The following is a 72,089-nucleotide window of genomic DNA, read 5'->3' as shown; positions in this document are numbered from 1 at the left end:
GGGGCATGAGCGGGGGGTGGGGGGAAGTGGAGAGAGACACGGGGCATGAGCGGGGGGTGTGGGGAACAGTAGGGAGACACGGGGCATGAGTGGGGGGTGGGGGGAAGGGGAGAGACACACGGGGCATGAGCAAGGGGTGGGGGGGAAGGGGAGGGACACACGGGGCATGGCATGAGCGGGGGGTGGGGAGGAGGGGAGAGACACACGGGGCATGAGCGGGGGGTGGGGGGAAAAGAGGGAGACACGGGGCATGAGCGGGGGGTGGGGGGAATGGGAGAGACATACAGGGCATGAGCGGGGGGTGGGGGGAAGGGGAGAGAGACACGGGGCATGAGCGGGGGGTGGGGGGAAGGGGAGAGACACACGGGGCATGAGCGGGTGGTGGGGGGAAGGGGAGAGACACATGGGGCATGAGCGGGGGATGGGGGAAGGGGAGAGACACACGGGGCATGAGTGGGGGGTGGGGGGGAAGGGGAGAGAGACACGAGGCATGAGCGGGGGTGGGGGAATAGTAGGGAGACACAGGGCTTGAGCAGGGGTGGGGGGAGGGGAGAGACACACGGTGCGTGAACGGGGGTTGGAGGGGAAGGGGTGAGACACACGGGCATGAGCAGGGGTGGGGGGGAAGGGGAGAGACACACGGAGCATGGGCAGTGGTGGCGGGGAAGGGGAGAGAGACACCAGGGGTGAGGGGAAAGGAGGGAGACACAGGGCATGAGCGGGGGGTGGGGGAAAGAAGAGACATGGGGCATGAGTGGGGGGTTGGGGGGAAGGGGAGAGAGACACAGGGCAGGAGCGGGGGTGGGGTTGAAGGGAAGAGACATACGGGCATGAGCGGGGGGTGGAGGGGAAGGGGAAAGAGACACAGGCATGAGCGGGGGTGGGGGGGAAGGGGAGAGACACATGGGGCATGAGCAGGGGGTGGGGGAACAGTAGGGAGACACAGGTCATGAGCGGGGGGTGGGGGGAAGGGGAGAGAGACAGGGCATGAGCGGGGGGTGGGGGGAACAGCAGGGAGACACGGGGCGGGGGCTGGGGGTAAGGGGAGAGAGACATGGGCATGAGCGAAGAAGGGGTGGGGGTGGGGGTGGTGGGAAAGGGGAGAGACACACAGGGCATGAGCGGCGGGTGGGAGGAAGGTGAGAGACACACAGGGCATGAGTGGGGGGTGGGGGGAAGGGGAGAGACACACGTGGCATGAGCGGGGGTGGGGGGAAGGGGAGAGACACACGGGGCATGAGCGGGGGATGGGGGAAGGGGAGAGACACACGGGGCATGAGCGGGTGGTGGGGGAGGGGAGAGACACATGGGGCATGAGCGGGGGGTGGGGGGAAAGGAGGGAGACACGGGGCATAAGCGGGGGTGGGGGGAAGGGGAGAAACACGGGGCATGAGCTGGGGGTGGGGGTAACACAAAGGAGACACGGGGCATGAGCAGGGGGTGGGGGAACAGGAGAGACAGGGTATGGGTGGGGGGGTAACACAAGGGAGACACGGGTCATGAGCGGGGGGTGGGAGGCAACACGAGGGAGACACGGGGCATGAGCGGGGGGTGGGGTGGTAATACAAGGGAGACAGGGGGCATGAGCGGGGGTTGGGGGTAACAGGGGAGAGACGGGACATGACAGGGGGTGGGGGAGTGGAGAGAGACATGGGGCATGAGTGGGGGGTGGGGGGAACAGTAGGGAGACACGGGGCATGTGCGGGGGGTGGAGGGGAAGGGGAGAGACACATGGGGCAGGGGGTGGGGGGGAAAGGGAGAGACACACGGGGCATGAGCGGGGGTGGGGAGGAGGGGAGAGACACACGGGGCATGAGCGGGGGGTAGGGGGAAAAGAGGGAGACACGGGGCATGAGCGGGGGTTGGGAAGGAAGGGGAGAGACACACGGGGCATGAGCAGGGGTGAGGGGGAAGGGCAGGGAGACACGGGGCATGAGCGGGGGGTGGGGGCAAGGGGAGAGATACATGGGGCATGAGCGGGGGGGTGGGGGAAGGGGAGAGACACACGGGACATGAGCGGGGGGTGCAGGGGGAAGGGGAGAGAGACACGGGGCATGAGCGGGGGGTGGGGTAACAGTAGGGAGACACGGGGCTTGAGCAGGGGTGGGGGGAAGGGGAGAGACACATGGGGCATGAGCGGGGGGTGGGGGGAAGGGGAGAGAGACACGGGGCATTAGCGGGGGGAAGGGGAGAGAGACATGGGGCATTAGCGGGGGGTGGGGGGAAGGAGGGAGACACGGGGCAGGAGCGGGGGGGAAGGGAAGAGACACACAGGGCATGAGCGGGGGGTGGGGAGAAGGGAAGAGACTCATGGGGCATGAGCGGGGGGTGGGTGGGAAGGGGAGAGACACACAGGGCATGAGCGGGGGGTGGGGGGGAAGGGGAGAGAGACACGGGCATGAGCGTGGGTGGGGGGAGGGGAAGAGACACATGGGGCATGAGCAGGGGGTGGGGGCACAGTAGGGAGACACGAGACATGTGCGGGGGTGGGGGGAAGGGGAGAGACACATGGGGCATGAGCAGTGGGTGGGGGGGAAAGGGAGAGACACACGGGGCAGGAGCGGGGGTGGGGAGGAGGGGGGAGACACACGGGGTATTAGCGGGGGGTGGGGGGAAAAGAGGGAGACACGGGGCATGAGCGGGGGTTGGGAAGGAAGGGGAGAGACACACGGGGCATGAGCGGGCGGTGGGGGGCAAGGGGAGAGACACACGGGGCATGAGCGGAGGGTGGGGGGGAGGGGAGAGACACACGGGGCATGAGCGGGGGGGTGGGGGGAAGGGGAGAGACACACGGGACATGAGCGGGGGGTGCAGGTGTAAGGGGAGAGAGACACGGGGCATGAGCGGGGGGTGGGGTAACAGTAGCTAGACACAGGGCTTGAGCGGGGGTGGGGGGGAGGGAAGAGACACACGGGGCATGAGCGGGGGGTGGGGGAAGGGAAGAGACTCATGGGGCATGAGCGGGGGGTGGGTGGGAAGGGGAGAGACACACAGGGCATGAGCGGGGGGTGGGGGGGAAGGGGAGAGAGACACGGGCATGAGCGTGGGTGGGGGGGAAGGGGAGAGACACATGGGGCATGAGCAGGGGGTGGGGGAACAGTAGGGAGACACAGGGCATGAGCGGGGGTGGGGGGAACAGTAGGGAGACACGGGGCATGAGGGGGGGCTGTGGGGAAGGGGAGAGAGACATGGGTATGAGCGGAGCGGGGGGTGGGGGTGGGGGTGGTGGGGAAGGGGAGAGACACACAGGGCATGAGCGGGGGGTGGGGGGAAGGGGAGAGACACACAGGGCATGGGGGGGTTGGGGGAAGGGGAGAGGGAGAGACACACGGAGCATGAGCGGTGGGTGGGGGGAGGGGAGAGACACACAGGGCATGAGCGGGGGGTGGGGGGAAAGGAGGGAGGCACGGGGCATAAGCGGGGGGTGGGGGGGAAGGGGAGAGACACGGGGCATGAGCGGGGGTGGGGGTAACACAAGGGAGACACGGGGCATGAGCAGGGGGTGGGGGAAACAGAGGAGACAAGGCATGGGTGGGGGGGTAACACAAGGGAGACACGGGGCATGAGCGGCGGGTGGGGGGTAACACGAGGGAGACACGGGGCATGAGCGGGGGGTGGGGTGGTAACACAAGGGAGACACGGGACATGAGCAGGGGGTTGGGGGGGAGTGGAGAGAGACACGGGGCATGAGTGGGGGGTGGGGGGAACAGTAGGGAGACACGGGGCATGTGCGGGGGGTGGGGGGGAAGGGGAGAGACACACGGGGCATGAGCGGGGGGTGGGGGAAGGGGAGAGACACACGGGGCATGAGCGGGGGGTGGAGGGGGAAGGGGAGAGAGACACGGGGCATGAGTGGGGGTTGGGGGAACAGTAGGGAGACACGGGGCTTGAGCGGGGGTGGGAGAAGGGGAGAAACACACGGGGCATGAGCGGGGGGTGGGGGGAAGGGGTGAGACACACGGGGCATGAGCGGGGGGTGGGTGGTAACACAAGGGAGACACGGGACATGAGCGGGTGGTTCGGGGGGAGTGGAGAGAGACACGGGGCATGAGTGGGGCATGGGGGAACAGTAGGGAGACACGGGGCATGTGCGGGGGGTGGGGGGGAAGGGGAGAGACACACGGGGCATGAGCAAGGGGTGGGGGGAAGGGAGAGACACACGGGGCATGAGCGGGGGTGGGGAGGAGGGGAGAGACACACGGGGCATGAGCGGGGGGTGAGGGGAAAAGAGGGAGGCACGGGGCGTGAGCGGGTCGTGGGGGGAAGGGGAGAGACACACGGGCATGAGCGGGGGGTGGTGGGGAAGGGGAGAGAGACACGGGGCCTGAGTGGGGGCTGGGGGGAAGGGGAGAGACACATGGGGCATGAGTGGGGATTGGGGGGAAGGGGAGAGACACATGGGGCATGAGCGGGGGGTGGAGGGGGAAAGGGAGAGAGACACGGGGCATGAGTGGGGGGTGGGGGAACAGTAGGGAGACACAGGGCTTGAGCGGGGGTGGGGGGGAAGGGGAGAAACACACGGGGCATGAGCGGGGGGTGGGGGGAAGGGGAGAGACACACGGGGCATGAGCGGGGCGTGAGGGGAAGGGGAGAGACGCACGGGGCATGAGCGGGGGGAGGGGGGAAGGGGAGAGAGACACGGTGCCGTAGCGGGGGTGGGGGGAAGGGGAGAGAGACATTGGGCATTAGCGGGGGGTGGGGGGAAAGGAGGGAGACCCGGGGCATGAGCGGGGGGGTTGGGGGGAAGGGGAGAGAGTCACAGGGCAGGAGCGGGGGTGGGGGGAAGGGAAGAGACACACGGGGCATGAGCGGGGGGTGGGGGGGAAGGGAAGAGACTCACGGGGCATGAGCGGGGGGTGGGGGGGAAGGGGAGAGACACACAGGCAATGAGCAGGGGGTGGGGGGAAGGGGAGAGAGACACGGGCATGAACCGGGTGGGGGGAAGGGGAGAGACACATGGGGCATGAGCAGAGGGTGGGGGAACAGTAGGGAGACACGGGGCATGAGCAGGGGGTGGGGGGGAGGGGAGAGATACGGGGCATTAGCAGGGGGTGGGGGGAAAGGAGGGAGACACAGGGCATAAGCGGGGGGTGGGGCAAAGAAGAGACATGGGGCATGAGTGGGGGGTTGGGGGGAAGGGGAGAGAGACACAGGGCAGGAGCGGGGGGTGGGGGGGAAGGGAAGAGACATACGGGGCATGAGCGGGGGTGGAGGGGAAGGGGAAAGAGACACGGGCATGAGCGGGGTGGGGGGGAAGGGGAGAGACACATGGGGCATGAGCAGGGGGTGGGGGAACAGTAGGGAGACGCGGGTCATGAGCGGGGGGTGGGGGGAAGGGGAGAGAGACGGGGCATGAGCGGGGGGTGGGGGGAACTGTAGGGAGACACGGGGCGGGGGCTGGGGGGAAGGGGAGAGAGACATGGGCATGAGCGAAGCAGGGGTGGGGGTGGGGGTGGTGGGGAAGGGGAGAGACACACAGGGCATGAGCGGCGGGTGGGGGGGAAGGTGAGAGACACACAGGGCATGAGTGGGGGGTGGGGGGAAGGGGAGAGACACACGGGGAATAAGCGGGGGTGGGGAGAAGGGGAGAGACACACGGGGCATGAGCAGAGGGGTGGGGGGAAGGGGAGAGACACACGGGACATGAGCGGGGGGTGCAGGGGGAAGGGGAGAGGAACACGGGGCATGAGCGGGGGTGGGGTAACAGTAGGGAGACACAGGACTTGAGCAGGGGTGGGGGGAAGGGGAGAGACACATGGGGCATGAGCGGGGGGTGGGGGGAAGGGGAGAGAGATACGGGGCATTAGCGGGGGGAAGGGGAGAGAGACATGGGGCATTAGCGGGGGTGGGGGGAAGGAGGGAGACACGGGGCAGGAGCGGGGGGGGAAGGGAAGAGACACACAGGGCATGAGCGGGGGGTGGGGGGGAAGGGAAGAGACTCATGGGGCATGAGCGGGGGGTGGGTGGGAGGGGGAGAGACACACAGGGCATGAGCGGGGGGTGGGGTGGAAGGGGAGAGAGACACGGGCATGAGCGTGGGTGGGGGAAGGGGAAGAGACACATGGGGCATGAGCAGGGGGTGGGGGCACAGTAGGGAGATACGAGACATGTGCGGGGGTGGGGGGAAGGGGAGAGACACATGGGGCATGAGCAGTGGGTGGGGGGGAAAGGGAGAGACACACGGGGCAGGAGCGGGGGTGGGGAGGAGGGGGGAGACACACGGGGTATTAGCAGGGGGTGGGGGGAAAAGAGGGAGACACGGGGCATGAGCGGGGGTTGGGAAGGAAGGGGAGAGACACACGGGGCATGAGCGGGGGGTGGGGGGCAAGGGGAGAGACACACGGGGCATGAGCGGAGGGTGGGGGGGAAGGGGAGAGACACACGGGGCATGATCGGGGGGGTGGGGGGAAGGGGAGAGACACACGGGACATGAGCGGGGGGTGCAGGTGTAAGGGGAGAGAGACACGGGGCATGAGCGGGGGGTGGGGTAACAGTAGCTAGACACAGGGCTTGAGCGGGGGTGGGGGGAAGGGGAGAGACACACGGGGCATGAGCGGGGGGTGGGGGGAAAGGGAGAGAGACAAGGGGCATTAGCGGGGGGAAGGGGAGGGAGACATGGGGCATTAGCGGGGGTGGGGGGAAAGGAGGGAGACACGGGGCATGAGCGGGGGTGGGGGAAAGGAGGGACACATGGGGCATGAGCGGGGGGGTTGGGAGGAAGGGGAGAGAGACACAGGTCAGGAGCGGGGGTGGGGGGGAGGGAAGAGACACACGGGGCATGAGCGGGGGGTGGGGGGAAGGGAAGAGACTCATGGGGCATGAGCGGGGGGTGGGTGGGAAGGGGAGAGACACACAGGGCATGAGCGGGGGGTGGGGGGGAAGGGGAGAGAGACACAGGCATGAGCGTGGGTGGGGGGGAAGGGGAGAGACACATGGGGCATGAGCAGGGGGTGGGGGAACAGTAGGGAGACACAGGGCATGAGCGGGGGTGGGGGGAACAGTAGGGAGGCACGGGGCATGAGGGGGGCTGGGGGGAAGGGGAGAGAGACATGGGCATGAGCGGAGCGGGGGGTGGGGGTGGGGGTGGTGGGGAAGGGGAGAGACACACAGGGCATGAGCGGGGGGTGGGGGGAAGGGGAGAGACACACAGGGCATGGGGGGTTGGGGGAAGGGGAGAGGGAGAGACACACGGAGCATGAGCGGTGGGTGGGGGAGGGGAGAGACACACAGGGCATGAGCGGGGGGTGGGGGGAAAGGAGGGAGGCACGGGGCATAAGCGGGGGGTGGGGGGGAAGGGGAGAGACACGGGGCATGAGCGGGGGTGGGGGTAACACAAGGGAGACACGGGGCATGAGCAGGGGGTGGGGGAAACAGAGGAGACAAGGCATGGGTGGGGGGGTAACACAAGGGAGACACGGGGCAAGAGCGGCGGGTGGGGGGTAACACGAGGGAGACACGGGGCATGAGCGGGGGGGGTGGTAACACAAGGGAGACACGGGACATGAGCGGGGGGTTGGGGGGGAGTGGAGAGAGACACGGGGCATGAGTGGGGGGTGGGGGGAACAGTAGGGAGACACGGGGCATGTGCGGGGGTGGGGGGGAAGGGGAGAGACACACGGGGCATGAGCGGGGGGTGGGGGGAAGGGGAGAGACACACGGGGCATGAGCGGGGGGTGGAGGGGGAAGGGGAGAGAGACACGGGGCATGAGTGGGGGTTGGGGGAACAGTAGGGAGACACGGGGCTTGAGCGGGGGTGGGGGGAAGGGGAGAAACACACGGGGCATGAGCGGGGGGTGGGGGGAAGGGGTGAGACACACGGGGCATGAGCGGGGGGTGGGTGGTAACACAAGGGAGACACGGGACATGAGCGGGTGGTTCGGGGGGAGTGGAGAGAGACACGGGGCATGAGTGGGGCATGGGGGGAACAGTAGGGAGACACGGGGCATGTGCGGGGGGTGGGGGGGAAGGGGAGAGACACACGGGGCATGAGCAGGGGGTGGGGGGAAGGGAGAGACACACGGGGCATGAGCGGGGGTGGGGAGGAGGGGAGAGACACACGGGGCATGAGCGGGGGGTGAAGGGAAAAGAGGGAGGCACGGGGCGTGAGCGGGGGGTGGGGGGAAGGGGAGAGACACACAGGCATGAGCGGGGGATGGTGGGGAAGGGGAGAGAGACACGGGGCCTGAGTGGGGGCTGGGGGGAAGGGGAGAGACACATGGGGCATGAGTGGGGAGTGGGGGGAAGGGGAGAGACACATGGGGCATGAGCGGGGGGTGGAGGGGGAAAGGGAGAGAGACACGGGGCATGAGTGGGGGGTGGGGGAACAGTAGGGAGACACAGGGCTTGAGCGGGGGTGGGGGGGAAGGGGAGAAACACACGGGGCATGAGCGGGGGGTGGGGGGAAGGGGAGAGACACACGGGTCATGAGCGGGGGGTGGAGGGGGAAGGGGAGAGAGACACGGGGCATGAGTGGGGGTTGGGGGAACAGTAGGGAGACACGGGGCTTGAGTGGGGGTGGGGGGAAGGGGAGAAACACATGGGGCATGAGCGGGGGTGGGGGGGAAGGGGAGAGACGCACGGGGCATGAGCGGGGGGAGGGGGGAAGGGGAGAGAGACACGGTGCCGTAGCGGGGGTGGGGGGAAGGGGAGAGAGACATTGGGCATTAGCGGGGGGTGGGGGGAAAGGAGGGAGACACGGGGCATGAGCGGGGGGGTTGGGGGGAAGGGGAGAGAGTCACAGGGCAGGAGCGGGGGTGGGGGGAAGGGAAGAGACACACGGGGCATGAGCGGGGGGTGGGGGGGAAGGGAAGAGACTCACGGGGCATGAGCGGGGGGTGGGGGGGAAGGGGAGAGACACACAGGCAATGAGCGGGGGGTGGGGGGAAGGGGAGAGAGACACGGGCATGAACCGGGTGGGGGGAAGGGGAGAGACACATGGGGCATGAGCAGAGGGTGGGGGAACAGTAGGGAGACACGGGGCATGAGCAGGGGGTGGGGGGAAGGGGAGAGATACGGGGCATTAGCAGGGGGTGGGGGGAAAGGAGGGAGACACAGGGCATGAGCGGGGGGTGGGGCAAAGAAGAGACATGGGGCATGAGTGGGGGGTTGGGGGGAAGGGGAGAGACACACAGGGCAGGAGCGGTGGGTGGGGGGGAAGGGAAGAGACATACGGGGCATGAGCGGGGGGTGGAGGGGAAGGGGAAAGAGACACGGGCATGAGCGGGGGTGGGGGGGAAGGGGAGAGACACATGGGGCATGAGCAGGGGGTGGGGGAACAGTAGGGAGACGCGGGTCATGAGCGGGGGGTGGGGGGAAGGGGAGAGAGACGGGGCATGAGCGGGGGGTGGGGGGAACTGTAGGGAGACACGGGGCGGGGGCTGGGGGGAAGGGGAGAGAGACATGGGCATGAGCGAAGCAGGGGTGGGGGTGGGGGTGGTGGGGAAGGGGAGAGACACACAGGGCATGAGCGGGGGATGGAGGAAGGGGAGAGACACACGGGGCATGAGCGGGTGGTGGGGGAGGGGAGAGACACATGGGGCATGAGCGGGGGGTGGGGGGAAAGGAGGGAGACACGGGGCATAAGCGGGGGGTGGGGGGAAGGGGAGAAACACGGGGCATGAGCTGGGGGTGGGGGTAACACAAGGGAGACACGGGGCATGAGCAGGGGGTGGGGGGAACAGGAGAGACAGGGTATGGGTGGGGGGTAACACAAGGGAGACACGGGTCATGAGCGGGGGGTGGGAGGTAACACGAGGGAGACACGGGGCATGAGCGGTGGGTGGGGTGGTAATACAAGGGAGACACGGGGCATGAGCGGGGGTTCGGGGGTAACAGGGGAGAGACAGGACATGACAGGGGATGGGGGGAGTGGAGAGAGACATGGGGCATGAGTGGGGGGTGGGGGAAACAGTGGGGAGACACAGGGCATGTGCGGGGGGTGGGGGGAAGGGGAGAGACACATGGGGCATGAGCAGGGGGTGGGGGGTTAAGGGAGAGACACACGGGGCATGAGCGGGGGTGGGGAGGAGGGGAGAGACACACGGGGCATGAGCGGGGGGTAAGGGGAAAAGAGGGAGACACGGGGCATGAGCGGGGGTTGGGAAGGAAGGGGAGAGACACACGGGGCCTGAGCAGGGGTGAGGGGGAAGGGCAGGGAGACACGGGGCATGAGCGGGGGGTGGGGGCAAGGGAAGAGACACACGGGGCATGAGCGGGGGGTGGGGGGAAGGGGAGAGACACACGGGGCATGAGCCGGGGGGTGGGGGGAAGGGGAGAGACACACGGGACATGAGCGGGGGGTGCAGGGGGAAGGGGAGAGGGACACGGGGCATGAGCGGGGGGTGGGGTAACAGTAGGGAGACACAGGGCTTGAGCAGGGGTGGGGGGAAGGGGAGAGACACATGGGGCATGAGCGGGGGGTGGGGGGAAGGGGAGAGAGACACGGGGCATTAGCGGGGGGAAGGGGAGAGAGACATGGGGCATTAGCAGGGGGTGGGGGGAAGGAGGGAGACACGGGGCATGAGCGGGGGGTGGGGGGAAAGGAGGAACACATGGGGGATGAGCGGGGGGGGTTGGGTGGAAGGGGAGAGAGACACAGGGCAGGAGGGGGGGGGAAGGGAAGAGACACACAGGGCATGAGCGGGGGGTGGGGGGAAGGGAAGAGACTCATGGGGCATGAGCGGGGGGTGGGTGGGATGGGGAGAGACATACAGGGAATGAGCGGGGGGTGGGGGGGAAAGGGAGAGAGACACGGGCATGAGCGTGGGTGGGGGGAGGGGAAGAGACACATGGGGCATGAGCAGGGTGTGGGGGCACAGTAGGGAGACACGGGGCATGTGCGGGGGGTGGGGGAAAGGGGAGAGACACATGGGGCATGAGCAGTGGGTGGGGGGGAAAGGGAGAGACACACGGGGCAGGAGCGGGGGTGGGGAGGAGGGGAGAGACACACGGGGTATTAGCGGGGGGTGGGGGGAAAAGAGGGAGACACGGGGCATGAGTGGGGGTTGGGAAGGAAGGGGAGAGACACACGGGGCATGAGCGGGGGGTGGGGGGCAAGGGGAGAGACACACGGGGCATGAGCGGAGGGTGGGGGGAAGGGGAGAGACACACGGGGCATGAGCGGGGGGTGGGGGGAAGGGGAGAGACACACGGGACATGAGCGGGGGGTGCAGGGGTAAGGGGAGAGAGACACGGTTCATGAGCGGGGGTGGGGTAACAGTAGCTAGACACGGGGCTTGAGCGGGGGTGGGGGAAGGGGAGAGACACACGGGGCATGAGCGGGGGGTGGGGGAAAGGGAGAGAGACACGGGGCATTAGCGGGGGGAAGGGGAGAGAGACATGGGGCATTAGCGGGGGTGGGGGGAAAGGAGGGAGACACGGGGCATGAGCGGGGGTGGGGGGAAAGGAGGGACACATGGGGCATGAGCTGGGGGGTTGGGAGGAAGGGGAGAGAGACACAGGTCAGGAGCGGGGGTGGGGGGGAGGGGAGAGACACACGGGGCATGAGCGGGGGGTGGGGGAAGGGAAGAGACTCATGGGGCATGAGCGGGGGGTGGGTGGGAAGGGGAGAGACACACAGGGCATGAGCGGGGAGTGGGGGGGAGGGGAGAGAGACACGGGCATGAGCGTGGGTGGGGGGAAGGGGAGATACACATGGGGCATGAGCAGGGGGTGGGGAACAGTAGGGAGACACAGGGCATGAGCGGGGGTGGGGGGAACAGTAGGGAGACACGGGCATGAGGGGGGCTGGGGGGAAGGGGAGAGAGACATGGGCATGAGCGGAGCGGGGGGTGGGGGTGGGGGTGGTGAGGAAGGGGAGAGACACACAGGGCATGAGCGGGGGGTGGGGGGAAGGGGAGAGACACACAGGGCATGGGGGGGTTGGGGGAAGGGGAGAGACACACAGAGCATGAGCGGGGGGTGGGGGGAGGGGAGAGTCACACAGGGCATGAGCAGGGGGTGCGGGGAAAGGAGGGCGGCACGGGGCATAAGCGGGGGGTGGGGGGAAGGGGAGAGACACAGGGCATGAGCGGGGGTGGGGGTAACACAAGGGAGACACGGGGCATGAGCAGGGGGTGGGGGAAACAGGGGAGACAAGGCATGAGTGGGGGGGTAACACAAGGGAGACACAGGGCATGAGCGGCGGGTGGGGGGTAACACGAGGGAGACACGGGGCATGAGCGGGGGGTGGGGTGTTAACACAAGGGAGACACGGGACATGAGCGGGGGGTTGGGGGGGAGTGGAGAGAGACACGGGGCATGAGTGGGGGGTGGGGGGAACAGTAGGGAGACACGGGGCATGTGCGGGGGGTGGGGGGAAAGGGGAGAGACACACGGGGCATGAGCGGGGGGTGGGGGGAAGGGGAGAGACACACGGGGCATGAGCGGGGGGTGGAGGGGGAAGGGGAGAGAGACACGGGGCATGAGTGGGGGTTGGGGGAACAGTAGGGAGACACGGGGCTTGAGCGGGGGTGGGGGGGAAGGGGAGAAACACACGGGGCATGAGCGGGGGGTGGGGGGAAGGGGTGAGACACACGGGGCATGAGCGGGGGGGTGGGTGGTAACACAAGGGAGACACGGGACATGAGCGGGTGGTTCGGGGGGAGTGGAGAGAGACACGGGGCATGAGTGGGGCATGGGGGAACAGTAGGGAGACACGGGGCATGTGCGGGGGGTGGGGGGGAAGGGGAGAGACACACGGGGCATGAGCAGGGGGTGGGGGGAAGGGAGAGACACACGGGGCATGAGCGGGGGTGGGGAGGAGGGTAGAGACACACGGGGCATGAGCGGGGGGTGAGGGGAAAAGAGGGAGGCACGGGGCGTGAGCGGGGGGTGGGGGGAAGGGGAGAGACACACGGGCATGAGCGGGGGGTGGTGGGGAAGGGGAGAGAGACACAAGGCCTGAGTGGGGGGTGGGGGGAAGGGGAGAGACACATGGGGCATGAGTGGGGGGTGGGGGGGAAGGGGAGAGAGACACAAGGCCTGAGCGGGGGGTGGAGGGGGAAGGGGAGAGAGACACGGGGCATGAGTGGGGGGTGGGGGAACAGTAGGGAGACACAGGGTTTGAGCGGGGGTGGGGGGGGAAGGGGAGAAACACACGGGGCATGAGCGGGGGGTGGGGGGAAGGGGAGAGAGACACGGTGCATGAGTGGGGGTTGGGGGAACAGTAGGGAGACACGGGGCTTGAGCGGGTGTGGGGGGGAAGGGGAGAAACACACGGGGCATGAGCGGGGGGTGGCGGGGAAGGGGAGAGACACACGGGGCATGAGCAGGGGTCGGGGGGAAGGGGATAGAGACACAGGGCATGAGCGGGGGGGAAGGGGAGAGACACACGGGGCATGAGCCGGGGGTGGGGGGAACAGTAGGGAGACATGGGGCATGTGCGGGGGGTGGGGGGGAAGCGGAGAGACACACAGGGCATGAGCAGGGGGCGGGGGGGAAAGGGAGAGACACATGAGGCATGAGCGGGGGTGGGGAGGAGGGGAGAGACACACAGGGCATGAGCGGGGGGTGGGGGGAAAAGAGGGAGGCACGGGGCATGAGCGGGGTGGGGGGGAAGTGGAGAGACACATGGGGCATGAGCAAGGGGTGGGGGAACAGTAGGGAGACATGGGGCATGAGCGGGGGGTGTGGGGAAGGGGAGAGAGACACGGGCATGAGCGGAGCGGGGGTGGGGGTGGGGGTGGTGGGGAAGGGGAGAGACACACAGGGCATGAGCGGGGGTGGGGGGGAAGGGGAGAGACACACAGGTCATGATGGGGGTTGGGGGGAAGGGGAGAGACACACGGGGCATGAGCGGGGGGTGGGGGGATGGGAGAGACACATGGGGCATGAGCGGGGGGTGGGGGGAAAGGAGGGAGGCATGGAGCATGAGCAGGGGGTGAGGGGAACAGGGGAGAGAGACACGGGGCATGAGCGGGGGGTGGGGGGTGAGGGGAGAGACACACGGGGCATGTGCGGGGGGTGGGGGGGAAGGGGAGAGACACATGGGGCATGAGCGGGGGGTGGGGGAAAAAGAGGGAGGCACGGGGCATGAGCGGGGGTGGGGGGGAAGGGGAGAGGCACACGGGGCATGAGCGGGGGTGGGGGGGAAGGGGAGAGACACACGGGGCATGAGCGGGGGGTGGGGGGAAGGGGAGAGAGACACGGGCATGAGCGGGGGGTAGGGGGGAAGGGGAGAGACACACGGGGCATGAGCAGGGGGTGGGAGTGAAGGGGTGAGACACACGGGGCATGAGCGGGGGGTTGGGGGAAGGGGAGAGACACACAGGACATGAGCGGGGGGTGGGGGGAGGGGAGAGAGACACGGGGCATTAGCGGGGGTGGGGGGTAGGGGAGTGAGATATGGGGCATTAGCAGGGGATGGGGGGAAAGGAGGGAGACACGGGGCCTGAGCAGGGGGTGGGCAGAAAGAAGGGACACACGGGGCATGAGCAGGGTGTGGGGGGGAAGGGGAGAGACACACAGGGCAGGGGGTGGGGGGGGAAGGGGAGAGAGACACGGGGCATGAGATGGGGGTGCGGGGAACAGTAGGGCGACACGGGGTATGAGTTGGGGTGGGGGGAAAGAGGGAGACACGGGGCATGAGCGGGGGGTGGGGGGAAGGTGAGAGACACACGGGGCATGAGCGGGGGGTGGGGGGAAGGGGATAGAGACACAGGGCATGAGCGGGGGTGGGGGGAAGGGGAGATACACACGGGGCATGAGCGGGTGGTGGGGGGATGGGAGAGACACATGGGGCATGAGCGTGGGGTGGGGGGAAAGGAGGGAGGCACGGGGCATAAGCGGGGGTGGTGGGGAAGGGGAGAGACACGTGGCATGAGCTGGGGTTGGGGGTAACACAAGGGAGACACAGGGCATGAGCGGGGGGTGGGGGGAAGGGGAGAGAGACAAGGGGCATTAGCGGGGGTGGGGGGTAGGGGAGTGAGATATGGGGCATTAGCGGGGGATGGGGGAAAGGAGGGAGACACAGGGCATGAGCAGGGGGTGGGCAGAAAGGAGGGACACACGGGGCATGAGCAGGGTGTGGGGGGGAAGGGGAGAGACACACAGGGCATGAGCAGGGGGTGGGGGGAAGGGGAGATACACACGGGGCATGAGCGGGTGTCGGGGGATGGGAGAGACACATGGGGCATGAGCGGGGGTGGGGGGAAAGGAGGGCGGCACGGGGCATAAGCGGGGGTGGAGGGGAAGGGGAGAGACACGGGGCATGAGCTGGGGGTGGGGGTAACACAAGGGAGACACGGGGCATGAGCAGGGGGTGGAGGGAACAGGGGAGACAGGGCATGGGTGGGGGGTAACACAAGGGAGACACGGGGCATGAGCGGGGGGTGGGGGGGGAAGGGGAGAGACACACGGGGCATGAGCAGGGGGTCGGGGGGAAGGGGATAGAGATACAGGGCATGAGCTGGGGGGAAGGGGAGAGACACACGGTGCATGAGCCCAGGGTGGGGGGAACAGTAGGGAGACACGGCGCATGTGCGGGGGGTGGGGGGGAAGCGGAGAGACACACAGGGCATGAGCAGGGGGTGGGGGGAAAGGGAGAGACACATGGGGCATGAGCAGGGGTGGGGAGGAGGGGAGAGACACACAGGGCATGAGCGGGGGTGGGGGGAAAAGAGGGAGGCACGGGGCATGAGCGGGGGGTGGGGGGAAGGGGAGAGAGACACGGGCATGAGCGGAGCGGGGGTGGGGGTGGTGGGGAAGGGGAGAGACACACAGGGCATGAGCGGGGGGCGGGGGGAAGGGGAGAGACACACAGGTCATGATGGGGGGTGGGGGGAAGGGGAGAGACACACGGGCATGAGCGGGGGGTGGGGGATGAGAGAGACACATGGGGCATGAGCGGGGGGTGGGGGAAAGGAGGGAGGCATGGGGCATAGGCAGGGGTGGAGGGGAAGGGAGAGACACGGGGCATGAGCTGGGGGTGGGGGTAACACAAGGGAGACACAGAGCATGAGCAGGGGGTGGGGGGAACAGGGGAGACAGGGCATGGGTGGGGGGTAACACAAGGGAGACACGGGGCATGAGCGGGGGGTGGGGGGTAACACGAGGGAGACACAGGGCATGAGCGGGGGGTGGGGTGGTAACACAAGGGAGACACGGGGCATGAGCAGGGGGTGGGGGGAAGGGGAGAGACACACGGGGCATGAATGGGGGTTGGGGGAAGGGGATAGAGACACAGGGCATGATCGGGGGTGGGGGGAAGGGGAGAGACACAAGGGGCATGAGCCAGGGTGGGGGGAACAGTAGGGAGACACAGGGCATGTGCGGGGGTGGGGGGGATGGGGAGAGACACACAGGGCATGAGCAGGGGGTTGGGGGGAAAGGCAGAGACACATGGGGCATGAGCGGGGGTGGGGAGGAGGGGAGAGACACACGGGGCATGAGCGGGGGTGGGGGAAAAGAGGGAGGCACGGAGCATGAGCGGGGGTGGGGGGGAAGGGGAGAGACACATGGGGCATGAGCGGGGGGTGGGGGGAAAGAGGGAGGCACGGGGCATGAGCGGGGGTGGGGGGGAAGGGGAGAGACACACGGGGCATGAGCTGGGGGTGGGGGGGAAGGGGAGAGACACACGGGGCATGTGCGGGGGGGGGAAGGGGAGAGACACACGGGCATGATCGGGGGGTGGGGGGAAAAGAGGGAGGCACGGGGCATGAGCGGGGGTGGGGGGGAAGGGGAGAGGCACACGGGGCATGAGCGGGGGGAGGGGGAGAAGGGGAGAGACACATGGGGCAGGGGGAGGGGGAACAGTAGGGAGACACGGGGCATGAGCGAGGGGTGGGGGGAAGGGGAGAGAGACACAGGCATGAGCGGAGCAGGGGGTGGGGGTGGGGGTGGGGGGGAAGGGGAGAGACACACAGGGCATGAGCGGGGGGTGGGGGGAAGAGGAGAGACACACAGGTCATAATGGGGGGTGGGGGAAGGGGAGAGACACACGGGGCATGAGCGGGGGTGGGGGGATGAGAGAGACACATGGGGCATGAGCAGGGGGTGGGGGGAAAGGAGGGAGGCATGGGGCATAGGCGGGGGTGGAGGGGAAGGGGAGAGAGACACGGGCATGAGCGGAGCGGGGGGTGGGGGTGGTGGGGAAGGGGAGAGACACACAGGGCATGAGCGGGGGGTGGGGGGAAGGGGAGAGACACACAGGTCATAATGGGGGGTGGGGGAAGGGGAGAGACACATGGGGCATGAGCGGGGGTGGGGGGATGAGAGAGACACATGGGGCATGAGCGGGGGGTGGGGGGAAAGGAGGGAGGCATGAGGCATAGGTGGGGGTGGAGGGGAAGGGAGAGACACGGGGCATGAGCTGGGGGTGGGGTGGTAACACAAGGGAGACACGGGGCATGAGCAGGGGGTGGGGGGAAGGGGAGAGACACACGGGGCATGAATGGGGGTTGGGGGAAGGGGATAGAGACACAGGGCATGATCGGGGGGTGGGGGGAAGGGGAGAGACACACGGGGCATGAGCCGGGGTGGGGGGAACAGTAGGGAGACACAGGGCATGTGCGGGGGTGGGGGGGAAGAGGAGAGACACACAAGGCATGAGCAGGGGGTGGGGGGGAAAGGCAGAGACACATGGGGCATGAGCGGGGGTGGGGAGGAGGGGAGAGACACACGAGGCATGAGCGGGGGGTGGGGGGAAAGAGGGAGGCACGGGGCATGAGCGGGGGTGGAGGGGAAGGGGAGAGACACACGGGGCATGAGCGGGGGGTGGGGGGGAAGGTGAGAGACACACGGGGCATGAGCGGGGGGAGGCGGGGAAGGGGAGAGAGACACGGGGCATGAGCGGGGGGTGGGGGGAAAAGAGGGAGGCACGGGGCATGAGTGGGGGTGGGGGGAAAGGGGAGAGACACATGGGGCATGAGCGGGGGGAGGGGGAGAGAGACACGGGGCATGAGCGGGGGCTGGGGGGAAGGGGAGAGACACACGGGGCATGAGCAGGGGGTGGGGGTGAAGGGGTGAGACACACGGGGTATGAGCGGGGGGTTGGGGGAAGGGGAGAGACACACAGGGCATGAGCGGGGGGTGGGGGGAAGGGGAGAGAGACACGGGGCATTAGCGGGGGTGGGGGGTAGGGGAGTGAGATATGGGGCATTAGCGGGGGATGGGGGAAAGGAGGGAGACACGGGGCATGAGCAGGGGGTGGGCAGAAAGGAGGGACACACAGGGCATGAGCAGGGTGTGGGGGGGAAGGGGAGAGACACACAGGGCATGAGTGGGGGTGGGGGGAACAGTTGGGCGACGCGGGGGATGAGCGGGGGGTGGGGGGAAGGGGAGAGACACACAGGGCATGAGCAGGGGGTGGGGGAACGGGAGGGACAAACGGGGCATGAGCGGGGGGTGGAGAGGAGGGGAGAGACACATGGGGCATGAGCAGGGGGTGGGGGGAAAAGAGGGAGACACAGGGCATGAGCGGGGGGTGGGTGGAAGGTGAGAGACACACGGGGCATGAGCGGGGGATGGGGGAAGGGGATAGAGACACAGGGCATGAGCGGGGGGTGGGGGGAAGGGGAGATACACATGGGGCATGAGCCGGGGGTGGGGGGAAGGGGAGAGAGACACGGGGCATGAGCGGGGGATGGGGGGAAGGGGAGAGAGACATGGGGCATGAGCGGGGTGGGGGGGAACTGTAGGGAGACATGGGGCATGAGCGGGGGGTGGGGGAAGGGGAGAGAGACACGGGCATGAGCAGGGGGTGGGGGGAAGGGGAGAGACACATGGGGCATGAGCAGGGGGTGGGGAACAGTAGGGAGACACGGGGCATGAGCAGGGGGTGGGGGGAAGGGGAGAGAGACTGGGCATGAGTAGGGGTGGGGGGAACAGTAGGGAGACACGGGGCATGAGCAGGGGGTGGGGGAAGGGGAGAGACACACTGGGCATGAGCGGGGGGAGGGGAGAGACACATGGGGCATGAGCGGGGGGAGGGGAGAGACACATGGGGCATGAGCAGGGGGTGGTTGGAGCGGAGAGACACAGGGGGCATGAGCGGGGATGGGGGGAAAGGAGGGAGACACGGGGCATGAGAGGGGGTGGGGGGTCAGGGGAGAGACACAGGGCATGAGCGGGGGGTGGGGGTAATACAAGGGAGACACGGGCATGAGCAGGGGGTGTGGGGGTAACAGGGGAGACAGGGCATGGGTGGGGGTTAACACGAGGGAGACACGGGGCATGAGCGGGGGGTGGGGGGTAACACAAGGGAGACACGGGGCAGGAGTGGGGGGTGGGGGGTAACAGGGGAGACAGTTCATGAGCGGGCGGTGGGGGAGAACAGGGGAGAGACAGGGCATGAGCGGGGGGTTCGGGGGAAGTGGAGAGAGACACGGGGCATGAGCGGGGGTGGGGGGAACAGTAGAGAGACATGGGGCATGAGTGGGGGGTGGGGGGGTAGGGGAGAGACACACGGGGCATGTGCAGGGGGTGAGGGGAAGGGGAGGGACACACGGGGCATGGGCAGGGGGTGGGGAGGAGGGGAGACAGGGCATGGGTGGGGGGGTAACACAAGGGAGACACGGGGCATGAGCGGGGGGTGGGGGGTAACACGAGGGAGACACGGGCCATGAGCGGGGGGTGGGGTGGTAACACAAGGGAGACACGGGGCATGAGCGGGGGGTGGAGGGGAAGGGGAGAGACACACGGGGCATGAATGGGAGTTGGGGGAAGAGGATAGAGACACAGGGCATTGGGGGTGGGGGGAAGGGGAGAGACACACGGGGCATGAGCCGGGGTGGGGGAACAGTAGGGAGACACAGGGCATGTGCGGGGGGTGGGGAGGAAGGGGAGAGACACACAGGGCATGAGCAGGGGGTGGGGGGAAAGGGAGAGACACATGGGGCATGAGCGGGGGTGGGGAGGAGGGGAGAGACAGACACACGGGGCATGAGCGGGGGGTGGGGGGAAAAGAGGGAGACACGGGGCATGAGCGGGGGGTGGGGGGTAACACAAGGGAGACACGGGGCAGGAGTGGGGGGTGGGGGGTAACAGGGGAGACAGTTCATGAGCGGGCGGTGGGGGAGAACAGGGGAGAGACAGGGCATGAGCGGGGGGTTCGGGGGAAGTGGAGAGAGACACGGGGCATGAGCGGGGGTGGGGGGAACAGTAGAGAGACATGGGGCATGAGTGGGGGGTGGGGGGGTAGGGGAGAGACACACGGGGCATGTGCAGGGGGTGAGGGGAAGGGGAGGGACACACGGGGCATGAGCAGGGGGTGGGGAGGAGGGGAGACAGGGCATGGGTGGGGGGTAACACAAGGGAGACACGGGGCATGAGCGGGGGGTGGGGGGTAACACGAGGGAGACACGGGCCATGAGCAGGGGGTGGGGTGGTAACACAAGGGAGACACGGGGCATGAGCGGGGGGTGGAGGGGAAGGGGAGAGACACACGGGGCATGAATGGGAGTTGGGGGAAGAGGATAGAGACACAGGGCATCGGGGGGTGGGGGGAAGGGGAGAGACACACAGGGCATGAGCAGGGGGTGGGGGGAAAGGGAGAGACACATGGGGCATGAGCGGGGGTGGGGAGGAGGGGAGAGACACACGGGGCGGGGGGTGGGGGGAAAAGAGGGAGGCACGGGGCATGAGCGGGGGTGGGGGGGAAGGGGAGAGACACACGGGGCATGAGCGGGGGGTGGGGGGGAAGGGGAGAGAGAAATGGGGCATGAGCGGGGGGTGGGGGGAAGGGGAGAGACACACGGGGCATGTGCAGGGGGTGGGGGGGAAGGGGAGAGACTCACGGGGCATGAGCGGGGGGTGGGGGGAAAAGAGGGAGGCACGGGGCATGAGCTGGGGTGGGGGGGAAGGGGAGAGACACACGGGGCATGAGCATGGGGTGGGGGGGAGGGGAGAGAGACACGGGGCATGAGCAGGGGGTGGGGGGAAGGGGAGAGACACACGGGGCATGAGCAGGGGGTGGGGGTGAAGGGGTGAGACACACGGGGCATGAGCGGGGGGTTGGGGGAAGGGGAGTGACACACAGGGCATGAGCGGGGGGTGGAGGGAAGGGGAGAGAGACACGGGGCATTAGCGGGGGTGGGGGGTAGAGGAGTGAGATATGGGGCATTAGCGGAGATGGGGAAAGGAGGGAGACACGGGGCATTAGCAGGGTGTGGGGGAAGGGGAGAGACACACAGGGCATGAGCAGGGGTTGGGGGGGAAGGGGAGAGAGACACGGGGCATGAGATGGGGGTGTGGGGAACAGTAGGGAGACACAGGGTATGAGCGGGGGTGAGGGGAAGGGGAGAGACACACAGGGCATGAGCAGGGGGTAGGGGGAAGGGGAGAGAGACACAGGGCATGAGCGGGGGTGGGGGGAACAGTAGGGCGACACGGGGCATGAGCGGGGGGTGGGGGGAAGGGGAGAGACACACAGGGCATGAGCAGGGGGTGGGGGAACGGGAGGGACAAACGGGGCATGAGCGGGGGGTGGGGAGGAGGGGAGAGACACATGGGGCATGAGCGGGGGGTGGGGGGAAAAGAGGGAGACACAGGGCATGTGCGGGGGGTGGGGGGGAAGGTGAGAGACACACGGGGCATAAGCGGGGGGTGGGGGGTAGGGGATAGAGACACAGGGCATGAGCAGGGGGTGGGGGGAAGGGGAGATACACACGGGGCATGAGCCGGGGGTGGGGGGAAGGGGAGAGAGACACGGGGCATGAGCGGGGGGTGGGGGGAAGGGGAGAGAGACACGGGGCATGAGCGGGGGTGGGGGGGAACAGTAGGGAGACATGGGGCATGAGCGGGGGGTGGGGGAAGGGGAGAGAGACACGGGCATGAGCTGGGGGTGGGGGGAAGGGGAGAGACACATGGGGCATGAGCAGGGGGTGGGGGAACAGTAGGGAGACACAGGGCATGAGTGGGGGGTGGGGGGAAGGGGAGAGAGACGGGGCATGAGTGGGGGTGGGGGAACAGTAGGGAGACACGGGGCATGAGCAGGGGGTGGGGGGAAGGGGAGAGAGACACAGGCATGAGCGGAGAGGGGGGTGGGGGTGGAGGGGTAGGGGAGAGACACACGGGGCATGAGCGGGGGGTGGGAGGGAAGGGGAGAGACACACGGGGCATGAGCGGGGGAGGGGAGAGACACATGGGGCATGAGCAGGGGGTGGTTGGAGGGGAGAGACACACGGGGCATGAGCGGGGATGGGGGAAAGGAGGGAGACACGGGGCATGAGTGGGGTTGGGGGGTCAGGGGAGAGACACGGGGCATGAGCGGGGGGTGGGGGTAATACAAGGGAGACACGGGGCATGAGCGGGGGGTGGGGGGTAACAGGGGAGACAGGGCATGGGTGGGGGGGTAACACGAGGGAGACACGGGGCATGAGCAGGGGGTGGGGGGGTAACACAAGGGAGACATGGGGCAGGAGTGGGGGGTGGGGGGTAACAGGGGAGACAGTTCATGAGCGGGCGGTGGGGGAGAACAGGGGAGAGACAGGGCATGAGCGGGGGGTGGGGGGGAAGTGGAGAGAGACACGGGGCATGAGCGGGGGGTGGGGGGAACAGTAGAGAGACACGGGGCATGAGTGGGGGGTGGGGGGGAAGGGGAGAGACACACGGGGCATGAGCAGGGGATGAGGGGAAGGGGAGGGACACACGGGGCATGTGCGGGGGGTGGGGAGGAGGGGAGAGACACACGGGGCATGAGCGGGGGGTGGGGGGAAAAGAGGGAGAAACGGGGCATGAGCAGGGGTGGGGGGGAAGGGGAGAGACATACGGGGCATGAGCAGGGGGTGGGGGGAAGGGGAGGAGAGAGACGGGGCATGAGCGGGGGGTGGGGGGAGGCACTCGGGGCATGAGCGGGGGTGGGGGGAAGGGGAGAGACACACGGGGCATGAGCGGGGAGTGGGGGAAGGGGAGAGACACATGGGGCATGAGCGGGGGGTGGGGGGGAAGGCGAGAGAGACACGGGGCATGAGCAGGGTGTGGCGGAACAGTAGGGAGACACGGGGCTTGAGCTGGGGTGGGGGAAGGGGAGAGACACACGGGGCATGAGCGGGGGGTGAGGGGAAGGGGTGAGACACAAAGGGCATGAGCGGGGGTGGGGGGGAAGGGGAGAGACACACGGGGCATGAGCGGGGGTGGCGGGGAAGGGGAGAGAGACACAGGGCATTAGCGGGGGGGAAAGGAGGGAGACACGGGCATGAGCGGGGGGTGGGGGGAAAGGAGGGACACACGGGGCATGAGCAGGGGGGTTGGGGGGAAGGGGAGAGAGACACATGGCAGGAGCGGGGGGTGGGGGGAAGGGAAGAGACTCACGGGGCATGAGCGGGGGGTGGGGGGAAGGGGAGAGACACACAGGGCATGAGCGGGGGTGGGGGGGAAGGGGAGAGAGACACGGGGCATGAGCGGGGGGTGGGGGGGAAGGGGAGAGAGACACAGGCATGAGCGGAGAGGGGGGTGGGGGTTGAGGGGTAGGAGAGAGACACACGGGGCATGAGCGGGGGTTGGGGGGTCAGGGTAGAGACACGGGGCATGAGCGGGGGGTGGGGGTAATACAAGGGAGACACGGGGCATGAGCGGGGGGTGGGGGGTAACAGGGGAGACAGGGGAGACAGGGCATGGGTGGGGGGTAACACAAGGGAGACACGGGGCATGAGCGGGGGGTGGGGGGTAACACAAGGGAGACATGGGGCAGGAGTGGGGGGTGGTAACAGGGGAGACAGTTCATGAGCGGGCGGTGGGGGAGAACAGGGGAGAGACAGGGCATGAGCGGGGGGTGGGGGGAAGTGGAGAGAGACACGGGGCATGAGCGGGGGGTGGGGGGAACAGTAGCGAGACACGAGGCATGAGTGGGGGGTGGGGGGGAGGGGAGAGACACACGGGGCATGAGCAGGGGGTGAGGGGAAGGGGAGGGACACACGGGGCATGAGCGGGGTGTGGGGAGGAGGGGAGAGACACACAGGGCATGAGCGGGGGGTGGGGGGAAAAGAGGGAGACACGGGGCATGAGCGGGGGTGGGGGGGAAGGGGAGAGACATACGGGGCATGAGCAGGGGGTGGGGGGAAGGGGAGAGAGACACGCGGCATGAGCGGGGGGTGGGGGGGAGGCACTCAGGGCATGAGCGGGGGTGGGGGGAAGTGGAGAGACACACGGGGCATGAGCGGGGGGTGGGGGGAAGGCGAGAGAGACACGGGGCATGAGCAGGGTGTGGCGGAACAGTAGGGAGACACAGGGCTTGAGCTGGGGTGGGGGAAGGGGAGAGACACACGGGGCATGAGCGGGGGGTGAGGGGAAGGGGTGAGACACAAAGGGCATGAGCGGGGGTGGGGGGGAAGGGGAGAGACACACGGGGCATGAGCGGGGGTGGCGGGGAAGGGGAGAGAGACACAGGGCATTAGCGGGGGGAAAGGAGGGAGACACGGGGCATAAGCGGGGGGTGGGGGGAAAGGAGGGACACACGGGGCATGAGCGGGGGGTTTGGGGGGAAGGGGAGAGAGACACATGGCAGGAGCGGGGGGGGAAGGGAAGAGACTCACGGGGCATGAGCGGGGGGGTGGGGGAAGGGGAGAGACACACAGGGCATGAGCGGGGGTGGGGGGGAAGGGGAGAGAGACACGGGGCATGAGCGGGGGGTGGGGGGGAAGGGGAGAGACACACGGGGCATGATCAGGGGGTGGGGGTGAAGGGGTGAGACACACGGGGCATGAGCGGGGGGTGGGGGGAAAGGAGGGAGACACAGGGCAAAAGCGGGGGCGGGGGGAAGGTGAGAGACACGGGGCATGAGCTGGGGGTGGGGGTAACACAAGGGAGACACGGGGCATGAGCAGGGGGTTGGGGGTAACAGGGGAGACAGGTCATGAGCCGGGGGTGGGGGGAACAGGGGAGAGACGGGACATGAGCGGGGGGTGGGGTGGAGTGGAGAGAGACACAGGGCATGAGTGGGGGGTGGGGGAACAGTAGGGAGACACGGGGCATGTGCGGGGGGTTGGGGGGAAAGGGAGAGACACACGGGGCATGAGCCGGGGGTGGGGGGGAAAGGGAGAGACACACGGGGCATGAGCGGGGGTGGGGAGGAGTGGAGAGACACATGGGGCATGAGTGGGGGTGTGGCGAAAAGAGGGAGACATGGGGCATGAGCGGGGGGTGGGGGGAAGGGGAGAGACACATGGGGCATGAGCGGAGGGTGGGGGGGATGGGGAGAGAGACACGGGGCATGAGCGGGGGGGTGGGGGTGAAGGGGAGAGAGACACGGGGCATGAGCGGGGGGTGGGGGAACAGTAGGGAGACACTGGGCTTGAGCAGGGGTGGGGGGAAGGGGAGAAACACACGGGGCATGAGCGGGGGTGGGAGGAAGGGGTGAGACACACGGGGCATGAGCGGAGGGTGGGGGGAAGGGGTGAGACACACAGGGCATGAGCGTGAGGGTGGGGGGAGGGGAGAGACACACGGGGCATGAGCGGGGGGTGGGGGGAAAGGAGGGAGACACAGGGCATGAGCAGGGGTTGGGGGAAGGGGAGAGAGACATGGGGCATGAGCGTGAGGGTGGGGGGAGGGGAGAGACACACGGGGCATGAGCGGGGGGTGGGGGGAAAGGAGGGAGACACGGGGCAGGGGTTGGGGGGAAGGGGAGAGAGACATGGGGCATGAGCGTGGGGTGGGGTGGAAGGGGAGAGACACACGGGGCATGAGCAGTGGGTGGGTGGAACAGTAGGGAGAAACGGAGCATGAGTGGGGGGTGGGAGGAACACACGTTGAATCAGCAAGGGGGGAACATGGGAGACACGGGCCATGAGCGGGGGGGGTGGGGGGAACAAGAGAGAGACATGAGGGCCTGGGCCTCACCGCCTTTTCGTGGCTGATGCAGGGCCCAATGCAGAGCCGACGCACCCCACATCTACACTGTGCTGGCAGGAGATCCTGCTCCGATAAACAAAGATGGTGGACGTCTCTGAAAATAGACGCACTGCACGCTTCACGGAAGCCAATATAAAAGCACGTCAGATGTCCATGGACATCACGCAAGCTGCTTGCCCAATGGGAAGTGTGTCCGCGAAGCGAACACAGATATCACTAATTTTTTCTGACCTACTTTTTGGTCATTTAAAAAAAACTACTGGACGGATTTTCACCAAATTCGCAAAGGCACGCTTTTGGGACCAAGCTGCTGCTCCTGGTCCAAATTTGGTGAAAATCCGTCCAGCGGTTTGAGCTGTAGGCACGAGCAAAGTTTTTTTCCCATTCAGTCTTTGGGAAAAAAAAATTTGGGACCCCCCCCTATAACGTTGCCCCCCCTGGACCAAACCTCACCAACCTTTGCCAAAAAATTCAGAGTGGGCCATATACTTTTTTTGCAAAGTTTGTTGTGGATTCGTCCAGGGAGAGCGAAGTTATAAGCCTCCCAAAAAGTGCTCTTCCTATGGAAACAGCAACTTAACCATAACTGATATATATATATTTTTTAATTTTTTTTTCCCATTTAAAAGATAAAAAGTCAGAGCAAAGCAAGCATGTAACTGCTTATGACAGCCAGGTTAGAAACCTAATAGTACAATTCCCCTTCTATAAAACATGCTCCCTGTTCAATAACTAAATTCACTACACTCCTTTTAACAATCGGAATACAGATCTAAAATGAAAATTCTACATTCCATAAATACTGGGTTTCCTCTTGTTACATGCATTAATTGCCGTGACTGAGTGAGAATTCCATTCAGAAATTTAACCAGCGCGAAAACTAACGGTGGATGTTCACCTGCTAAAAACTTTTGCCACCACTCTTCCACACAGGAGGTTAGCAGATGTTTCAATGATTCAATTTCACTTAGTATCGAACAGAATCTGCATACCACTTCGGACTTGTTCCGCTGTTTCCGAGCAACTCACACCTCTCGGGTATGGTAAAGATTTAAACATAGTCTCAGGAAGTACCCTCTAATGGCTGGGCAGGGAAACCTTTTCAGATATTTAGAAACCTTTATTAAGGTCCTACATTCAAAAGCGTAGTCTTTCATCAAAGATAAGTTATTCTGCTTGGTTTGAGTCAATATCCAGTCCTGTTGCCTGTGTTTTATTTTTTACCAGAACAGGATCAGATATTAGGGTAGGCGCTGTCAAATCCAAGTCTATTAGGGTACTCAAACATTTCACCTTCCACACAGTTAGCAGGCCGGAGAGTGTCGTTAATAAATTGACCCTCAAGATGGTCAATTGGGGGGCCGTATGAGCCAACAAACTTTTGCAGAAAATAGATAGAGTTTTCCACAAGGATACTGAATATAATGAGGGTAGGCCTAGTTCAAATCTAATACACGTCATGGGCAAGCTCTTGGGAAGCCGCAAGACACACTTCCAAAAGGCTCCTTCTGAGATTTCCCCATGTTTGCCATGCCAGATTTAAGACTGATTCCACTCCATAGGACAAAATGGGAATTACCTTTTGATTATAAAATGTAATAAGTGGAAGCATGGAGAATTTACCAGATCTTTGATGCAGAATCATGCATTGGCAAACAAAGTTTTTTACTTTAGATCTTAGCAAATTTGCCCATGGGGTTTCTGCCACGCTTTGATTGATACATACTCCCAGATAGATAATGGAGTCAATGCGTTCAAGTATTTCATGGTTTAATTGCTATTGGAATCTTCTGGTTTGTTCCCCTGTTTCCTTGCTGTTAAACACCAGGATATTTGATTTGTTTACATTGACATTTAGCTCATTTAAGATCATATAGGAATGCAGTCCTATTGAGGTTCTGTCAATCTAAAGCAGGTTGTTCGCATATGCAATCCACAGCACCGGTCTCCCATTGATCTTTGGTGGGAAGCTGCATTCCACATTTTCTATAGTTTTCATATCAGAGAAATAAAGATTAAAAAGGATAGGCGCTAAGGCACAACCTTGCTTTAAGTCCTTATTAACCTTAATTACCTCCGACAGGAGTCCCTGCTGCTTTAGGCGGACCTGCATCTTTGTATCCGAGTACAATGGCCCCATTGGTTCCACTAGATCAGCGGGGCAGCTCCATTCCCTCAATTCTGTCCATAATCTATCTCGGTTAGCCCAGTCAAAAGTCTGCTCCAGGTCCACAAACGCAATATAAAGTTTGGTCTTTCCTTTAATGGCCTGGAGTTTGAGCAGATTCAGCAGAAATAGATTTAGGCTAGTGCCTATACCCTTTGCAAATCCAGTTTGCCTGGGATCTTGATGGCCTGCATCCCTGGCCCATTTATTTAAGTGATTTAATATAATAGTTGCAAATATTTTCCCCAGACTGTCGACAAGACCTATCAATTGATAGTTGCTCGGCTCAGTTCAAAGCCCTTTTTTAAAGAGCGGTATAATAACTGCCTTTTTCCAGGTGGGTCGAATCTTTTTTCCTCTCAAAATTTGGCCAAAGAGAGTATAGGCAAACTCTGACCATTCCTTACTTCAGAGCATAGTTAGACAGACCTCGAGGTTCTCTGCCTTAGAATTGAATCTAAAATGTCCTTTTTATTTAGATTCCAAGACCACTGGGTCGATTTTCTCGGCAGCTGACTAAGCATCTTAATCTGTTTAGCCCAAAGAGTAATCTGAAATGGACAATCCATTTCTGTTCATCCACCCTCTGGGTTTGTAACGCATTTTGAGAATGTCCACTTAATTAATCCATTACCAAGTGAGCCTTGAATTCTTTTTGCTCAATACTTTGAGCATGTTTTCCTCATCCACTTGCATACCTTCTGCTCTGAAACCACGCAGCCAGTTTCTGTATTGCTGCTTCCCTTTTTTTTGTTTAGCGCTCAGTTAATCAAAGGTATAGTTTATAGGCTTTCACATCAGCCTAAACCTATAAGCCATATCAAATAATGATCATATGGTGTGATGCAGAAAGCATGCATAATGTCTATGCATGTATTATAAGCATACGTTTAATGCTACACCACAATGAACATGACCCTATTGGTGTTTTAGCTTACATCTTGAAAATAGTTTTTTGTCACCCCCCACTTTGGTTCTTGCATGAATTTGCTGCAGATTTAACACCAAGTGACTGCAACTGCAACTCAAAAGTACAGCAAAAACAACTTTCTTCAATTTAATGTATTTTTTTCAATAAAATGCCTAATACCATACCTGAATTCGGTTTGTACGCACAAATGAGGGATTTAAACCTCTGTTGCTCTCTGTGGTCTTGCTACCAAGACCAGCGCGTTGCCCTTGTGCTATCTTCCATTAACTTTATTTAATTTATTTAATTGGTTTTAATTGGATTTTCAATGAAAAGCCTAATTTGTTGCGATGCACAATTGGAGATATGTAAAAGGTGTTCATGCCTCAGGGAACCACATTTAAAAAAAAATACCAGACAGATTTGCATCAAACCACCAAAAGGCACTTAAGTACTGCTTTTTGACTAACGTATTTCTTATTTGGCTATCATATCATGCCAAATTGGCATGATATGATATGTTTATTTAAATAGTGCCTATACACAATATGTTTCAAAGCGCTTCAAGGCAATGGAGGGAACAAGGGAAAATACAATGAAATTCCTACAGGCCATGAACAGTAAGGATGTGAAATTAACTATCTTTCTCGGCCTGACGGCATTTCAGGTAGTGCAAGAGCTAATGACATTGACAAAACAGGGGGGCCAATAGTAAAGTTAACAGGGTATTGTGTTAAAACAAGTGCAAGAGCTAAGATATAGGTAAGGAAGGGAGAGGGAGAGTGGGAAGGAAATGGAAACAGACTGGTGACTACCATATTAGGCCTGATGATATTTCTGGTAGAGCTGGAGAAAACAAAAGGTGAGGGAGAGGAGTGCAGAAAGGGGGGGGAGCAAAACAAACGACTATCGTACTAGGCCTGAAAACTTTTCAGATAGTGCTGAAGAGGGGGGGTACAAATTAGGGGAGGGGGAAGGTCGACGGACGAGATTGCCATCATACTAGGTCCAGGGACAATTCTGATAGAGTAAGTGCATAGAAGAAAGTAAGGGGATGAGCTAGGAAAAGGGAGAAAGGGAGAGGAGGAGAGAACAGAGAGTAAGCAGTCAAAAAGAGTGGAAAAGCAAGATGGGAAAGTGAATACAATTGCAGAATTCAGTAGTAACACATGATGTTGAAAGCCAGGATACAAGATGAAGATGGGAACAGCATGATTCAGGACACTGTCAGGAATCGCAGGTGGAAGCTGTGGCATAGCTGGAAGCATTAGCCCTATGAACATTTTCCCCACTCTAGTCCTCATTCAAGATGGTGGACTTCAGTATTTAAGCAGACTCCGCCCCCCACTCTGTGCGTTGTATCTGTTTTTCACCCTACAGTGCTCCACTGCTTACTCGGTACATTTACCAGTGCCTTCCACCTTTCTCCGTGCTATTTTCCCTTTTATTTGGGAATTCCGCTTCTGTGCCCTCGTGGGTTAATTTTCTACTTTACTCACGCTACTGTTTGTTTGCTATTTCTTTGTTCGAGCTTACTTGGCGTTCTTGCGCCGTTAGCCGCTCTCCTGAGCCCCCGCTCCCTTCTGTACTTTCTGCGGCTCTTCCGCGATTCTATCGGGGTAAGTGTCAGCGTCTTTTGTTCTGGCGCTGCTTGTTTTTCTATCACTTGCCATTTTACCGCCATTCATGCTTACCTGAAACCTTCCTCTGGTTTTGGGTTCCTTCTGTGGCTCTCTGCGGCTCCATCTGTGGGAGGAGCCGTGTGCCTTCAAGTCACTGCTCGACCGTTTTCGGTTTCTTTCTAGTTTTCACATTACGCCTTAGCCATCCTTCTCTTTACCCTTATCACTTTATTTCTTCTTGTATTTTCACCCCTGGAGTCTATGCTCCTCTTCTCTGGAGGAGCAGACTTTCTGCAGCATGCTATCGATTCCAGCCTTTTCCTAATTCTGACTTCTACCTTTCTCTTACCTCTGTGCTTTCTTAACTTTCATTTTTTTTCTTTCTATTATCTACTGCTTGAGGGTTTTTACCCTTGAAGTGTTCCAGTACTGGAATTCCGGGTTTTGTGCCTATTCTACAAGATCCGCCATACCGTAGACTACAGACATTCATCCAGTGAACTTGGAGATCAGGGTTTTTTCCGCCCATCTGCTTTTTCCGTGAACTGGGGTTTTGTCTCCTCGGGGTCCCCCGAAGTTAGGTGCCAATCCCTGCCAAGGTGGCCTCTGAGGGAGCCACACCTTACTTGCACGACCGAAGGTCTAAAAAGAAACAGCCCACCAACAAGAGGAAGTCGCGCAAGAAGACAACTTCCACAACCAAGGACAAGTCATCCGAAGGTTCAGGTTAGGAGGAGGTTTGGGAAGGTGGACAGAGGTCTGCCAGCATACAACACCCAATAATAACCATGGCGTCCTTGGAGCAGTATCAGGAGTTTTTTTTTTTTATTTAAAATTTTGTTTTTGATGCTTACGCATCTTTACAAAATATTGATGCAGTTCTTATATACTTCCATAAATCACATCATAATATAAAAATATTTTTTTTCATACTTCCAATATTAAGAGAACCAATGAATGCAATTACTGTCTGTGTATCCTAAGGAGACAATAAATGAAAAGTGTCTCTAATTCTAGAGTGATACATACATTAATAAAAAATAAAATATAAATCCTACACAGCAGGGCGATATATAATTACATAGTTTGCTAACATGATAAAATATAACATATAAATTCAAAATACAAAACAACTATATAAATACATAAACTTCAAGTCGCGTTATACAAGTTTAAGGCTGATTCAATAATTTTCACTAAGCGCACAGTCGCAAAGATAATGGAGTTACAAGATCCCCACATGCAACGAGACCATATTAGCTCTCTTCCAACTTCTGAGTGTGTGAAAGTAAAGGACTTGAGGTTTAACATTCTATCTGTTTCAAAAAAAGGGCATGTTAAAAAAAGATGTTTTAAAGTTTCTAAAGCATTAGTATTTTTACAAAATCTACAAGAATCGTCTTGAGCATTATTCGTAGTTTTAACCCAGTGTTTTGTTCTTACTTTTGTTGGTAAAAGATCTAAGCAAAAGCGCAAATAATGCATCCGAGTTTCAGCACTTGGGCATAACAAAAGATATTGTAAACGTGGAAATTGTTTATGTCTAAAGGATGCGTATTCCGAAAATGATGTATAAAGTGAGATTTGATCACACTTAGCTGCCCAGTCATTCCAAAATAACTGTTTATGTGCAGTGTTTAATTTATGCTCTATCTCGTGAGGAGATACATTTATTCCAGATAGGATAGAGAATATACGCTTTTGAAAATGTCTTATCGATCTCGGATGTAGGGTTTGTAACATGATGTAAAAGTCTCCATAAAGTGAATTTTCAATCGGAAAGTTCATCTTTGCAAAGATTTTGTGAATGCGCCAATTATGACGCACTGCCAACCAGTTTAAGCCTAGTTCATGACGAAGGATGGCATTTGGAAGATAAGTTGGGAGTCCTAAAGTTGCCTTCCATAATTTAGCCTGAAGTTTGTTTAAGAAAGTGGATAGGTCTAAAAGACAGAGATCAAGACCATATAAAATGATTGCTTCCACTTTCTTTAAATAAAATTCAAACAATGGTACTAAAGAAAACATACAATATTTTCGAAAAATGATTCTCATTTGGTTTTGTAAGGGAATAATGTTTTCACTCACTGCTTTATACCAGAAAGTAGCAGAGGAATTATTAGCAAGATTATATCCCAGGTATGTAGTTTGTGTAACCATTTGAAGATGGTTTAAATCGATGTGCCAACTAAATTTCCGTACCTTTTTTGTGGAAGATAAAACTAAGATGTTAGATTTTGAAAAGTTTATCGTAAGATTGTTTGATACATAAAAAGGATTGAAAATTTTCAGTTTCTCCTGAAGGCCGGATTGCGTGCTATCGAATAGAAGCACATCATCAGCATATGCTAACCAAGAAAGTTTAAGTTTGCCAAGCCGAACCGCGTTAATTTGTGAAGAATCCCAAAGATCTTCAATGTCCGACAAATAGAGATTAAATAGTACTGCTGCGAGGTTACAACCTTGTTTCACGCCGATTGCTGTCGGAATGGCGTCAGTTAGCAACCCGCTATTAGAAATACGGACTCTAATAGAAGTCTGGTGGTGCAACAAGGCGATAAGTGCAACTAAAGATATCGGAAAATTTAGTTTTAGCATATTATCCCATAATTTACTGCGAATGACGCAGTCAAATGCGGACGAGAGGTCCAGCGAGGCAATAAAAACAGGTCCTCTAAGGGGGCTATGTGCTCCCGCTGTAAGATGTGCTAGAATGGTTGCATTTAGTTGGGTTCCCATGTTTTTTCTGAAACCAGTCTGCGCTTTGTTTAAAATGCGTTTTTCCACAATGTGTTTTTCAACATCTTTCAAGAGAAGAAGAGCAAAAACTTTGGCTGCAACATCGATTAGTGCAATGGGCCTAAAATTTAATGGATTATTTAAAGGCCCTTTCTTATGCAGCGGGATGATAATAGAAGTTGTCCAGGATGCTGGAAGATTTTTTGAAACAAAAATGGATTGATAGATCGTCAAAAATAATGTGGCACAACAATGGGAGTCGTCCTTTATAACACACGGCGGAAGGCCATCAGGGCCTGCGCATTTTGAGATTTTCAACTTAGATATAGCGCAGAGGACGTCTTCTGTGGACCATGGACAGTTCAAAAGGTTCTGTAAAGCTAGGGCCATAATATCAACCTCTTTAAAACTTTCTGGTAGGAGATATTTTTGTTTAAAAAAAGCAGCCCAAGAAATGCCATCCACGGCAGATTCAAAAGAGGACTGAGTACTGTTATTCACTCCCCTAAGAATCTTCCATATATCACGGATATTACGATTACAAAATAACCTCACCAAGTTTTGATTCCCAGTTAATTGGAATGAAAAACGTGCTGCCTTTATTTTATTTTTGTGGTTCCTTAAGAGACATTTTTTTGAAGCCATATATCTAGTACTATCCATTGAAGAAAATTGTTTTTTCAGTATTCTTAATCCATTATTTCTTTCATGCTTTAATTTGCCTAACTTGTTTGCTAAGAGACATTCAGCGCGACAAATATTATGTTGTTTTATCGATGACTTAGCTATGGCGTTTAGATGCAGTTTTATCATCTGAAGATTCCAGGATAAGATGGACTGTGAATTCCTAGCTTCATATTTAGAGAGGGGCCACCAATCGCGATTTACAAGAAAGGTTATTTGGCGGCAAGTTGAAGTATTCCACCTAATTGATAGAAGCTGGCGATCGCTATGAACTAGGGTTAGTATTTGAGAGGTAGTAAAAGACGATAATTCAATAAACATAGAACTTGACAATATAGCGTGATCTCCATACAAAGGGAAATGGACGCTAATTGGAGAAATGAGTCCTGAAAGATGTTTTGAGACCACAATATAGTCAATAGAGGAGCGGAGGTTACCGCGTTGCCAAGTAAAAAAGGATGTATGACAATGTGGTTGAGTCACAACAAGATCCCAATGTGACAAAAACTGAACCCATTTTTTACCATTTACACAGGCAATCTTAAAATGTTTAGATGGTATGTTGTGCAAAGAAAAAGCTAAAGGTGCATATAAAAATGCATTAAAGTCACCACCAATAATGACCATAATGTCAGGATATTTGCAAATAGCGTCCAACAACAAATCATTCAAGATGTAAAGAGCATTGTCTATGCAAAGAGAGCTAGGATTCCAATATAAGAAAATTAGCATGACTCTTTTCTTTTCAGATAGATTAATGTCCACAATAAGGGCTAAACATAATTGGTTAAAAATCGTATGGATTATTGTAAATAATAGATTATTGTTGAGTAAAAGAGTAATGCCGCCACTTGGACGACCAACTGAAGGAATAGAAGCAGCATTGTGAACAGCAGTAAACCCATCAAGTTGAAAATCATAACAATGCATGGCTTCTTGTAAAAAGAAAAGTGAAGGCAAGTCAACAAGACTCTTATTGTTGTACCATGTTAGCAAATTATTAAAACCACAGCAGTTCCAAGATTGAATACAGAGTTGTTTACATTATGACTTCGAATTGGAGCTGAAATTGGAAGGCACAACTTGACCAGATGGTGATGCTGAGGGTAAAATCCCTAGAAAACCATTTAGGGCGGATGTTAGAAGAGCTAGGTTGGCAAGAATTTTTTCATCGGCCGGGGATATAGATGAAGGATTATCAACTATGGAATTGATTTGAGGTAACGAAGGGGGTTTATATTCTAAAAATTGCATCGCCCTCTCCAATGATGGAAATGCTTGTACTTCAAGCCCCAGGAAAATTAGATCAGTTTTATGTTCCCAAATTACTTTCGCAATGATAGGTGACAAGGCTTTGCACAACATCCTGTTATTATTCACCAGAGGGAGCTTTATCCATTCAACATCTTGTGAAATAAAGTTACGCAAGGCAGGAACTTTATAAAGAGTATTCATCAAAAATGAACGATTAATTGGCACTAGTCCATTTATTTGTGGGTGACTGGACCATCCAATTAGTGTTTGTGTTTCTTCAGGAATGTTGTTGAAGGAACAAAGCTCCCCATTAATTATACATGAGGTGGAAGGAGGATGAGTGAGAGGCGGCTGTGCATCCTCATTCTTAGGTTCATCATGAATGTGACTAGCCATCCTTGCTACTGAAACTGGAGAGAAAGTAGATTCCAGAGAAGGAGAGGAATTTGACTTCAACTCAGCATTGGGAGGAATGGACATTTGTGAAACTATGAGTGGGGCTGGTGCGTAGGGAGCAAAATTCTGCAGGTGCGGAGTATTCGATACATGTAAAGCTACAGATGGTACCGATTGATTAACCAATGCCTGCACACTCAGAAGCTCTGGGGCAGACGATGTAGTACTTACATTTATGGAATTACGTAAATCGCAACTATTGGTGGTTTTTTTATTCTCTATTGAGGGAAAAAATGAATTAAGTTTTGCATGAGACATAGCAATATCGGGAACAAGGCCTTCAGCACATGAAGTTATTACTGATTCATTTTCAGTGGTGGTTAGTGATTCGGCAATTGGTTTAAGAGAAGGAGCACAGGCAACTTTCTTTGCTCCTTTTTGCAATTTTTTGGATGATTTCAATTGAAGTGCACATAGACTCTCTTCATTTAATTGACTGACATTGAGCTGAAGGTCTTCGTTACCCAATAAAGTAGAGTTAAGTGTGTCATCAGTGCTGACTTGATTCCCGACTGAATTATGTGCAGAAACAGTGGCCTTATTAGTAATGACCATACAGGCTTTATTTGCCTTGGATTTGTTTCTGCGTTTTAGTGCTCTTTGATAAGATTTTTTCATTCTACGAGAGGCATGATACAAGTTTGGCGAAGTCGCAATGACTTCTGGCCTCTCCTTAACATCCTCTTCATCTAATAAATTAGTAAGAGCCTAAGGACTATTCGAAGAGGTTTCCAAGGGCGTGTTTAACTGCGCTATGCTATCAGTTTGAAATAAGTCAGCAGAGAATAACTGAGATTTATACAGAAGTTGTTCGATTTGCCGAATTCTTTCATGTTGAAGTTGAATCACTTCTAACAGGTCAATTGGGGAAGCAGAGGCATCTGGCAATACAAGATTGCTTGGTAAGGTGACAACATCCGCAAATGAGGTCGGCTTACCCTTTAGGAGAAAGGTCATATCAGAAGTTTGAGTATTTTGGGAGGATTTGGTTGGATTTGGGATTATAGAGTGTAGACTCTTCCTTACGAGCTCAGCACTCTGTTCTGCGCAATTGTTATGAAAGGTGTGACAGGCTTCCTGAGCGAGCATAAATCCTTCAATTTTGGAAAGTTGCACAGAGTTTTGCATGATTGAATCTTTAATATCCTTTAAATGTAAGTGTGTAAGATCGTGACCTTTATCCAGCAGATTTAGTATACGTGTGAGAACGGGAAAGGAATGTAATTCTTGTTCCAGCAGATGGGAAGAGTTTTCTGCTTGGGGAATAGGCGACGATTGAGGATGCGCTGCAAAAGAATTAGAACGAGGCTCTTGAGGTAGCTGTTTACCGTAAGAGTCTAAATTTGGGGGATCATCTAAATGCATTTTCTTCAGAGGATCAAATTCACTATTTATTGAGCTGCCTAATTCGTTTGGCGCAAAGAAATCAGTAGTGGATTTGAACAAGGTAGAGGGATGAACAAATGCAGGGGAAGTAGCAGATGGAATAGGATGAAAGTGGACCTGTTCACGCAAACCACCAGACGCCACTGCTGGAGTGGAGGGGCCTAAGGAAAGGCTAATACGTCTTTCTAAAGCGGCTATAATCCCGGGTGCGAGCATCGATGTATCAGAAATTGGGACAGAAGTTTTGTCCAAAGCCTTAGGGAAAATATCAAAGTTAGTGTCTATATCATTAGCCATTTTGAGTGAGAAAGAGACATCTGATTTTATTTCTGATGTAGCGACAGAAGGAAACGGTTCTGAGTGTGTATCAGTGAGAAAATGGGACATCACAAATTCCTCTGCATTTACTATGGAACTTTCTTGAAGGGGAATAGGAAAAGAAGAATGCTGCCCTTCCTCTAGTGGCTGAAATATCTCCATTTTTGTTTTTAAAGGTTTATTAGATAAACACTTTTTGTTAAAGTCTTTCAATCTCTTCCCATTCCTTGAAGTGAGGGAAGAAGTATCCATAGAGGAAAGCACACAAAGTAACGTAAAACTATTATAGTAAATCCTTTCCACAAATAAAGATTAACATCATAATTAAACATAGTTATACCTTAAGTAGAGTCATAAAGCAATTGTTGGGGATTCCAAAAAGGGCAATGCCCTGTGCGCACACCACAGAAAAAGTCAAGCCACCACGCGCCGCGCACCGCGAACAGCAAACAGTCCTTTGTGGTACTTCGCGGTGCGCAGCACGGGTGCGCTGGAGGTCAGGAGTTATGAAGTGACGCAGTAGGCGTTGCCGAGTACGTAGGCAACGTGGGGGTGGGACACCTTTGAAAATGAAATGAATATGAATTAAAGAAAGTTCTTGCAAAAACAAGGAATGCAATTTAATTGTTCACTTCTTTAGGCATGAGCACAATGGTACGAGCACAGGCACGAGCAAGAGGCAGTCCACTAATCACCTGGATTTGAGCCAAACGTAGGACAGGCAGAGTGGTGTTACCGCGAAAGACTTCCTCCAGGAAGAGCAGCAACCCGACGCAGAAGGCAAAAGGACCCATCCAAAGAAATAGAAAGGCAGATGAAAAGTGAATTCCACGAGGGGTGTAGACCGCAGCACAGCAAACAGTCCTTTGCGGTACTTCGCGGTGCGCAGTGCGGGTGCGCTGGAGGTCAGGACTTATGAGGTGACGCAGTAGGCGTTGCCGAGAACGTAGGCAATGTGGGGGCGGGACTCCTTTGAAAATGAAATGAATATGAATTAAAGAAAGTTCTTGCAAAAACGAGGAATGCAATTCAATTGTTCACTTCTTTAGGCACGAGCACAATGGTACGAGCACAGGCACGAGCAAGAGGCAGTCCACTAATCACCTGGATTCGAGCCAAACGTAGGACAGGCAGAGTGGTGTTACCGTGAAAGATTTCCTCCAGGAAGAGCGGCAACCCGCCGGCAGAAGGCAAAAAGACCCATCCAAAGAAATAGAAAGGCAGATGAAAAGTGAATTCCACGAGGGGCGTAGACCGCAGCACAGCAAACAGTCCTTTGCGGTACTTCGCGGTGCGCAGGAGTTGGTGGCAGCAATGCAGAACCTCACTGTGGAAGTACAAGCTTTGAGGACCGAGAATGTGGCACTTCGACAATAGGTTGTATTACATCGGGACGACCGTGGTGACCTACCACCGATGACACTATCTTATGGCAAGTACGATGGGCACCCAGGAGGATTTAGGGACTTTCTTGATGCCTGCCAGGTATATTTTACCTTCAGACCACATGTTTATGAAACGGCAAGATCCCGAGTCGGATTTATCATTGCGAATCTGACGGGAAATGCCTTAACTTGGGCTACTCCATTGGTAACCGGCAACGATCCTTCCTTAAATGACTATGACTGCTTTCTGGAGTCGCTTAAGGAGCATTTTGACCGACCTGAGGTCCTATACACTTCTTTGGAAGCAATTTTGGATGTGCGTCAAGGAAGTGACTTCAAAAAGAAACAATGGTTCTCATTACGGGTTTGGCGGTAACCGTGCCGGTGCTACCAGCAGGTTGCCGCCGGACCCGTAATGATTTACCGGAGCCCGACTTCCCGGGACCACAGGGAGATTACAAGCCCGTCGGTCCGGGAAGTCAGGCACCGGCAAATGATAAGTCCCCATTTCCATTGGACTCTATGGGAATGGGGTCCACGGAAGCACCGGCACCGTTAATAATGGTGCCGGTGCTTCTGTGAAAACTCTGCGGGTGGGTGTCGTTCCACCTGGCAGGTCTGGTCTAACCTGCCGGGGGGGATAGCAATCGCCCGCAGAGCTGTAATATGCCGGTCCGGTAAGCATACCGGCACCGTTGTTTCCAGGTGTGTGTGTGTGTGTGTGTGTGTGTGTGTGTGTGTGTGTGAGTGAGAGTGTGTGTGTGTGTGTGTGTGTGTGTGTGTGTGTGTGTGTGTGTGTGTGTGTGTGTGTGTGTGTGTGTGTGTGTGCGCGCGCGCTTGCGTTCAGGGGCTCAACAAATCTACATTTCGGGGGGCTAACCCTTCAAATGTTGGCAGAGGCGCTAACTTCATGGGTGGTGAGGGAGGGGCAAACTTATTTGTTTGGGGCATCTAATTTCTTTACACATTTTAATGAGACTATTCTAGTGCAGCTTCAATGTTACAAGCAGTTAACTCTCTCCTTTAAGTTTGAAAGCACCCACTTATGGACTGCTGTGAGAATGAGTGATCTCCTGCTGCCTTCCTACCCTTCCAATCACTCTGCTGGCATGCAAGTATTAAACCCACATCACGATTTGAATTGCCTAAATAATTTGGCATTTGAATGCAGGTGCTAACGGTGAAATGCTTTATGTTAGTAATTGCTGGCCTCTTGTTAAGAGCAAAACCCAGGTGCCATTTAACATCTGTGTCCTGTTCTGTCTGCCAACTGCTGTGAAGGTCAACCAGGTTGAGTGATCATAGCCCAAAATTTCAGGGGGAAGGGGGAGGGAGTGCTGAATCCCAGTCAACTCAATGGTGTTGCACCAATACTTGCGTTTAATGCCTTGATTACTCATTAGTTCTAGCCCTATTCTTCCTCGTCCCAGTGTGTATGAGACAGCACTTGTGTAAGAGGCAGAGTGCCTTATACACAAGTGCTGGGATGAGGTAGAGGTACATGGAGGTAATGCCTGACTTAGCTACCTGTAATCATCATTACTCCTAGTCCCACTTTTCCTCATCCCAGTACTTACCTATGAGGCAAAGAGCCTCATCCATAAGCTCTGGGACAAGGAAGAGGGACGTGGAGGTAATTCTGGGCCCAGAAGCTGAGTTTGGAGGTTGGGGTAGGGTTGGGAGGGAGAGGGGATGTGTGGGGGGGTGCACGATTGTGCAACAAATCATAAAGGCTGTCCATGTCCAGGCTAATCATGCATGATATGTTGTATTAGTGGCTAGAGAGGCATTTTGGTGTAGCCAGTCTAGTCATTCCTCAGTTTGGTATGACATTTTTTTTAACTGGGCATTTCTAATAAAGCAGTCCTGCTAAGTGAATTACCTGGCTAGACTGCCATTTGGGTGCTGCTAGTCTAGCTGCTTCTTACTGCGGCTTTGTATATTTTTCTGTGCATCTGTGATCAAATGATATGATAAAAGTCATTTATAATGCGCCTGTACACAAGTGTTTCTAGGCGTAACAAGACAAGGGCGGGAAATAGAGGGAGGACAAGACAAACAATCTTACTAGGCCTTGTGTCATTCAGATCGTGCAAGTGCAAGAACGAGAAGTGCAAGGGGAAAGCGAGGGGGAAGTGCAAGGGAGAGGAGAGGGAAAAACAAGGCAGAAATGTTCTGAGTAAGTGCAGCGCGGCTCTGGGTAGTGCAAGGAGAACAAGGGACTGTAGGGTTACAGTTACAGCCCCTAAGTGCGTGGTAGGCCCAGAGGCAGTGCAAGGGTGACTGATCAAGAAAGAGTCTGGACTCAGTGAGACTCTGAGGGTAGCCAAGCAACCAGTCGGTACAGCAGACAGGTAGGTCAGGTAGGCCAGCAGGGGAGGGAGAGAGAGAAAACAGAAGAGAAGAGGAAAGGTTTGACTCCTTCCGGAACTTCAGGTGGTCCGGCTCAGGTTTGAGAGGGGCAGGGAGGCTATTCCAAAGGGAGATGCCTGCAGAGGTGAGAGATCTACCACCCACTTTCTGCCTGGAAAAGTGTTTAACCCTTAGAGAGTTGAAGGTAACAGAGGAAAGGGCTTGAGAAGGAAGTTGTTTTGGAAGAGCGCGTTGGATGTAGTGTGGGCGCCAGGCCCAGAAAGCCTTGTGGACAATGCAAAGGGTCTTTAACTTGATCCTTGCAGCAAGTGGGAACCAGTGGAGATCTTTCAGGGCTGGAGAGATACGATTCCCTGGGCTTGAGGCCAAGGATATGTCTCGCAGTCCTGTTCTGGATTAGTTGCAGAGGGTGGAGAGTAGAGGAAGGCAGATTGAGAAAGAGGCTGTTGTAGTAGTCCAGCCTAAAGAGAACCAAGACTCTGGAGACAGTGAGCTTCTGGGGGAAAGTGAGAAAGGGAAGAGTACCTTTGAGGAGGAGCAGCTGGTAGTGGGACTTCCTGGCGACGTCCGCGATGTGAGGAGAGAACGAGAGAGTGGAGTCAAAGATGACACCAAGGTTGTTTGCCTCACAGAATCTCGAAGGAAGACAACCCAAGGCGGACGGCCAGAGTGAGAGAGGGAAAGCAGGGGCAGGAGTCCAAATGAGAAGGATCTCCATCTTATTGACATTAAGGCAGAGATCATTAGAGGCACACCAATCCTGAATCGCAGATAGACAGTCAGGAATGAGCGAGAGAGGAGAAGAGTCTGAGGGGAGCCTGAAGGAAAGCGGAGTGTCATCCGCATAACACTGAAAGTTAGAGGCAAAGGTAGAGATCAGGTAGGCCAAAGGGGCCAAGTAGAGGTTGAAAAACCAGGGTGAGGGGATGGAGCAGAGAGAAAGGGACCAAGTTGGACCTGGGAGGGGCTGTCCAAGAGGAACAAGGTCAGTCACTCAAGGGCCTGATCCACGATGCCCATGTTCTCATGGAGTCGATTGATCAGGATTGATCAGGATGGCGTGGTTGACCGTGTCGAAAGCAGAGGAAAGATCAAGGAGGATGAGGACAGAAGGAATGCTGGAATTAAGGTTAGAGAGCAAATCTTCACAGGTGTTCAGGAGAACAGTTTCCGTGACTCTGGCAGCTCTGAAGCCAGACTGAAGGTCATGGAGCACAACCAACAGATTCCGTGTGGAGAGTAAGCTGGGAGATGGACAGCTTTTCCAACAGTTTGCCCAGGAAAGGGATGATGGAGATTGGGCGATAGATTGTCTGGCAGGCAGGTTCGGCAGACAGCTTCTTGAGGAGTGTATGCATAAGGGAGTGCTTAAGGGGAGAGGGGAATGTGCCAGTGGTGAAAGTGTGATTACAGAAATCGGCCAAGGCTGGAGCGAGGGTGTGTGCATTAAAACACATATTCATATCGTTCTGCTAGTGCAGTGTGCATCATATACCTTCAGAAGCACATTCATGGGTATTGCACAAGCGTGATGATCTATGGTGGCCCAGAGTGTGGCGCGACCAGTGATTTGTTGCTGAGTTGGGGGGCCCCGTCAGCATGGCTCGCAGGGGGCCCCCACATTTTGTGTTACACAATTGCCCTGGGTCCTCCTGGTCCGAACTGGTCCAAACAGGAATTGCCCTTTTCTTTGTCAGCCATTTGCTTTGGACACCCGGCTGAGAGACGCCCTTGTTCTAAGAGTTAAGAGCAGGAAGGTAGAAGCAGGGCTAAGAAGGTGGGTGGTGCTTAGGCCAGGTGACCTAGATCCACTTGCACCTGCTCTCCATCTGCAAAGGAAATGAGGCTGGAGGGCTCCTTAAGCAGGGAAAAAGAGTGGCAACCAGGAAGGCACAAGGTGGGCGGGGCTTACTAAGTGGGGAAAAAGAGCCGCAACCAGGAAGGTGCCAGGTGGGTGGGGCTTAGGCCAGGTGAGCTAGATCCACTTGCATCTGCTCCCCATCTGCAAAGGAAAAGAGGCTGGAGGGCTCCTTAAGTAGGGAAAAAGAGCAGCAACCAGGAAGGCACCAGGTGGGCGTGGCTTGCTAAGTGGGGAAAAAGAGCAGCAACCTGGAAGGTGCCAGGTGGGCGGGTTTAGGCCAAATCACCTAGATTCACTTGCACCTGTTCCCCATCAATCCATCCAGCAGTTTTTGCTGTGCCCAAGTCTAAAAATGAAAATGTTTGGCCAATAGAAAAATGTAAGGGCTTGATCAGTGTTTAATAACCTTAGAACGGTTTGACACATTTACCCCACATTTTTTAATTTGGTGGAAGAGGGGGCATGGCAGGCAATTGTTTGGGAACATTTTAGCTTGAATCTCCAGCAAGTCAAATTTTAGCAAAATAATGTTCACAAACATCAATAGCTCATTTAGTTTAGTAGGCCAGGCAATACTCTCTTATATCAGGATTCCTAATTTCAGGGTTGATGTACTTGACTCGCAGGTGGGCATACAAGATGCAGGATTTGCTGGTTTGTTTTAAGAATCACCCCAACCCATTTGCATTAGGATCCCGTATGGTTATGTAATAGGAAATATTCAATGCAGCTAGAGGCAACTGATTAAACCAAAATCGTATAATAAATGTCCTTGCTCTGAGTTATATATGAGATAAATAAGTAACATCATGTAATTCAGGTGGCATAATTAGAATAAACGATCTAATTGTACTCTGACTTTGTAATGTATGCCCCAATTCAGCTTTAAACTCCTCAGTTAATTCTCTCTTAATAAAGGTTATCTCTTTTTTTAGTTGATGAATCTTCATTTACGCCCAGATTTATAGAACCAGGACCAGTCAATGAAACCATATTCCTCACATGACCAACATCCACTACATGACTGGAGTAATCCTGCGATCTCCTATCTGAGTTCATGGAATGCCTAAGCAGAGCAACTCGCTCATGTTGAGGACCTCAGCAGATGTTTCAACAAATTCACTTGGATTTATCTATGAGGCTTAATGAGGCAATTGCCCACATTCCTGCAGCATAACTAGCTAACCCTCATCATTTTGCTTTATAAACACCGACTACCAGGATACCAGTATTGCCAAAAGCAATTCCGGCATTAGCCTGATTCATCCATATGGCCAATGTATCTATTTGACCAACCCAAGAACTCTTGGCCTCACATCTGATGCCAATATAATCAAGCATATTCACTAATGCATGAGGGGGCATCCAATCTATAGGCTCTGGATTTTCTTTGTATCAATCTGATAAGCAATAACCTTTTATTTCTCAACGTGTATTTCCTTTCTATACACTAACAGAAAATCGTTATACCCTTTCAGTAGTTGCTGCATTGCCCAGGACATTCTAGCCATAAATGATGTCATCCATGAATTCTAAAGTAACACGCATCTTTCCAATTCAGACTAGATCTGCAGTAAGAGCTTTAAAAGCATTTCTAATTATAATACACTTTATAAACTCATGTAATTGATTAAAAGCTTTTATAACTAACGTTCAGTGTAGACTCCCTTCTAGTGGAATATATCCATTTAAAACGAATTGCTTAGGTAAGTAGTCGCCATTGTCTGTGGTCCATTGAACCCAAAGCCTATTATTCCCACTACAAAAGATGTACTATGGGGTAAAAATAGGAGCATGTTGTCAATATGTGTTTATATTTATTGTCAATGGAAATGACCAATTTCACCTCTCTTGATACTTTTGAAGTTCTTTGCTCACCACCACTATAAATAAAATGTAACCAAGTAGCATTAATGGTGTACGACTAAAAGTACCTTGGGCTCATTGATGTTGAACCATATAACCATGTATAGTACAAAAGTTAAAGCGAACATGTAGCTTGATTAATTCTCAAACTTGCTGATTATGGCTTTCACCCCCGTTGTGGAGGGCGGACATGGCTTTTAACGGCCAGCAGCCCGAGCCCAGATATGCCTGAGCGAAGCGAGTGCCTCGGCAAGTGCTGTAGGGCCATTAAAGACCATGCACCCCCTCTCTAGCAGGGGTAAAACCATTTATACCCTGGGGTTTAACTATGGCCCTACACCTTGTTAATACATGTTTTAGCCCTTCCCACATAGATCACAGTTCCCCTCACGAGATAGCTCTTTTTTTCAGATTTTCTAAATGTCTTTGGTTACAATGAAATTCAGCCAAAATCATAGAAATTCATATCTCTCTCTTGCATTGGGAAATCGCGGAAGACAGGGAAGTGCAAAGCCTCTTGGTTTATCCAAATTCAGAAAAGTCCTATGAAACTCTGATGCATTAAACTTTGACTTCATCAAGATCCAGTCTGATCTCATTAGATTCCTTTTAATTTTCAATGAATTGGCAATTAACTGTGCTTCAGATTGATCACAGATAGCGAGTATTTTAAGCACATCCTGTTTCAACGTTAAGAGAAAATTACAACTGCCTTGATTTAAATGAGCCCCCATATCCTCATATGGGGAGTTCCTGCTGGGCAAGAGAATTAGTCCATAGGGCACTCCATCCTCCAATCCAAATGCGCTAATAAGGATTGAAAGCTTTGCTCATAACTTAGGTGAGCCATTTGGAGAGACATGGGAAGGCTGATTTGATTTAATTTGATTTTGTACATTTGTAACGCTCGCAGAACGGATTTAACTGAATAAAGGAGCAGCTGTGATCGACAATGTTAGCATACCATGGGATGGAACATAAGATTATTGTGTTCCTAACTACAGGGAATGGTGGTATCCTCATAATAGTCTGTCTCATTAATTAAAGAGGAAAGTCTTAAGAGTCTTACGAAATTGAAAAAGCGTCTCACTGGCCCTGATCTTAATGGGTAAGCTGTTCCAAAATCTGGTGCCAAAAACAGCAAACCGTCTGTCTCCTCTAGTTACACATACCGACTGAGGGATGGTTATGAAAAAATGGTCCCTTGATCTGAGGGACTTAGAAGGTAGATAGCAGTGAATATTGTCCCTCAAATACTCTGGAGCCAGACCGTTCAGGCATTTAAAAATCAGACACGCTACCTTAAATTTAATACGGTCCTCTACAGCTAGCAAGTGCAATGATCTATGGGGAGAGATTTGATCTGATTTTCTTAAGTGCCCAATCAGTCTAACGGCTGCATTCATGCTTTCTGAAGGCTGTGCATTTGTTTAGCAGGACTGGCCATCAGAAGGCTATTACCATAGTCTAAGTGAGAATTTATCAAAGCCCCAGCCACAGTTGCATGTTCTTTGTTAGGAATAAATGGAAAGACTTGTCGAAGCATTCAAAGCACATAAAAGATTGCCTGAACCTTAGCGCTCACCTCTGCCTCGCAACCAAGGTTGTCTTTCCAGCCTACATTTTTAATCTTAGAGGCAAAGTTTAATTCTTTACTTAAGATATTCAGAGCAAACGTTTCTTTGGCTGCCTTGATGAGATGCTTAGGACCGAACAGGGCGAGTTCCATTTTTGAAGCATTCAGTTGAAGTAAGTTTTTAGCCATCCAAGCGCTTACATCATCCAGGCATGATTTAATCTTGGAGAATGTGTCCTCGATATTTCCTATATTGATGTATATCTGGGTGTTGTCGGCATAAGACTGATAGCTCAACCCATGACTCCTCAGAATATCCATCAAGGAATGCATGTATATATTAATCAACATGGGTTACATTGATGAACCTTGCAGTACACCACAATCAATCACAACAGGATCTGAGATGCAGCCCCCAAACTTGACTTGATGTTGTCGGCAGACCAAAAATGAGCCAAACCACTTAATAGCACTAACGGAGAGCTTACCCACCACCCTTAAACGGTCTAGCAGGATGTGATGGTCAACAATGTCGAAGGCACAGATAGGTCTAGCAAAATCAATAGAGAAAGTCCCCCATTATCCGCGACCTCCAGCAGGTCGTCTTGCACAGAGAGCAGAGCTGTTTCAGTTCTGAACTTAGGTCGCCAGATTGAAGGCGGTCCAGAAGCCGCTCCTTTTCCCACGTGTGTTTGCACCTGGCCGGTAACCACCTTCTCAATGAGTTTCCCTGTCCATGGAAGACCAGCTAGAGAGCAACAATTAAATGAGTCATTGAACAAAGTCCTCTGTAACTGAATGAAAATCAAATAGGCCACCATCCTCACTCATCCACAGCTGCCCCTCACCTGGCGGGGCACTCAGACCCAAGTGGCCTGGGATCAATTTCCCCACAGATCCTTTTAGAAGATTATCTCTAATGCTCTCTGGATCAAGTCAATTTTCTCTTCAGAAAGTGCATTAAATGTATTGGGCTGTGACAGGGAGGGTTCAAGTGATGATGCAGTACAGTTTGGATGGTGTAAAGGCTCACTCCCCGACTTACCAATACAACCTCATAAAATATAACACATTCCAGTAGGGAATGAGACTAAGAGAGCAGGTTGAAAGATTTAAAAGACTTTATGTAAAGTAGGCATCCATAGAACTCTGCTGCCTCGAGAGCACTCTGGCAAACATTGCAGTTACATGGAAATATAAAGCAAAACAGCATCATCAGTGACATCATAACATAGGGTATTACATTAGTACAGGATTGGTTGGGTAGCAATGTCACATATGTTTCTTTAGGCGCTGCTTTCTCTGGATAGGCTGCCCAGTTGGCGGGAGGGTGCACGTCATGAGGTCCAGCTTCCTGTGTCTGGGAGGGGTGAGGGTTAGGTCACAGCAAGGTAGAGTTGACACTAACTAAGCTGGCATGAGAAACTACCACTAGACATATAATAAACAACAATCATTAGTATACCTTTGAGTAAATCTTGAAAACCTATAAATTGCATACACGTGATTATATAATCTTTCATTGGGACTTTTAAGGGGTACAGGGCTTAAGGGGCTTGTCCTCTGTGATAACCTGGGCGGGTCTTAGCACATCAAGGCGAGTGGGGAGTATAATGACATATGTTAGTTTTAGGGGACACGATACTGCCACAGAGGTCTGGATTTAGTGGGGGCACTCTGAGGTGGGCTGCACAGCAGGGTCACACTTCTGGCACATCAAGAGAATAACTTAGGAGGGCACCGGGTTACATTGGCAGTAATTTTCCAACAGCAAGGGAGTAGGAGCAGGTTTGTGGAGACGGATGAGCTACAAGGCATGGTTCAGGCCGGTTCACACACAGGGCAATGATCACAGAGGAAGGGTGACATGATACAGTTTATTTTTTGTTGCAATTATTCCCAGGGCATCCGAGAGAAAGGGATTTGTGAAGCTTTCAGACAGGGGAAGAAAAGTTGGGGGCCATGAGCGCGCTGTGCACGGCGCTGCAGAGGGGAGATACGTCTTTTCGTATTATCAAAGTGAGGCCTACTCGAAAGATGGAGTCGAGGGCACACAAAATGGAAGCCAAGTGTATCTCGCAACAGCCCCAATTATGCTAATGTTAGCACAAGGGAAATGGAGGCGTCCCCCACTAATGTGTGAGCAAGTGGTCCATATCTTTCAGATTGTGCAAGGGAGGTCCAAACGACCCCTCACTCCCACACAATGGCACAACCTTGACACCACTGCATATAATTCTCTTGGCTGATTACTTGCTGCACCACGTGCTCTATGGAGGTAGTCCTTCTTAGCCAAGAAAATTGCTTGTTTACAGATCTTCAGAGCAGACTTCTCAGTCTTGGAATCTTTTGGGGTTCTACTTGCCCTCCATTTCCTGTCTGTCATACGGACCTGCATTCGAAGAGGGACTAAGCTCTGAATAAACCAAGGTTTGGAAATCTTTGGGCTCTTGAGTTTCAATGCAGCATGTTTAGCACAAATTGCATCTAAAACTGAGGACCCAGTGGTACAGAAATCTGCACTAGAAAGTGAGGCATCCACCAAGGCTAGTTTTGTTTTAGCCTCTCCAGGTATATCATCTATATCCTTAAGTTTGCGGGCTAACACTAGAGGTCTGTATCTCAGTTCTAGTTTCCCCTCAGCTGGAGGGGGAAGCGAAACGAGTTTTCTTTCCCCAGTACAATCAACAGAAAAGCGTCTGGCCAGAGAAAAACAAACCTTCGGAAGAAAGGTAGGTATCTTAATCTGTTCATAGCAAAAGGCCAGCGATTTCTGCTGCCTGCCGCCCAGACCGCAAGCAGGTGCTGACGCGGGCCAATTAATTCCTGTGGCGCCACCTGATGCTTTCATCTGGGTGCGCACCATAAGGCAACTTGGAAAATGGAATCCCTAAACTTCATGCGACTCCTGGTAAAATACTGTGTGCGTTCTGCTACACAGTCAAATGGCACTTCAAACAACACGGTTTATAAATCAAATGAATGCCCACACGCCACCACCAATTTTATCCTACAATAAGCACCTAGGTGCAAAAAAAGAATCTATTCAAATCAATTTCTAAAATTTGATAAAATCACAGTAAACTCCCCTGCTAGTTAGGAAAATTGAACATAATAATAGAATTCAGCCCAACAATGTTCTGCTAGCTCAATAATTGAGATACCTTCACCCAAATACGACCTTCCAATCTGAACCAATTGAGTTTATAGGCACAAGGCTCAATGTCCATACCATAGAGAATCCTCGGGACCACCTTTGCCTTTATCAGGGGAAGTAAAGAGAATCTGCAGTATGAATAAGAGATCTTCCTCATTTGGCATACTAATTGGAGTGCCTTTCTTTCAATATCTAATTCCAGGGCCATTATCGATGGACTGGCCTTCAACTGAAAGCCCAGGAAGCAAACTGCTTTCGTGATGGGGATGGGCTGGTCACTCACTTTCCATCCAAATTTAGGGAGCATTTTTAAAGGGTTGCAGAATACCAAGATATTCAATTTTACTGAGTTGATTTGAAGATCATTCACGTTGTCATCATTTTCGAAAGCACTTAGCATGCGCTGGAGGCCTACCGGAGTATAGTCAAGTAATATTATGACATCCGCGGAGGCCAATCAGTTAATTATGCATGTACCTATTCTATGGCTTGCGAGGGTTAATGCAGAAATCAGAGAAATCCTGTGAGAAGGTGGCTTTACATCAAGGCATTTCAATAGTGAGAGTGTTCACGTTTTTGGAAATGCAGTTGAATTGTTACATACAGGAAGGGGTATATGAGTGACAAGCAGCATAGTACTGATAAACCAATATTTACGCTATCAAACAGAACAGGGTTATGTCCATTCATTTGCAGCAGTGAGCAGATGGAATGTGAGCATCATGGGCTTAATTAGGTTTAATGAACTATATACCCTATCATCCAGAACACAGACATTCATCTATTCGCCATCAGCAGGAAACAAGCAGCTCTCTAATGTACTCTTGACTCTTTTCACTTGGTTTGCCAAACTCAAAGCTTAACACAGATAGAGGTTGTGGTGTATGGAAGTAACAACAACGCAGTGCACAAAATCACTCCCACCATTGTTGATGTGTGTACTTCATGTTGAGGGGCCATGTGCAGTACTCTATTTAATTACTGTTGTTCACCATATCTGTAAGAGTCAGGGGATAGAACAGCCTTATTGATCACAAAAATTGAACAAGACACAGAAAAATCCAACAAACAAAGGGGCTCACACAAGTGAGAAAAAGAGGTTTCCCGCCCTATCAATTGGCATGCAGACTGAGGAAAAGGAGGCTAATTCCCGTTCAAAACCAGAGTCATCTTAACAGTTTCTGGGGACCGAGGGGCACAGACAGCCTTGAGGCCCCCTCCCTGACACCCATACCCTCCTCGCCCCGCCTGAAACCCAAGTCACCCCCCCCTGAAACTCATGTCACTCCCCTCAAACCCATGCACCCCCAATACACAAAATGAAGGAATTACATGCCTCGAGACAAATCATACAGAAACTCAGAAACTTTTCTAGGCTTTAAATGTATTATCTAGTTGTTAATAACATATACACATTACACATCTGTGTGACCTGTTTCCCCAAGAGGATGCTATATTGAGGACATTTTCACTTTGTTTTTTGAATAATATATTAATTTAGAAAGAAAATAAAGGACAATTATTGTTAGTCAAGTATTTATTTAATAAAATGATAAGCTAACGGTTCACCCTGACCATTTGTTTTTGAACCATTCCACACTCAATACTTAACAGAGGCAAATAATTCAATCTGGTTTCAATCATAAAGGTAAAACAGGGACTGTTAAGCGATATACCTCCTTCTGCTTTTGTGGGAACATGGGCCGACAGAAGGCTATGCTCTTAAGAGGGGTGTGACGGTTAACCAGTAGTGACCTAAGCAACACAAGATCACAGTCCAAAATAAAGGGACGCCCTATAAAAATATATACTTTAATTAAACACACCAGCTGCAATAGAGCAAATAGAAAATACTGTACAAAAATCCACCCCTAAGGAAGGACAGAGAAGATGTAAGAAGAAACTAGCACTCTGAGTGTGGTTCCATGGGTGGTAGGTGAATTACTAGCCACAAAAAGTATATGTTGATGTGAAAAACAGGTGCAATTGTGACCTAAGCAGTCTCTTGGGCCCAAGTGGACCTAGGGGGCAGTTCAGGGTCAACAATACCTGGATTCAGTTCTTGGTGGGCACCAGGTAGGGGCGAATGTGGCGCTCTGTGCAGCAGAAGGGGTGTTCTTAATGAGGCAGGCCAGGAGAGTTGCAGGATTGCTTCGCAGTTGAGCCAGGCTGACTTTGGCCTTTAGCCACTGACATGGGTAGATGAGTGATGCTCCAGCGGCTCAAGACCAGGGACAACAGTCATCAAAGCGGTGACTTTGGTGGCATCGATGTACAGGTCAATGAGTCGGCTTTTGGAGGGATAGCTGAGCTGAGCCATGGTTGTAATCCTGGTCAGAGTCAGCATGTGACTCACCAGTGATTCGGATTGGGTCCCGATGTTGTGCAGTCTATTCGGGCCAAGCATGTGACAGAATTAGCTCCGACAAGAGACAGTGTCAAGCTGGTTCAAAGTGCAAGCAATAGTGTGACTTGGTGGAGGAGCGCAAAAGCCGGTGCCGGCACCTTCCCTGTTGTTCACAGTGCGATGAAGACAGAGCAACTAGTTTGGTTGAATAGAGCGCTTTGGCTGGTCTGGCACTCCAGCTGCTGTGAAGGGGCTCGAGGACAGGGTGGTTCCATTCAGAGTCTGCTTGCCGAGCTTCAAGAGATTCTGGCCATAGTGGTAGGTCCTGGTCCACAGTAGAGTATTCCTGATGTGCCCAGGGAGTGGGTAGGAGGCAATCTTCTTTCCGCCATGGACGGCTACTTCTTCACCCCAGGCTGAGGGCTTTGGAAAGCACAACTTTCCGAAAAGTAGTTCAGTGAGTTATTCTCAGGTTAATCTTCCTGTCTTGAGTGGATCCAAGTATCTAAAGAAGGGGTGGCAGACCACTTCTTTTAAAGGCTAATGTCCCCAGGTGATTGTACTAAAGCTAGCCTGAATTAGTGGTCCAATCCCTGTACTTGAACGGAGTGGACTTTGCCCTTCTGATGTCACACCCAAAGTGCTTTGCTCCAGAGGAAGTGGAGGGGAGAGGAAAGAGAAAGAGAGACAGAGAGAAACGAGATGCTGGAAGTCTCCTTCCATTGACCAGAGCCTCCTACGTACTCTACTCCCACCCCCTTCCCTTCCCACTATGAACAAAGGCCCTTAGATATGCCACACTCTGGTGTGTGTTTACTCCTTTTGAATTGGTGTGCACCTTTGATGCCTAGGTGCAGGACAAATGCCTCTGGCAGAGGATATTACCTGCACTCACAAAGAGATCAAAGAAGAGACCTTGTCCTCAAGGTTCCTGTACTGCCATTTGGCAGTCTCCACCCGACTGGCTAGAAAACACATCACCTTCCACGGCAGAGCTGACTCACAGGGGCTGACACATGTGCCATTTCAATCGGGATGTGGCAGCCATGATCATAAGTACCACCATGCACCATGAATAAACTCAGGCAAAGCTTTATTTAGAGTTTACCCTACCACCAGCATGGGTTACACATGATCATCGTAGTTTTGGTACAGGAGGAAATGTTTTAAATACCACCACTGCATGGCAGAAACTTGGCTGTCGCTGCAGCTGTTGAGTGGGCCTATTGTGGCATGTGATTATGCTCTATGCCATGTGCAGAGCAGATGCTGCAGATCAGTCTACTGATGCAACAGGGCACACGTAACCTATGCTTTTGGCACAGAGTTGATGAAAACAGGAATCTGTTTGGGAGATTCCCCTTTTAGAGATGGAATTACGCACATCATTTTATGTATTAATAAAAATCAAAAAAGCCAGGACAATTCTTCATACTGTGTACATTCTAAAATGTGACATACCGTATATCATGTTCAGGAATTGATAATAAAAGAAACAGAACATTGATCAAAGAGGACCCATAATATGAAAAGTATGTCTCCAAGAAAGCACAAAGTAAAGTAAAGAAGAGATGAAGCGGGCAAATATAAGGAGGCTTTGAGAAACTATGACATCACTTTCCATTGCACATTTTGCATAAACCTGTAGATGGGTGATGCTGAGAAATGTAGCAGCTATCATTTACCTTGCAATGCTAGTCTTGCTATTTAAAAAAATTGTATGACGAAAAATATGCACCACCACAAACTGGACCAGCACCACATTGACGCTATTTTAGTTTAGATAACTAGTTCTTTTTATTGCAGCTATGTTGTTTAGTAGCACAGTGACCGCATGTATATAAATAAATTTGAATGCCAACACACATACGCGGATATCTGAAAAAAGTGCTTAACTCACTGATGGTGGAACTCAAACTTATCAATATTGATTTCAACTTTGATTATTGCATATTATTAATATATTCCCCAAAGATGAAATTGCCACACAGGTTGTGCTGTAGTGAATGCACAAACTAGGCATTTAGAAGTTCAGTTGATCTGATCTAAACTTAGTTGCAATACCTCAATCACACACTATGCATTATAAAAAGAAAGTGTAACAACTGTTTTGCCGGGTAGCCAGACGGGGGCCCCTCCCACAGAGAAACATTTCAGTGTATGAAGACAAATAGATCACACTTGTCCTGCCTTTTATCACTCTCCTTTTGTTGTCAGCCATCACCGTAGCTAGGCGCTGATTGTGATTTAGAAGTGCTGATGGCTCTGGGGTTTGGATGCCAGCCATACACCAAAGATGAGCTGTAACAGGCATGCTGTAATGCGCACACTCACAGAGAAGTAAGCATGTCAGCATTTTATGTTTTTCAAAATGCTTGCCAACATTGAGCAGCAGGGACTGCAATAAATGTCTGCTTAACCTAATTTGACAGTTCCTCCTACAACTGTTTGACACGCACATAATTGCCAGAGAAAATATTCCCAATGAAAGCCTTCACACACCAGAACATATTTATTGTGCATTTGGTCAACAACATTTCCATTACTATTACTTTCCTGTTACATCTGGTGATGTGGCCTATTTGTCACCTGCTTTTGTTTTCCCTTGGAGACACAGGCTCCAGGGAAATTAACCTGGCCAATAATGACTCTGAATCAAATGTGCCATGGCTTAGAAGTGGCCCAGTATTTGACTGAGATAGCATTTTCCTGACCTATGTGCCGTAAAAGAAACTATAAAAACAATTGGAAGGCATAGACATGATTCAGCTCTTAAAGCATACTGTGCAAAAACTAAACTCAGTTGCTTTCAGAATTGTTGCCCTCTTGGGCTATCATCTCTGCTTTCTGAAACCATGCACTAATTTACAGACCCTGTGGATGGAGAAGCCTCCTTGCTGGGTGCCTTGCGGAATCAAGGGCTCAGAGAGGGCTGCCACACCAGAAATACTTTCCACTTAGGTCCTGCCAATGCCCTTCTCAGGCTGCCTCACCCAATGTGATGACTGCATTTCTTCCTCAGACATGCATTAAAAAAGAATCTACGAGTCATGTTATTTTGGGCACTTTAAACTAACCTGGTGCATACGTAATCAGGGGTGTCAATGCTCAACTAAAAAGTACATATTTTATCTGCCTCTGAAAGGATGAAAGGCTGAGTCAGCCTTGATGGGGTTCAGAAATGGCGTTCTACAGGTTACAGAGCTCAGCGCCCCATTTCCTTTCTTTTAACTTTGTGTATTTTTTTTTTACTCTGAGTTACAAAATCCAATGTAATATAAAAGGTGAACTGTTACTGCCTGTCTCCTGTATCCTGCTGGATAAAAGCTGATATTTCAGATAGATAGTGGCAGGGCCCCCTCAAACATGCACTACCGCATGCATAACAATCTGGCCTTGGGGTTGTGGAGCCAACATTAGAGAATCCTAGAAGTGAATGGATGATATTAGTACACAGCAGCACAGCAGCTGCCGGCTACAGGTTCACATCACATTCCACACAATTGTACTTTTAGACATGGGGACATGCAGAGATTGGTCCAGAATAACACAGTGCTGATCAGGTACTGAAGGTAGGATTTAAATCAAGGTGCCTGCATGCTAAACTTAGTGTTGTGGACATTAGTCACATATCCCAATTCGTCTTCACTGGGACCAGGCCACAGACACCAGAAGTGCTAGGCATATAATAACCTACAACAGATCACATGAGGACCCCCCCTCTCTGCAATGTAGCCCTGCCCTGTGAAACCTGGGGCAGTTTGCCCCTCTGACTGGCACCCCTCTTGTGACGGACATGCATGGATGATAAATGTACATACCTTCCACACTTTGCTAACCAATCGTCTCCCTCGCCTCAAGCCTCGAGGAGAAGCACCTTGAGGAAGAGATCCTCAGGCTCCTGGTTGTCCTTTGGCAGGCAGGCTGTAGGCAGCAACGTGAAAGTGCTGATCAGTGGAGGGCAAACAAACAGTAACAGTGGTGGTGACCTGCTACACCATGCACCGAGGGAGGGAAGAGGCAAAGTAGTCACCTCAGGCAAGCTGCAGCAGTGTGCCACCCGCACAGGAGGAGGGGTAGCATCTGATCCAAGGCACGCAGCAATCAGGATCGAAGCCAGGGTCGTCTGCCTTTCAAAGTATGGACCCTCGTGCTGCTTGGCTCTGAGGCCTACGCAGTTGCACTCACTCGCTTTTGCACCCACTGCGACACCCAGCAGTTATGGGAGGCAGACAGAACAGTGACAAATGATTGGCTCACTGCAAGGAGGAGCAGGGCCATCAGACAACAAGAGCACCTCATGTCAATCATCATTTGGGCTTTTAGGGGGTGCTTTAGACCCACCTATAAGCCGAAACAATTAAATATAGCGTACAGATATGGGGAAATGGCATATGAGTAGGGACACAAATCTTGTAGGTGTTGTTTAGTTATTTGCCCACCCATTGACTGCCCATGGCTATGCTAATCCATATGGGCATTCCCACCCAGTTCCTGCCCCTCCCCATCCAAAACACCTCTTCATGGCAACTCTTTTAGCTCGCTTTAATCAAGCTTTACAATCAAACTTTACACTCAAAGCACCTGCCAGTGTTTTCCCAAAACAGTCTTCTGAGATTTCATGATTTACAGTAATAAACATGCTACCAGGTCTGCCTTCTGCCACGCGATTTATAAGCACTATGTGTGTCCTTCACTGAAGTCCTGTTAAAGACAGGCATTGGCAAAGCCAACCGTTTTATCTTGTGTATAATTATTAGGCATTTGCCGGCACTGCTATTAGATGCCCAGGTACTTGCACCATTTTGCACCTGCTACCATCAATAGCCAGTTAATACACTGCGGCAGTGCCTGGCAAGTGACCTTCCCATGTCTACACAAATGCATGCACAAAACATATGTTCTTTTCAGTGTTGAAATGATGATGTCAATGAGAGAAAGAAAGAAAGAATGCAACATTTTTTCTGGCCTTGTGATATGGCCACACAGCATGAAGTGCCACCCCCAAGAGCCCCAAGTTCTGGCAGCAGGTTCACCCCCCCCCCCCCCCCAAAAGCAGGGGGTGGGGCATGTGGCCCATTTGCCCACCCATAAAAACATCTCTGTTCAAAACTATCTTACATTTCCAGTAGAATATACGCCTTGGCAAGTTCAACAACATTGTCATGGCTACTCTCAGAGGTGAAGACAAAGCCCTACAGGGCAATGGACCTCCTTTGCAAATGTGTGTTTCCCATTCATGTGCATTAGCCATTGTTAGGGCCAGTCTGAATTGTGAAGGTTGACCCCAGCAGGTCAGAACTGCCTCAGAGAACACGAAATTCCAGCGCACTCCTCCTCCACAGCGAATAGCTTAAGATCTCTACTGTTGGACTGGTCACTGATGAAGATGATGGGGTCTTTCATACCCTAATCATCCAGTTGAGACAAAACTATAACAGTTTAAGGTTCTAAGGCCTCAGTCTGTATTACGAACAGCTTACTCTAATCAGGGCCACTAAACACAGTACAGATCAGTGCAGTAGTCAGAAGTGAACTGTCAGCACAAGTGAGTGAGCCCTGACAAGGTTCCTACATGGGTTTGAGTAGTGGGGTTCTCCCAGTCTTGTATGGCATGCACCTTACTTGAAAGAAGTTGATTTTGTATCGTTCATACACTTCCACATGACCAATAAAGACCACAGATCCTTGACCAAGCTTGCACTAAAGTCTTTATGGACATGTTGGCCCCTTTTAGATGCTGCAATACCTTATCCAGAGATGCCAAGTGTTCTTCCCACATAGAGCTGAAAACGTCTGCATTATGTAGAGATGCCATGCATAAGTTGTCGAACCCACCCAGAACATGTTTGATTAGTCTCCGGAAGACTTTATTGATTAGTCTATTAGTTAATTTGATTAGATAAATGGTTTGAATGTGTTTAATAGTTAATTAAATAAATGTGCACTTTGTGGAAATTCATTCCATGTCATATTTATGTATCACAAGACATTGCAGGTGCATTTTCACAATTAGTATAAGGCTGTAGTTTACATATAAAAGGGCATGTTTAGTATGACCCAGTTATTTGGTTTTGCATGTCTGTATTATTGCCAGCTATGAATGTGGTTTCAGGCAGGTTGCTCTCTGTGTTCTTGAGATGATTTGTTGTATGTATCTTTTACACATTAATGATTTGTTATGAAAGAATTATTTTATAGTTCAGTATATGATGTTAAACACAAAATAAAGCAACTATATAGTCATAAAATTAAGCATACTTATTGTCTAATATAGCATCAGGATACATCTATAACATAGCCCACAAGACCACTAAGATTTGTAGTATTGCAATACAATTCTTTACTCGGGCCGCCTTGGTGGTAAAATAGAAGGTCCCTCTCATTAGTTATGTACATACCTTAGTTGATCCCGTTACCAAAAAATCGTGTTCACATACAGAGGAGCTGCAGATTGCAATGTACTCATCACACACGATTATTAGCCAACTAGGCTGTGTTATTGACCAGCTGTCTGGTATCCTGCTGACGGTGAAATTATATAATAGGTATCACCTGAGTAGTGTGGATGGACTTCGTTGCCTGTACAATCAATGCTTTGATGACTCTAGTGTAGAGGATCCTTGCTGTTCTTAAGCTGTCTAAAGCTGAGCTGAAGCTTCCTTTGCTTAGCAATGAGAAGGTATATTCCATAATCTCATACATCACTCAATCCATTCGCGGTCGAGTACATAGTGCCATAAGAATATATTGGCCGACCACATTTTTGAAACAAGATTAAGTGGTGCTAGCCTATTAGACATATCCAGTCAATGAACATATCTATTGTTTCCATATATCATTGCAAACGTGTCAAAGTCATAGTGGCCCCCTTCAAGTCTTGACCACATGTTAGGGAGAATTCTCCAAATGTGCTAATTTCCCTTACCTTTTGAGACCCCAGCAACTTTGCTGGATTTCTAGGATTTAATTTTTTATCTGGGAAAAGAATGTGAGCCTTTTTTTCCCACTCTTCGATGTATTTTGTGTGTGTTTTACTTTTGTGTTCTTTGGTTATGAAGTTTTAAAACAACTCCAGTGGCAAAATCTTCAGTGTAGTGGCACAGGGGTGTCTTTCAGACTCCCCCAAGGTTTAAATACCTTCCCTGGGACTGACTACTGTCTCCCAGGGCAAGTAAAGTTAAATTGACTTTACTAGTCTCTTTACTGACCCAGCACACCCTATCTTACTATAAAGTTCTGGGGGGGGGGGTTGCTTAGCTTCCCCCAAGTCTAAACACTCATGTAACAGTAAATTGTTACCTTTTCCTATTTTAAATGCTGGTGGCGGTGGTTTAGATCAACTACTGTGATTTTTCGTGACTGCTAAAACCGGTAGCACAAAATCAGGGATATCCATGTTTTTCAAAATGGCGCCCCAGACCTATAAGTAAGAACAGACTCCGGTCATCTTTTTCCACCATTTCTTTAGGAAAGGTCCTTCTTGTGTCTAACTCTGCGCGCCAAACCAGGTTTGGTCCCTTTGTTCGTGCCCTTTGGCGGGCTTTTGTGCTGAAGCCCTCCTCTGGTGCCAGAGTGTCTGGGGTGGGCAGGATGTGAGGGAGGTGCCCGAAACTCCCTGTGCTTAGTCTCCTAGGAGACCTGAATACACTCTGGTGTGATTGGCTGGCTGACTGTCCGCCAAGGACAGCCACCCTGCTGGGTGATTGACAGCCAGGCGGAATGAATGAGGGAAAACTGTTTAAAAGCAGGTCTCTGGGACTTGGAAAGCAGAGTCAACCACTGGAAGGAAAGAACCAAAGAGGAGAGGAAAGAAGAGGACTGCTGCAACTCCTGGACAATCGGTGAAGCCCTGCTGCAGGTCCAAATTGCCTGAAACTCCGACGACAGAGAAGCACTTCAAGGTTAACTTCTTCCCTTGGGTTTGGTGGGAACAACCAACTTGCAAGCCACCTGGACACCGTCCTATTCTGGTCGAATTCTCAGCAGAGTGCTGTTGGAAACCGGATAGCCAGAGGGAAGGAAACCAGGGGGACTTTAATGCACTCCAACCTTAAAATCGACGTCTTGCGACAGCTTTTGGCCTCTTCCCTGGGCAGTGCAGAAACCTCCCGATGTCCTCCTTCTTGTCCCCACGAGCATAGGAAAAGCGAGATCTGCTCAAACTGCCAGGAACAACTGCCCCAACTACAGCTTTCTTCATTTAAAAAGGTACTGTGAAAACGCGGTCCGGAAATCTTTTCGGCCATCGAGAAAGTGTGTGAAACTTTCCTCAACTACGAAGGCTTGTCCTTCCCTAAACATTCGTCAAACTTTTGCCTAGCCAAATTCTTTAAAAACCTATGGGGGGGGCGCTGTTGCGCCGAAACAAGATGGCCGCTTAGGTTGAGAGCTCCGGACGGGGAGAGCGAATAAACCTTGCTTCCACACCCTTAACTCTGCACATTCGACTGGAAAACGCTGGTGCCTCTTCTTGAGCCCCTCTGACGCACCACAGCGAAATTCTGAGGTTTAACGCGCCCTGGGCGCGCAGCTACGTCTACTGGTCCTGCCTGGGCTGTGGCTCCCTGCTCCCCCGCCCCGTGGCTCCGAGGTCCACGGCTCTCTCCACCACTTGAGAGCGTGGTGCTGCGGGCCGCTGTGGGGGAGAGGCGCCGTACCCCCGAGGCGTGCTGTGCTGTGGTGGCCGGTGGGGTTCCCTCCCTTGCCCCGTCCATCACGGAGGGCTGCGGTGGGACCCTAGACCCTCCGTGTGAGGCCGCCACCCTCCTCAAGACACTGAAGTGATCCAGAGGTCTTTCAGCTCTGGCGCCGCCTACTTACCCGCCGCGGCTGTTCCTTTGGCCTGCACTTCGTCTTCCTTCTCTGCCGCCTGCCCCCCTCAGGATCGCTGCTTCTGGATGACTTCAAGGTAGGGGTCCGGGGGGCAGGTGAGACTAACACCGAGGATCCCTGTCTCTGCTAGAGTGATCCCTTGGTGCCTCGTTGCCCGCCTCCCTTCACTCCCTCCACTCCCGCTTGATTAAAGAGCCCCTACCTGCTCTGGACGGAGGAGGCTGGCGCTGGACCCCCGACACTGGGAGCTGCAGCGGGGTTCCCCCCTCTCTGCGGCCCTCAGAGACACCTGCCCGGGTCGCGCCTGGGCCGCACCGCACCATTGTTCTATCTCGCGCTGACGTCCCCCTCTCCCATACACTCTTGTTGGGGAGGCCCAGATACACGTCCTGTGCTCAGCATATCTGCACTGTGAGGCCGCCTGCAAATACCCCACTGCGTGCCCCCACCGCAGCGCCAGGGACATTGACGCTCATACAGCCATGCAGCACAACAGCTGAGCCAATTTACAACATTTCATTGCTTCCTGATCCTATCATTCTAAACTATCGAAGTGGATCCTGTGGTTCTTTGCTGCTTCACTGTGCCAATTTAGGCTGGTTGATTAACCACTCTGGCGCTGCGCGGTGTGGTTACTCCACACCCTCCTGTCCAGTGACTGAATCTCCCCTGGGCAACTGCCTCACCCTGCCCATACCTAGCATTTCGCTGGGCCGTTTCTCATGAAGCCCCACTGCAGCTGACCCAAGCCATCTCTTTCTGCACTACCTCAGTGAACCAGCGGCCCATTGACACCATCGCACCGCAGCTCCCTGGCGGCTGCGTCTGGCGCGCCTTGAACCAGCGGAACCTTGAGTGATCACTTCAACGCTGCAACCAACGAACCTCATCAGCATCCTCGTGCTAACCCATCACAGGGCCTCCAGTGACGGAGTATCTGATATCCCTGATTGGAAGTTTATCCTTGGGTCCCGGGTGCCATACACGTCTTATCACCATGACCAAGGGTGCTGGGGCTGGTAAGAAGCAAAGCTCTTTAAACATGTTTGTTAAAACGCCCTCCAAGCTGCCGACTGAGCCCCCAGAGGAATCACCAACTGTTTCGACTTCGGCTGCCCCAGACGACTCCCTGAAAATGCTTGAGTACATGCGAGAAGGCTTCACCACGCTACATACTAAATTAGACGATATGAATGGTACCATCTCCTCTATAAAGGCCCATATCGAAAAAACAGACAGCAGGGTCGCTGATGTCGAGACAAGGGTCGGCGCCGCAGAGGATGATCTGGGTTCTCTTTGTGCCACTGTGTCTACCCTTACCAGCCGGATCTTGGCTGTTGAGAGGAAAAATGATGACCTCGAATCCCGCTCAAGGCGGAACAACCTCCGCATTGTCGGCGAGCCGGAGGACAATATTAAGGAGCCCATGGAGGACTATGTGGAACATCTCCTTCTAACACTCCTTGACAATCCTAAGCTCTCGACACAATTCGCAGTGGAAAGGGCTCACCGCTCTCTGACCGCGAAGCCCAGACCAGGGGCACCACCCCGTCCCATCATAGCCAGAATCCTAAATTTCTGTGATCGGGACGCCCTTCTGCGAGCAGCCAGAGCCAAGGGGGAGCTGCGTCTTGGAGCGGCGAGGATACACCTGTACCCGGATTTCTCTGTTGCAGTGCAACAAGAGCGCAAGACCTTTCTTGCAGTCAAAAAAAGACTTCGAGACTTGGGAGTTAAATACTCTAAGGGTCGAACACTCTAACCAAACATTCTTCTTCACTATTCCAGAGGAGGCTTCGAAGTTTATAGACGAGCATATTCCGGGTTGACCTGCTCACCGTCAATACTAGATTTATCTCTATTATGGTTATTGTTGTGTCTGAGCCGCATATGGGATCGCCTTCGGCTGGTCCCCCCCTATAATGCCACTCACCAAATGGAGTTTATTGGCTGTCGTTTTTGTTAATGTTGCTCCACTTATCCTTTGCTAAAGTGGCCCTACAAGCTGCATGGTTATTACTGTTCGGAGACATTTGTGCTCTTAATGGATTCCTAGCCTGGTAACTGTCCCACTGTTGCCGCTGTGACCCCGACGACTATACCCCAAGATCCTGACCCAACCACTCGGGTCTACGATATACATTTATGATGGTGTATCAGTGTCCATGGTTACGCCCCTATGGTTCCACTCATCCTTTCCCTCACTACCATGGTCTCACCACACCTCGCACCTACCCCAAACACCCTGGTTAATCCTACTGTATTGCAGAATCTCCTTCCACTCTCCCCTGTCTGGTGCACCGTCGCCCGGCTGCCAACAGACCCCCAAGCGTTGATGCCTAGAAGTTCGTGTTTGCTCTGGTTTGGTTTGGGTTTCACCCCTCTGATTGGGGGAGGGATGTGGGTGGGGGACGGGGGTTGTGATCTTATGGTTAAAAAAGTCTTGCCAGTCGCCGGAAGCACAGCCTGCACCACAGCAGTACGTCTTGTATATTTGGATAGGGGTCCACTTATATCCTGTTTTCAACTTCCTTTTGTGGATAATCCCCTTGCAAAAGTACTACCAACACCCACGGGGTTATGGCTAGCACCGACCTGACCTTTATGAGCTGGAATGTACGGGGGTTAGGTAATTACAAAAAAATGCGGCAGATTCAGCTGCATGCAGAACGTCACGGGGCTAAAATCCTATGTTTACAGGAAACCCATGCCCGCTCGGAGCAGTGTGAGCGCTTTGCTAAACGATGGGGACCCCAAAGGTACTATACCAACTATTCCACTCAAAGCCGGGGTACTCTTACCTTGATACACAAGAGCCTAAAGTTCACATGCCACCACTCTCACATAGACACTCTTGGTAGATATGTACTGATCATTGGTGCCCTGCAACACCAGGAGGTAGCTATCCTAAATATATACGGCCCCAATATTGACGACGCTGATTTCTATCTACACCTGGTGTCTCTCCTTGAAGGCTACCCCCTGATCCCCATTTTGTGGGGAGGTGACTTTAGCACAATACTGGATGTCACCCTAGATAGATCAGGCTCTAGGCCTCGTCAGCTATCCAAAGCAGCATATGCGATCCTTACAATGCTTCCCCACCTGGCACTAGTAGACGCTTGGCGCCTAATGTACCCTGATGCCCGCACATACTCCTTTTACTCCTCAGTACATGATTCACACTCCAGAATAGACAGATGGCTTATAACGGACATGCTGGTCAGGTGCCTGTCTCACCTGGCCATCCTTCCCAGGACACTATCAGACCATTCACCGGTACTCATCTCCTTAAACTGGGGACCGGACGTCAACAGGACTAGACAATGGAGGATGAGCCCTCATTCGCTTCTTGATCCGGTCTTCGCAACCAAGCTCGAATCCTCCATTGAAGAATTCTTTGAGAACAACACAAACTCAGTATCAACACAAGCGGTACTCTGGGAATCATTTAAAGCACACACAAGAGGAATCGCCATTTCCAAAGGATGTGGCATCCTGAAGGAAATCCGTGCAGACATTGTCGCTAGCGAATCGGCCCTGGCTGCCCTCGAATCCCAATACGCATATGATCACTCTCCAACCACTCTAGCGGCACTGGGAGCGGAGCTGGATAAGTTCTGAGGCCTTGGTACATTTCTGGACTCCCCACAATCGGCGAGGAGATACGTTGAGGGCGAACGCCCCAGCCGGATGCTGTCTAGGCTGTTGCATCGCGAGCTTGGAGCCTCCAACATCCCGGCGATAGTGAGGCCCGACGGCTCACTGGCCACCTCCCCTCAAGATATCAACTCTGAGTTCCTCTCATTCTACACCACCCTGTATGCAGAGGCCGACGGCCCCCAGATCTCAGAAATTGACTCCTATTTAGAGAATCTGCCCCTGTCAGTCCTGTCGGCCGACGCCGGCTTCTCCCTTGAGATACTTCTCACCACGGAGGAACTTGTCGAGGCCATTGAGTCGCTGGCGTCGGGGAAGGCCCCTGGCCCGGACGGGCTCCCCATGGATTTTTATGAACAATACAAGACCCACCTGGCCCCACACCTGCTGATCCTTTGGGAAGAATTGTGCGAAAGAGGAATACTCCCCCCATCTCTTTGTGTGGCACTGATTACGGTACTCCTCAAACCTGGTAAGCCCCCCACTCAGTGTGGCTCACACCGACCACTATCCTTGATCAACAGCGATGTTAAAATATACGCTAAAGTCCTAGTCAACCGCTTAGCCCCATACATGTCTCACATCATCCATCCTGACCAGGCGGGATTTGTCCCGGGTAGATCCACGTCCTTGAACTTAAGAAGGCTCTTCAATGTGATTAGCAGGATAAGCCCGGCCACACAGGCGGTTGCAGCCACTCTGGACATACAGAAGGCATTTGACTCGGTATCGTGGAAATACCTATGGAGAGTCCTTGTGAAGTGCAAATTCGGCCCTAACTTCTGCACCTGGATTAAGCTGCTCTACACCGATCCGTCGGCCAGGGTCCGCACCGAGGACAGGTGCTCCGCTCCCTTCCAGGTATTTAGAGGCACACGTCAAGGATGCCCCTTCTCCCCTCTCATTTTCGCCATAGCCATGGAACCCTTCGCTGATATGGTTCGACAGTCACACTCGCACAGGGGATTGCGCACAGCCGGCCAACCTGATATAGTCTCCCTCTACGCCGATGATGCCTTGTTATACATCCGTTCCCCCGAAACCAACCTCGCCCCTATACTATCAGACGTTGTCCGTTTCGGAGATATATCTGGTTTGAAGGTGAACTGCTCCAAGTCTGCCTTATTCCCGCTTACTGACTCCACACAACTCCCCGCGGATTTGTGTGGGTTCAACTGGTCCCCATCTAGCATCACGTACCTGGGGGTGGTGGTCTCCCGCCACACGGCGCAGCTTCGCGAAGACAACTACCAGAATTACCTAACTAACTTGGCTACGAAAACCTCCAGCTGGGCCAGGCTCCCCATTTCACTAGCAGGCAGAATTGGAATACTTAAAATGGTGGTATTACCCCAATTACTCTACCGATTTACTAATCTGCCGGTGTGGCCTGGGGACGCGTTTCTTCAAACACTACGCTGTATAAACAACTCCTTTCTCTGGCACTCAGGGGCAGTCTGCCTCAAACTGTCTACACTGACCACTCCCAGGGAACTGGGTGGGTTTGGCGCCCCAGACTTCCTCAGATACTGGGTGGTAGCCCAATCCCAGTTCGCCGCCCACTGGTTCAACACTGCTGATCCTCCCCCGCATGTTCGCCTGGAGAAGCTGTCAGTCTGTGACCGAGTGATCGGCTCCCTAATCCTCAAGCCAACCCCCCCTGATTCAGAGTCCGCTAACCCCGTAGCTAGCACATCATTAGCATTGTCCAAACTCTGGGCAATGGTCGACGTAAGTTACCCATTCCACGGGGACCTGCCATTATGGAATTTCTTCCCTGAGGTCCCACATATTCCTCAATCAGTGGTTTCTCACTGCACGGATGCCGGCTTCTTGACACTCTGTGATGCCTACGAACAGGGGAACTTCATTGAGTGGCCTGATCTCCCTTTCTCCCTCAGGGGCCGGCCCTCAGTGTGGTTACAATACTCCTCACTCCGGCAGAATCTTAAATCCAGATACCCAGACTTCCCCTCCTTGCCTCCCGATGAACCGATGGTGACAGAGTTCTGCTCCTTTCACACCTTCAGGGGTAAGGTGTCCAGGCTATACTCCCTTTTGCAGACCAGAGCAGCTCCCGCCTTCGCTAAGCTGAGACATATGTGGGAGGAGGACCTCGGGATCGAGATTACTGATGAGAGATGGGCCCGAATGTGTAGCCGCACTCATGATGTATCCTACAATACTAAATTTAAAAGTGCAACACCGGTACCATCATACCCCAATAAGACTTCATCACATGTTCTGCAGCGTCCCTCCCAGCTGCCCCAGGTGTGGCGCTGATCAAGCCTCTTACATCCACATGTTATGGCACTGTCCCCGCCTGACCCAATTATGGTTGGATACCTGCTCCACACTCTCAGACATCTTAGAACACACTATTGCCCCCACCCCGCTACATTGCCTCTTCCATGACCTCCCTTGGCTGCCCCGCGACTCTAAGAAACTGGCAGGTCTCTGCATGCTGTTGGCAGTTCTCTGCATATTGTTATGCTGGCTCCGCCCTAGGGCTCCTACCTACGCACAGTGGCTTAGGTCAATTACATGGGCACACGATACTGAGGAGGCCTGGAGCGCGTTACAACACCCACATTCAAGGCCGGGAGATATTTGGCGGAAATTCCGAGATTATATGTCTGCCATGGACTCGCCGTCAAATTCGGCATCCTCCTCCCCCGTTGGTTTCCCTTAGATGTTCACCCCTGTGAAACTGTTGTTATTATGCTACTCGCTGCCTAGCCCCGGTATATATCTCAGTTGACTCAAGATGTACTGCTTAATATGTATATTGCTTGTTTTTCTCTTGTTGATGGTGCCATGTGGCTCCTGTTGCTTTCTGGTGCTTTGTTAAGTCAAATAAAAAAATTGAAAAAAATCTGTGGCAAAGACTTAACCGTTATATACCAGAACTGTGCTATCCTATACAAAAGATTCTGAACCATTGACTTTGGCCCAGGCCTGTTGAGAAGAATTGCTGGTTGTATTTAACTGAAACCCTTTGCCCTGCCTATGAATGTATTTGGGTTGTCTATTCTTATAACCTTTTCTTTTCCCTCCTTTTCTAAGTATCGGAAGTGCCATTTTGCTCCTACTTCATTTTTGAGCTAAACTTGTTCAGTTACTTACCGGTTGGATTTTTGTGGTGTATCTTTGTGTGATATTGAGCTGCTTGTGCTAGTGTAATGTTTTATAACTGATTGAGTAAATAAATGTATATTCTTTTACCAAGAAACCTCGAGTAAGTGTTTGCTTGAATCACTGTATTGGTTGGTCCTTTGTGTAACTTGTTCTACTGCTCACTTAAACTCTTGAGATAAGTCTGGCTGCTCAGCCATCACTACCACTTTACTGTGTAGTACAGGCTTGTACCAAAGGTGAAATTATGCTTGCACTTGTAGTCCAAATTGCCTGTAGTGTTCCAAAAGGGTACTGTAGGTGATTCTGCCTAACACTGGTGTACAGCGGTGAGGATAAAGTATTCTTGTTACATTTAGAGTGCTACTTTTACTTGTCTTCAAATAATCCTCCTGAGGCAAAGCAGCACTAGTAAAGCAATTGTTTTATCATGACTGATATGGAAAGCTACAGACAGGAGGCCCTAGTGACTTTAAATATTGATCAATTGAGAGATATGTGTAAAGCAAGGAATCTCACTGTAAAAGGCAAAAAGGTTGAATTGATAGAAAAGTTGTTAGAATACCAAAGTCTGGGGAGTGGGTCTGAACCCCCCACACCTGCAGCAAATGTGGAAAATGTTGATGAGGATGATAATATTTCTGAGAGTAACTCAAATGTTATGGATGAGTTAGATGAGGAAGAAAAGTCTTCAAATGTAGGCCCTATTTTACCTCTACCTGCACACAGGCCTCAACCTTTGACCACAGGGACCCCACCAGGTCCAACATTTAGTCCTGAATGTGTCTCTTTAGAAAGAATGAGACTTGAGTTAGAGTTTAAAAGAATCCAAGCTCAAACTGAATGCAAACATCAAGAACTTAAACTCAGAGAGATGGAATTGAACCATGCACTAGAGATGAAAAAGTTGTCTGTTGAAACTGGTTCTCTCCCAGAGTCTTCTAGGTCTTCCAGTCCTAAGAGGCCTCACATGCCCAAAGATGCAGCAAGTATGTATGAGGTTAAGCTTGATAGTTTGGATTGGTTGGCTGCTTTTGAATATAACCATGGGATTCAAGACATTACAGGGAACCAGTTGATTCCTTGGCTTTTTTCTAGGCTACCCCCTGTTGCAACTGATGTGGTAATGGAGTTGGGGGATATAGACAGAAAGGAGTATGAAACTGTGAAGCTAGCTTTGATAGCTAGATTTGGGAAGACCCCTTCTCAGTATCGTAAGAGGTTTAGAACCCTCAACAAGCATGACTGAATGTTTGAAAAACGAAGATGGTTGGGTTAAGGGTTACAGGGTGAACACTTATGAAGGTATGAGAAATCTGTTCATGTTGGAGTCTTTTTATGATGCCTGCTCTCCTATGCTGAGACAGCACTTGGCTGACTCTAAGGAAATTGATCCCAAGAAGTTAGCAAGGGCTGATGACTTGTGGGCTGCCAACAGGGCTTCTCACAAGGATTCTGGGGCAACTCAGAAGAAGGATGAGGGGAAGCAGCACAAGAAAGACAAGGAGAATTCTAATACCTCCAATCCAAAAGAGGGCCACAAACATAACAAGGGTAAGCCACAGGGAAAACCGAATCAGGCTAGTGTACCTTCTGGGGACAAAACAGAAGGAGGACAGAACAAACCCCCATTCATCAAAACATTTGGTAAATGTTATGCTTGTGGGTTAACTGACCATGTGTAAGTGGATCCCAGATGCAAGGGTAAACCTTCAGGGGACTACACTGTCTCCTTAGCCTTCTCCCTGGTGGATGAAGTACCAATGGCAAGTGGAAACTTTTACTTACTGGCTGAGGAACCCATGAACGTCTCAGCCAGTGTCTTTTTATTGTCCGTGGGTCTGTGGGAACAACAGAATTTAGATGTGTACAATTCTATCCCAGATAATACTAAAGAATATTATAAAGACAGTGTTCTTGTCAATGGTCAGGACACCCCTGCCATTCGAGACACTGGGGCCAGCATAACTGTAGTTGATGAATCATTTATCAAGGTTGAGGATGTTGCTAAGGCACCCACAATCTTATCTAAGCTTGCTGGAGGCCCTGTACAAATGCTTCCACAGTTACCAGCTCTCATCCAGTGTAATATTATGACTGTCAAAATACCTGTAAGTGTGCAGAGGGAAGTACCTGGGAGAGTCCTGTTGGGGAATGACTTAAAAACTCTTGGAGTTGTATCAAGCACCCCCGGGCCTCCCAGCAAAAGGAAACAGGAGCAAACTAGGAAGGCAAGAGAAAGTACCTTAAGGGGCTCTCCAGAGGAGATTATAGAGGAAACTATAACTCCCAGTCCACAGGACTTACTGACTGTAATTTCTCAGAAGAAGGAGGAAAAGGGGCAACCTAAAACCTCCAGGAAGAGACCAGCCAGTACTCCTGTGCTACCAACAAGGACATCCCTGAGAGGACTGTCCAAGATCACACCTGTGATCCCTCCACCAGCTGAGGGTGAGTGTGTGGAACAATCTTGTGTGGTTGAATCAGCTGCTGAGGAATCAGAGCTGGAAGAGGATCTTGCTCCTGTTGGAGATACAAAAATGGATGGCCAATAACTCCCTTGCCCTTAACGAGGCCAAAACCGAACTACTCATTCTTGGTACACCTCAGAAAGTAGGTAAGCTAAATCAACAATTAAAAAAATTCAAGAGTAATGACAGCTTCATTGAAGTATCGGAGAATGTCAAGACTTTAGGAATCTTCATGGACTCTCATCTCTCCTATCCTATAATAGACATGTCTCTTATCTTAGAACTTCATGTGCATCTACACACATTTTATTTGGCAAATATGTCCTTTCCTATCTGAGAAAAACCTAGCCCTGATTGCTGGAGCTATAATTAATAATTGTAATAGTCTCTTAATGGGCACGTCCAAAGGTAACATCACAAAACTACAGACCATACAAAATGGCACAGTAAGGGCCGTATTTGGACTAAATAGATGGGAAAAAATGTCTAAAACCAGAAGAAAACTTCACTGGCTTCTGGTACAACAGCGCATAAAATGTAAGTGCTCAGTTACGATTTATAAAAGCCTGGTGGGCCTTGCTCCTACCTATCCCTCCAAGAGATTAACTAAGGCACTAGTATGTAGAAACCTTCAATCTAACAGCAATAATAACCTATAGCACCAACGGAAAACATTGACCAAAATTGGTGGTACTAACTTTGTTCACTGGGCCCCCATGACTTGGAATCCTCTTCCCCCCGAGATCAAAGAGAGTGTCTCCCTTCCCATCTTTAAAAAACTACTCAAGACATATCTTTTCGATGAAGAGTAACCTACCCAGCGCCGACCGTCTCCCAGAGGCTTGACTCTTTTTTGTTCCATGTTGTCTGTCTTCGTGAGCATTTTGAGGCCTATAGGTGATGGGGCGCTATACAAAAACAAAAATAGATAGATAGATAGATAGATAGATAGATAGATAGATAGATAGATAGATAGATAGATAGATAGATAGATAGATAGATAGATAGATAGAGAGAGAGAGATCTGGATCCTGCAGACCATCCTGAGCTGCAGTCTTTACTGGCACAATGTGCACCCTGTAGGGCAGACTTCAGCATAGGTCAAAGAGAGTGTCCTAAAGGTCTTCGCCAACAGGCAGCTTCCCAGCTGGACAGGCAAGAGCCAGGGAAGCATAGGTTGTACTGGGAAGATAAACTCTTCTACAGTGAACCGACTGAGTCTATCCCAGGGGACTACAGAAGACTTGTAGTGCCCCTTGAAAGTAGACTCCAGTTCCTACAGTAATCCCATGAGATACCTTTGGCTGGTCACTTAAATTTTAATAAGACCAAGGAAAGGCTCTCTTTATATTTCTACTGGCCCAAGTTGGGGTCTGATGTAGATACATTCTGTAGGAGCTGTCACACTTGCCAAACCTCTGGCAAGAGTGGAGCCAATAATGTGGCACCCTTGGTGCCTCTCCCAGTGGTGGGAGTTCCTTTTGAGAGGGTCGGAATCGACATTGTTGGTCCCTTAGACCCCCCCACATCTTCAGGAAACAGGTTTATCCTGGTTGTAGTAGACCATGCTACTAGGTATCCTGAAGCTATACGTATGAGGACTGATACAGCTCAGGCTGTTGCTAAGGCCCTACTTGATATTTTTACCAGAGTAGGTTTTCCTAAGGAAGTTATCTCTGATAGGGGATCCAATTTTATGTCCCACTACATGCAGGCTATGTGGAAAAACTATGGAGTAACTTACAAGTTCTCAACTGCCTACCATCCTCAAACAAATGGATTGGCGGAGACGTTCAACTGTACAATGAAGACCATGATAGGTGCTTTAGAGGAACCCCTTAGAAGAAAGTGGGACCTTCTACTGCCATGTCTTCTCTTTGCATATAGAGAAGTGCCTCAGGAGGGAGTTGGATTTAGTCCCTTTGAACTTCTTTATGGCCATCCAGTTATAGGCCCCTTGGCCCTAATTAAGGAGGGGTTTGAGAGTGCTCCTTCCCCCAAGCCAGTGAGAGTCACTGACTATGTGATAGGTCTCCGTAGGAGAATGTCACACATGATGACAGAAGCATCAGATAACTTAAAGGTAGGTCAGGATCTGTTCA

This window comes from Ambystoma mexicanum, chromosome 7p (genome assembly GCF_040938575.1).
Source record: "Ambystoma mexicanum isolate Mex_15411 chromosome 7p, UKY_AmexF1_1, whole genome shotgun sequence".
Taxonomy (NCBI): Eukaryota; Metazoa; Chordata; class Amphibia; order Caudata; family Ambystomatidae; genus Ambystoma; species Ambystoma mexicanum.
The sequence above is the reverse complement of the archived record's forward strand: the minus strand, read 5'-3'. Positions refer to the sequence as shown.